Consider the following 60948-nt stretch of genomic DNA (forward strand, 5'->3'; position numbering starts at 1 on the left):
ACAAGGTGGCGACCACCGAGAGTGGAAGGAGCGGAGCTCTACGGAGCCGGCAGAGAGACGCTCAACGGCTTCCTCCACTCTTATAGGGAAAACCTAAGATTATTTTCAGCAAGGTTGAGCAGATCTGCAGAGGATTAGAGATCGGGAAGTCTTGGATAATTTAAGGGGAAACTCCAGCAAAAACTTCTCATCCTAACTATTTATCCTTATGGGGATGACTGCCCTCCATAATCGGTCCCTAATAGGGTATCGGCAGCACTATGTACAGTAAAGACATGGGAGACTCCTTCAAGGACTACCAGCCATAGCTTGGTGACATCTCCTCTTTATTACTTGGCCACAGAGCTTGCTTTCACTTATAATGGCAATTGCATTCCACACGATGCTGACGAAAGTATAGGGATGCACATAGAAGGTGATGAAATTGGATTTTATTCCCATTTTTCAATCGGGTGTTGGTCGCCTTTGCCCTCCATGACTGTAGTAACCGTCTTAAGGCCCATTTAGACAGGATGAGTGTCGGGCAAACGATTGTATCTTGACGCCACCAGCAAGTGTTGGTGGAGTCAAGATTGACAGGGAGTAACGCCCCCTTTACGTGATAGGCTAGAGAGGTAGCTGAGCTGCAGGTCCTGGCAGCCCACTAACGTTAGCGTACAGCACCATGGATTTCTATAGGAGAGCGGGCCCCGCTGCAGGTGCAAGGGGCTTTACCGGTGGCAGCGGCACCCCTCTCTGTGCAAAAGCGCAGAGGAGGGGCGGAAGCAGTGTGGCCACACCGGGAGAGCAGCAACGCCACAGCCACAGGCCCCGGAGGAGAGCACAGAGCCTGACAGCGCCGCCCCGTACTCTCTCCCAAGTGGTGTAGGGACACGGCAGCGGCAGTGCTGAAACAGCACTGGCAGAGCAGCGGCTCAGGCATAGAGACAATGGACCCCATATGTGATGGAGTAGAGCAACAGGGAGAAGAGCTGCCGGGTCGGGGAGTACTTGCTCACAGCAGCCAGGGGACCAAGGGCAAGGCAAGCGTCCGATTAGGAGGGGAAATCATGAGCTTCCTAGCAGCTTCCAGGATCTCCCGCTATTCAGCCTATCGGGAGCTAGGAGTGTGAGAGGGGCATTCCTCCTGTCAAACCAATAGCTTCCGGTGGCGTCAAGGTACAATAATACCCGCACATGCTAGCTCCTGTGCTGCTACACGGGAGCTACCGTAGTATCGCTGGTTCGCAGCTGGGAGGCTGGAGGAGATTTCTCTCCTCTCGCTCCCCCACCCCTCTCCATGGACATAACACAGCGGCTGTTCAGTACTGAACGGCTGCTATTTATACTGAGTGATCAGCTCATCATCCGTTGTTTATGCTGCATATGGCGCTGGACAATGAGCTGATCGCTCAGTGTAAATAGCAGCCGTTCAGTACTGAACAGCCTCTGTGTTATGTCAATCACAGGGGCGGGGGAGAGCGAGGAGAGAAATCTTCTGCAGCCTTCCCGCTGTGAGCCAGCGATACTACCTCCTGTGCAGCAGCATGGGAGCGAGTACGTGCGGGCGATGAGTGTCGGGAATCATTTGCCTGACATTCGTCCCATCTAAATGGGCCTGTAGGGCTCATGCCCACGGCCGGAGCGGGATCCACCCATGGATTTACGTCGCGGGAGTACCACGATGGTAAACAAAACGCACCCGCTGTTGATCGAGGAAAAATGTGCATTTTTCCGCGGTCCCATTAATACTATATTAATAGAGACCTCCCGCTGAGTAAATGTGTGGAAAATAGAACATGTTGTGATTTATTTCCTGCTGCGGAAATTCGCTGTAAAATTTTGCGTGTCGGCATTGGCTGGCAGAAAAGCTATTAGGTTCAATGGAACCTAATAGCTACGGAGTTCCCCCGTGGATTTATGCCATGGGAACCGTAGGCATTCGCCCTTAGGCACACTTTCCACCAAACTTCCATAGATGTATGGAGGGATTTGCCTCCATTGCTCCAAGAGAGCTTCAGATAGTGATATGGGGATGATGGGTGTGTTGGGTGCACGGATACAGTGTTCTTGCTCGTCCCTAAAATGCTCGACGGGATTAAGATCCGGACTTTGGGCGGCCAATGAAGTTTGCAGACATTCTGCTCCTCAAACCAAACCTCCATACTGCGTAGTGTATAACATGGTGCTCGGTCATGTTGGTAAAGACCCGGAGCGGTACCCAAGTATTGCCACAGGGTAGGTGATGCCACATTGTCTGGGATGTCTCGGTACCCATTGGTGTTGAGGATGGTCTTCACTATAACCAACGGTCCTAGTCCTTCCCAGCCGAAACCCCCCCCCCCCCCACATAACAGGACCTCCTCTAAACTGCAGTGTTGGGGTGATGCAGTCACGTAGAAACTGCTTTCCAGACAACTGCCACACCCAAGTGCTGCCATCCGATCGGAAGATGCTGTACTGTGAATTGGCTATCCACAACACTGGCTTCCACTCACTTACAGTCCGACGCTCCGAGCCCCATTGCAGGCGCCGCTGTGCATTCACTGCTGTGATGTTGGAATTGTGTGCAAATACGGAGAAAAAACACACAACAATAGAGCATGCTGCATGTTTAGAGCACGGCCGTGAAAAATATGGTCATGACAATACATAGATTCCATTAGTTCTGTATTACGGTCCAAAAAACACAGACCATATATGGAGTAAAAATACACTCATCTGAAAGCCGCCATGGAAAGGCAAGGGTTCCTTAATAGGGACTGTAGTTTTTTTGGGGGGAGGAGGGATTCTTTGTGCCAAAATAGCTTTGGATCCACTGATCTATACCATATTCCTATATACTGTATATATTAATATAAAAAGATCTTTGTCTCCACCTAGTGGCCAGATTGAATATCACACCAGCTAAATGCAGTATGTCGCCAACTTAAAAAAAAATAAATCCTACAACAGTTTTGGGCTAGAGCCACATTTAGGGGTATGGTTTTAAAAAGTTCAGAACCAATAATCACACCGGGGTCATGGTCCTGTGGAGGCTGAAAAGTTCCTCTGGCATATAAGATACCAGTATTATAAATGGCACTTGGTAGGTCAGGGGAGCACTGTTACAGACTCTGCATAGGGTTTAAGTTACTTCTCAGGTCACATGGCTGAATTTCCAACAGTGTCTCAGAATTTTTTATTTTTTTGCCCATAGGGAGTATTTAAGTCATAATGCAATCATGATCGTTCCAGCCGCCCGCTTCCATTCACAGTAAACAGGAGTCACACAAGCATCAAGCGGCTTCTGATCACACGGCTCGAGTCACTTGATTTTTAGTTTTGGTAAAAACTAAAGTGACTCCGACAAACGACTGATTTCTCGCTCAGTGCCCTGTCGGTGGCCACGTGAGCATGGAGCAATTATTGTCCGAATTCGCTGTTTCCAAAGAGAATTAGGGTGATAAGCACCCTGTGCCAAGTACCCTTCACTCCATTTTTGGATAAACCCAATGCAGCGGTGATCTCCCAACGACTCTTGTCCGGTTCTCCTGCAGCCGTATTTTCTACCCATTTATTTGCTGGCTGCACATGTGCCGGCCAGCACTGGCCCCCTATTATACACCCGACATGTGCCGGCCAGCACTGGCCCCCTATTATACGCCCGACATGTGCCAGCCAGCACTGGCCCCCTATTATACGCCAGACATGTGCCGGCCAGCACTGGCCCCCTATTATACACCCGACATGTGCCGGCCAGCACTGGCCCCCTATTATACACCCGACATGTGCCGGCCAGCACTGGCCCCCTATTATACGCCCGACATGTGCCGGCCAGCACTGGCCCCCTATTATACACCCGACATGTGCCAGCCAGCACTGGCCCCCTATTATACACCCGACATGTGCCGGCCAGCACTGGCCCCCTATTATACGCCAGGCATGTGCCGGCCAGCACTGGCCCCCTATTATACACCAGATATGTGCTGGCCAGCACTGGCCCCCTATTATACACCCGACATGTGCCAGCCAGCACTGGCCCCCTATTATACGCCCGACATGTGCCGGCCAGCACTGGCCCCCTATTATACACCAAATTAGGTAAGTAAACCCCGGACAATTCTTGCCTGTATCTCCCGTCTCTGAGTAACCGTGTCGTAAGAGACAATAGAAGGACAAATAGCTGAGACAGCGAGGGGCCTGCGGCCGGGCAGCGCTCACTGTGGAAACCACATTTACTTGTGTGCAGAGCTAAAGTGGAAATATATGAAGAGCAGCAGATGTGTCATTCGGCATAGACGCCGCATATAAGAAGCATTCATCTAGTGGAATGCATGGCGTCAAGTGAACCTGGCGCCAGAACTAAGAGGGACTAGTGTCAATAGAAATGTTATAAGCTGATTGTCCCAATCCAGGGCATATCTGTGTGGGTGCAGGGGTAGCAGGGACACCCGTACCCCGCTGCCCGAGGGGCACATTATAGGATACCAGTATTATAAATGGCACACAGTAGGTTGGGACCAACGAGCTTCAAGTTCTACTTCTGGTCCTGATTGCTCGTCTTCTGTTGAGCTGATCGCTCTATTCGGCCTATCTCCTTCCAGGAAAGCTGGGTCCCAGCCAGTATGAATGCCATGAATAAGGTCCATCTGCCTAATGATGTTCTCCCAGTTCTCATCAAAAGGCAGGGTCGCCATTCAGGACTCCAGGAAAGCTTGATGACAACTTCAGTAAGGATGAGTTCACATAACGCAAAATTTCAGCTGTGGATTTCACGCCGATATTCCGTAGCAATGTACGGTACAATGTAAGTGAATGAGGCTTTATCATCCAAAAACCATCTGCTGCATATGCTGCTAAGGCCCCTTCACACGAGCGAATGCGCATTTGTGCACGCCTCAGTGCAACTTTTTCTTTCGCGGTGAACGGGGCTTTTTATGCATGTATTGGCGTGTTTTACTGCACTTTTTGCACCTGCAAGGCATGTTCATTTGCACGCAGCAACCAGACGCAACGATTAAAATGGCTAATTAGTCTAAGGTCCAGATGTGTTCTTTTTCCAGCAGAATTACGCAATGTATCATGCCACTCCTTGCGTTTTGCACGCATTTACACACCACCCCATTGACTTCTGTGGGGACCTTTGGTGCGCAAATATGTGCATATGAATGAAGCTATTGAAATCAATGGGTTCTATTCACTGCATATTGCACGCAGTATTGCCCATGTTAAGCCAGCTTGATGGTATTATCTCACATTGCGGAAGCCGGTTTCGGCCAACATAGAGCCTTGTTGTGACCAAAGACCATGCGGACATGCAGGTCTACGGAGTTTTCAAATTGACTGTTTGAACGGACTGGCTATGTAGTTTTGCAGGTAAAGTTAGAGCAGCATACACCACAGCCAATGTGACCGAAGAGCTGCAGTATAAAGCATGGGGAAGGGCCAGCAGCCTGAGACTGTGAGGAGCAAGACAGGGTTGGATCTCAGACTCTCAGGCCGACTTCACACGGATGTGTTTGCATGAGCAGAACTTGCGCACGCAATTCGGAGATCAGAACCCATTGATATCAATGAGCTCATTGTCAGTTCTGTATTTTTCTGTGCAAAATAAATATAGATGTTCTATCTTTTACGTATTTGCGCATCAAAGGTCTCCGTAGAAGTCAATGGGGATGTGCAAATACGCCTGCAATACGCAAGGAGAAGTTTGAAATATTGCGCAATTTTGCTGGAAAAATAACAGATCTGCAACTTATTAGATTAACTAGCCATTTCAATCGGTGCGTGTTTGTGTCCGGTGCGCCAAAAAACAGCCTGCGGGTGAAAAAAAGTGCAGTAGAAGGCACAATTGATGTCACTATTTTTTACCCATTGTCTCCGGGCAACATGCGTGAAAACTCAGTGAGGGTGGATTCAGACGAGCGTGTTTGAATGCGCACAAAACCACACGTCTATTAGAACCATTGGTTCCCTATGCTGTGTTCACATGTACGTGTTTTACAGGCGTGAAAACGCACATACCTGTAAAAGATAGGACATGCGTGCACCATAGACCTGTGGTACGTGTCAATATTCCCCGCGGGGAGACCCCTTGTCACTGTATATTGCCTTCAGAGAGGTGGTAACAGATTCCCTTTAAAGGGGTAGTCTGGGGAGAAAAAGTTAACTTTGAAATGTACTCAGCATTATATAAAAATATAAAAAGTCATACCCCCCCTAACCCAGATCCCCCTACAGCTTCAATTCTGATGGCATTTGGTCCCTCAATGAACTTTTCTTCCAGCTACAGCAATGACTCCCCGCTACAGGGACATGTGACTGCTGTAACCAATTGCTGACTGCAGGTAACTCAGGAACAACAGGTAATTGGCTGCATTGGTCACATGATCATGTGATGGGACATCATTGGTGGAGCAGAAAGAAGATTGCAGCAGGGGACTGGGCAGTGTTGAAGCCGGAGTTTCGGGGGGTGGGGGTGAGGGATCAGGTGACTCTTTACATGTTCTTATTCAACACAGATTTCAATGGCCTTTTTTTTTCTCCCCAGATTTCCCCTTTGAACACAATGAAAGGCCTGATACAATCTAGGAATAGTCAATATGTATCTCAACTCTCACATAACTGATACATCATATTACAGTGGAAAGCATTTCTTTTTTTATTGCAGTTTAGAATCAGTGAATTTCTGAGGATCTGGAAAAAGCGTCAGTTTTTATGATAAGCGGTGATAAGCGGCTGTCTTCCATTGAAATGCGCGTGACTGTATGGAGATGGTATGTCTATGGAGATTGCACTGAAAGACAGGAAATCAAATACTGGAGAGAATCATAAAAAATCATGCAAAACAATCAATCCAAACTTTACAAAAGGGGAGTTCACTTTAAATAGCTGAGCTCCTTATTGGGCGTTTCCCAATGTAACCGTGCCATATTTCGGACTACGCAATCCACTGAGATGCTGCACAGGTGACATCCGAGAAGGGACTCTCCATTGTCAGTCTGGTGATGGGCTGACAATTTTACGGGACAGCCCTGGGTCTAAGGGCGCATTCAGACGATCGTATATCGGCTGGGTTTTCACACCCAGCCGATATACGTTGTCCCTCTCTGCAGGGGGAGGAAGCTGGAAGAGGCGGGAGCAGTGTACTGCGATCCCGCCTCCTCTCCACCGCCCCTCGCCACTATTTGCAATGGGAGGGACGGGACGGGGCAGAGCTACATCTGGGGACTCAGCCCCGCCCCCTCCCATTGCAAATAGTGACAAGGGGCGGAGAGGGGGTGGAAAGGAGGCGGGAGCTCAGTGCACTGCTCCCGGCTCTTCCAGCTTCCTCCCCCTGCAGACAGGGATGACGTATATCGGCTGGGCGTGAAAATCCAGCCGATATACGATCGTGTGAATGCACCCTAAAGGTGGAGGTGGCCATACACAAGATAATAGTTGTCCAAAATAGCAAATTTTGGTTATTTTCCGGGCACCATCACAAAAAAAAGTGGAGCAAACAATTATTCACGATGACAGACCATCAAACATCTGATCCATCCTGTTGGAAAAATTGTCCAACTGGTCAAAATTTCAAGTGTATGGTATGATCTGCTGAAACCTCAGTGATCATTTGCTGTAATGGTCAAATCAGTCTATGATAACATTAAAGTAGTAATTCCTCTGCCCTGCTCCCCCAACACTCCTGTTCCTCCGCTGGTCTTCATTTCCGAGTGCTTGTCTAGACACAGGGTTATGTGACCACTAGAGCAGAGCAAGTAATTGGCTCCACCCGGAAGTGAAGACCAACGGGGATCGGCCACCAGAGGAACAGGAGTAGCAAGGGCCAGTGAGTATTACCTACTTCATATGACTACACCACTTTGGACCTTTTGCCTCCATGGACAATCCTCATTATTGTTGTTGGTGGGATCATTCGTACGAATAATCCCCATGGACTATCATGGTCTTAAATGTATGACCAACTTAAGGCTTCATGCACATGACCACATTAGGCCGGGTTCACATCTGCACTGGAACCTGCATGCAGCGGTTCCATTATAAAACAGAACCTTCAACCAGGGGATTCTGGGGCAAGTTTTTATTTTTGATAGGTCAGGCCCTTTTATGCTAAGCCAATAATAGTGCCCTTCCCACAGTAACAGTGCCCCTAAGTATCCCTCTCACAATAATAGTGGCCCTGCTTGCCCCCACTTAAAGGGAATGCAGGAGCATTATAACTATTAATAATGCCCCTTTTATAATAATGCCGCTTCAGTAATAAGGCCCCCTGTTATACCGAAAAAAATATATACTCGCCTCTCTCCCCCTACTATTCTGGTCCGTGTTGCTCCAGTTCCCCATTCACTTACTGGTAGTGTCTCGTGCCTACTACACCCGGCATTGGTGTTGGTAGGTGATTGCTAGTTGTTACGTGGTTGTGCTACCCAGTAGTTAGTGGGAGACCAGGGCGTTCAGGGGAGTGAAACGGCTAAGTAGAGGCTGTTTCTTTCTCATTTTACCCCATTCCCCGCTGCCCCTGTGGGACATGTCTTCTGCCTCGCAGATTGCCAGAACAACTTCCAAAATCTGGGACTGTTCCGCCAAACCCAGGACTGTAGGGAGTCATGGGTGTAGCCTAACAGAAATGGGGAGAGGCTCCAACTTGTAGCAAAATTTAGGTGCAAACTTTTGCCACAAGGTAAGTAACCAATGGGTGGTGTAAAGACAGACAAACCTGTCCACGCCTCTAGCAAGATGCACCAAATTTATCATCGTGAGGTTGGATGCATAGACAGGATTAGTACAACTGCTGGACACACATCCCATCTTATCTACAAATGAACACCCCATCAACTCTTACCAAAATAATAGTTCGCCATGTAGCCGGACAGGTTAAACCAGTCATCAGTGCGGAAACTTAACAGGAGAGCGTTCCCCGTGGAGATGATGGTTGAGTTGGGACCACTCCAGCAGTATGTGCCCAGCATTGGCGAATCTGTTCTGCCCCCATCGTGGATACTAAGGTAGTCATACAGGCAAGTGCTGGAATACTCCATCTCGAAAGTTGTAAAGTTCAGGACAATCTGTTGATGTCAGCATTATTATATATTATTATATTATATATTACATGACTATGGCATTACGGGTGGCATTTTAAATCTTTTTTTTAATCCCCATTCAGGACTTCAATTTACAAGCATTTGATTGTTTATACAGTGTAGTGCAATACTATAGTATTGCAGTATACTGTATTTTGACAGGTATTCTATTAAGACTTGCCACAAGTATATGTTAATAAGCAAACTATCATGGCAGATCTTCAAAAGGCCCCAGGCTGCCATGATACCTGAGCAGCATCCTGTAATCTCATCACATGGGACATCTGAATTGGGACATTAAAATGCTGCTGTCAGAATTGACCGTAACATTCAAATGGTTAACAGATGCAATTGGTGTTATTCCTGATCACGGATGTTGCAGGTGAGTGTCGGCTGTCAAAGACAGCCAACACCCACTATTTATAAAGCTGGCTTGGCTCCCAACAATGGCACCCAAGAAAGGGATTAAAGGGGTTTTGCAGCCTTACAAAATTCATGAACTATACTAAGGATAGTCCATTAATATGAAATTCATGGGAGTCCAACTTCTGGCTCCCCTGTAGTTCAGCTAATTGAAGGAGGTCCCCATGCTCCAGCAACTCTGCTTCTCAGTCATTGCTTACTTAGCACAGTGCCGTAATTTTAGCAGAGGCTGCGCCTTGTATTACATTTCAGAGCAGGTCAGTCCCATTCAAGTGAATGGGACTGAGCTTTAATACAGGACAGAGCTACTTCCAAATGTATACAGCTGTGCCTGGTGAACAATGGGAAGTGCTTGGCCATCTTGAGTCATCCAATCAACGATGTTGCAGAGAGTCAGACCCTTCAGTGATCTGATTCTAATGGCCAGAACTAAGGATCGGCCATCAATTTTATACTCTTGCAGAACCCCTTTAAGTTTTATTATGGACAGAAACTGTTGTAAGGGACTGGTGGGACAGAATATGTAAGGAATTAAGTGATTATAATATATCTTACCTGATAGCCTTCAGGAGCCCATATGGTGGTGATGCAATCTGACAGGTTGGGATAAGGACTTGGGTAGCCGGGAGATGTGATAGTGCCGTTATCGGTGGTGTATGTACCACCGCAGTCCACTAGGAGAAAGGGAATAGCTAAATATGAAAAGGAGGACTTCATAATATCCCTTTAAAGAAATATAACAGGAAACATAAAGAGGGTATAATCTGAATATCCATAGAATAGGTGATAAAAGTCTAATTGGGGGGGGGGGGGTCTCACTGCTTCCTGAAAATAGGGGTTCTGTGTACCCCCTCCTCATCACCGTGGGCTTGCCACACCCTTCACAGTGAGGAGTAGATTGAATGGAGCAGCAGTTGTGCATGTGCGGTGCGCTCCAATAATTTTAATAGGACTAGGGATGGGCCACATATAGCAGTTATATAGCACATCTGGGGCCCGACTTCAGCTGCTGAGGGAGCTGAAAACGGCCAACAGAGCAGGAGCGCTCCAAAGGGGAAAGTGCAGGTACTCTTTAATTCCTTCGACACACTAGCATATTTGGGGCCGTGTGCTGTCCGTGTTAATCCATAGATAGTAACAAGCCCCATGACTGACTATACGGCTATGCTCACGGACCGATGGTGAAAAAACTAATCACATGTCCCATTCCTGTCCATAACACGGATGAGAACTAGGGCATGCTAATGTGTGCCAATGTGCAACCTGTGCAGAAATCATACAGCACATGGAGGCCTAAGGGCTCACACCCACTGGCGTTTTTCTCCACTGCGCTGCGAGAGTAAAGGAAAAGTCTTGCAGCGCAGTGCGAGAAAAAAACCGGCATCACACTGGGATATCGCCAGTCTATTCAATGGGGCCAGCGGCAGTAGCACTAGCCCCATTGAAAAGAAATTGAGAATGCCGTGGACTTCTGCCACAGCTGTGACAGGAGTTTCCTTCATCCCCGTGGGGACTGCGGAAGTCCGCGGCATGCTATCGCATTGCTTTCAATGGGATCGGCACTGCTGCCGATGCCATTGAAAGCAGTGCTTTCTGGCAAGCCCCGCAGTATGATTATCGGGGAAGGGCTTGAAATATAAGCCCTTCCCCGATAATCATCAATAAGTGGTAAAAAAAATTACTCACCTCTCTGTTGCTCAGACGCGTCCTCCGGCTGGCTCCCCAGCACTGCTGTCTAGCACTTTCAGCAGGAGGGGATTTAAAAATCCCCGCCTCCTGAAAGGGCTGTGCTGATTGGCTGAGGGCTCAGCCAATAGCAGCTACTGCTTAGCTATTGGCTGAACTCTTAGCCAATGACAGATAGCCCTTAGCTATTCATTCATGAATAGCTAAGATAGTGGTATTCATGAATGAATAGCTAAGGACTATCTGTCATTGGCTGAGCGTTCAGCCAATAGCTAAGCACTATCTGCTATTGGCTGAGCCCTCAGCCAATCAGCACAGCCATTTCAGGAGGCGGGAATTTTTAAATCCCCGCCTGCTGAAAGTGCTGGACCGCAGTGCCGGGGAGCCAGCCGGAGGATGCGTCTGAGTGGCGGAGAGGTGGGTAATTTTTTTTTTTTTTTACCACTTATTGATGATTACCGGGGAAGGGCTTATATTTCAAGACCTTCCCCGATAATCATACTGCGGGGCTTTCCTGAAAGCAATGGGATAGCATGCTGTGGACTTCTGCCACAGCTGTGACAGCTGTGGCAGAGGATTCTTTCATTCCCGTGGGGATGAAGGAAACTCCTGCCACAGCTGTCACAGCTGTGACAGCTGTGGCAGAAGTCCATGCTATTCTCCCTATGTTTTGAATGGGGCTAGCACTGCTGCCGCTGGCCCCATTAAAAACACTGGCGACATGCCTGTTTTATGTAGGCGTCTTTCTTGCGCTGCGAGGCGAGAGTTTTCACGTGCTCTCGCACGCAAGAAAGAAAATATCGCCAGTGGGTGTCCACCCTAATACAGATATTAAAATCATCATTTGTCAGCAGCACTGCTCGATATAGGAACACGTATGTAATGCCGACTACAGTATGTCACATGCATATACAATAACTGCTCCATGTCAATGGGAATAAAGAGTGCCATTCCTACCATGCAGATTTGCATATATACTCCTTGTCAAAAACTATCCCTTCCCTAGAAGTCAGGATGGAATTAAACTTTCTCTGTGTGATTGTAATGTTGATAGAGGCTCTAGTACCCTGTTGTACCGCCACTAGCTTGGCTACAAGATGTGATATGGGCGTGCATAGAGGCTCTAGTACCCTGTTGTACCGCCTCTAGCTTGGATACAAGATGTGATAAAGGTTCTGTTTGGTATTCTGCGGCATATCTCTCCACATTTGCTATAATTGAGCCTCTAGATCATGCAAACTCGTAGGCTTTTGAATTTGGCATCCCAGATGATCCCATACATGTTCTATTGACGATAAATCTGGCAACCGGGCAGCCATGGAAGTGCGACAATGTTGTGGAGACATTCTTGTGACCCCCTTGTGTGTGTGGCTGGAAAATGCCTCTTGGAAGCAAGGAACAGGGACAAGGTTTAATAGGGGAGCTATCCAGAGGACTGATAGCTCAATCAGAAGCAGCGCCGGCTGTAGCACGGGAACTCCCAGGTTTGAGTCCTGACAGATTCTCTCTACTGGTGGTCTGTCGGGGGTCCTCAGCCCGGTTACCTTGTGTGCCCTCACACATCCACTGGTCCCAACACCTCCTAACAGTCTGGTCAGAATGGTCCGGTGGGGGACAATTCATCGATACGACCATCCAGCTTCTCACATGCCTCTTAGACTCTGGTAACGGGGTGAAATCTCTTCTCTGCATCGTAGAGGCGTCTAGTGGTCAACAAGCTCTACACAAGCGGAAAAGAGGTCACTACACACAAGGAGCCTCCGAGAGCCTCTTATAGGCCAAGGGAGGAACCAGTTTTAGTGCCTCTGGTTTACTGCCGTACATTTAAACGGTCTTGTCACCTGAGTACTGAATATGGGTTTTGGTCCAAACCCAATTGTTTGTGGCGAGCACAGTCCTTGAATACTAGCCTCCTCACCCTAGTGGTTATATTATTGTATTTGCTGCAGAACACCCTTGGTATATAGGAAAGACCATTCATCTAATCACCAGAACTCCCATCATTTGTATATCTGCCTGAGATGTAACTGCATGCCGAGTTTTGCAGCAAAGCGACAAGTTCTTCTAGGGGCTGTGTAATTATAGAAGTTGCTACTTCAATGGGAGTGTGCTCTATGGATGGGACGCCCCTCCAGGCCAAATTAGACATGCAAAGGTGACAAATAAAAAGCATAATAGAAAGTTGGCACCTGCCCAACTTTTAATCTTCGAGTACCTTTGTTATCGTTATACAGGGTCGGCCATAGAAAATTTGGTGCACCTACTGTAATAAACCTATTATTAGGCTGCTACAAGGACTACAGAGACCTGTATAGGACTGAGCTGGGACTCTTGTAACGATCTGCAGTTGTTGACCTCCCAGATCCGGCACAGGCTGAGGAAAAACTTGGTATATGTTGAGTAATAAAGATGTTCTGCCCCTAAACTGTAGACCAGTCTTACTGGAGCATGCTGACGTCCGGCAGGGCCACAGAACTGTATAATATATACTTTATGCTACACTTTTCTGCTTCAAATACCTAAACCATAGGAAGCCTTTAAGTCAATGGCTGCAGGAGGAACTTCATAAACAAACTCTACGAGCATGGAGCTCCCAGACCCCACCAGTAGAGGGAGCTCATGAGAGCCACACATCCTGTCGATTAGCACAGGGGATGTCTTGCTCTGTCCGTCATATACAGTAACGTGATACTCGGTACACTCAGCAGAGGTGGAAACATTAAATTTGTCGAACTGCAAGACAGCCTGTAAGACACAGAACAGACATTCAGATCCTTCTGTACTGTAAATAGCACAAATTAGGAAAGCATTGATTGCTCAATATTGGTCGGTCAAGATGAGCTGTTCTAGTTGGTGATCCATGTTAATACAACCCCTAATCGTCACTCCGGCTAGAGGAGGTCTTTAGTCTTCATTTTTAGATAGCGGGGGCAATTTATTAAGACGGGTTTTTCAAATACCAGTCTTAATATTATTTCTGCTGGCACACAATGGTTGGCACTTATAGTGAGGAGACTTATAAGGCCATGCATGCGCCTCTGGGAAATATAATAGGTGGTGCTGCAAAGGTATTGTTCCATCTTTCTTATTTGCATATATTTCCCAGAGGCGCATGCATAGCCTTGTAAGAATCCTCACTCACCTTCTAGGTGCTCTCCTTAAGGAGTGATGATACCCTTCCTGACCTTCTTCAAATATTATGCGCATTGTTTGCTGGGGGAAATCATTAAGAATGGCGCTTGAAATTACAATAAACTTCCCCTATTATGGCTAATACATGATGAGGAGCCTCTTCATATATTTTAGGCGCGTCTCAGTTCCTCTCTAAAGTATTCCAGTTCCTCTCTGGTGTATATTTATGGTATAATTTACGCCAGGTTCTGAGATAAATTACACTTAAAGTAGTTTTCCGGACTGCTGGTCTGTCCTCAGGATAGGTCATAAATAATTACCAGGGACATGCCACTTGGGATCCCTGGTGATGCACCAATCACCCGGCCCACTGTCAGTGCAGCGGGTCGGACGTGCATCATCGGGAACGGTGGGGGAAGTGGCCAGATGGCTTCAGTCCCATTGAAATCAATGGGAGTTGAAGCCATTAGTACACTCCCACAGCGTCCGCAGTGTTGGAGGCGGAAGCACCAGAAGTGTAAAAGCTGGCTTCAGCTGTCAATGGTTTCAATGGGAGTGAAGCTAACCAGCCATCCTACATCCTCCCCCACCTCTATGATGCACATCCGGCCCGCTACACTGACAGTGGGCATGGCTGATCAGTGAATTACCAGGAATCCCGAGCGGCGGCTCCCTGGCTATTTAACTATTGAGGATAGGTCATCAATAGTTTTTGAATTAAAAACCCCTTTTAAATGTAATGGTCCAGGGCAGCCATGCCTTCTCCCAATAAGCCACGCCCCCTTTTTGGCACAGACAGCCAAAAGTCACAACCCTTTTTAACGTAAGCAAGCCTTGCGCAGAATTTTGCGACTTTTATACTAGCGTAAAATGTTTTATGAATGTCCCACGTATCTTTGGTCATAAAATACAAGCATAGTGCCATTCTATATGCAGCTCCCACATATCACTATATATTGCCCAAATGATATGCTGCTAAATAATGCTCCCTTTAAGTGACCACAGAATACCGCCATATACAGTGTTTCCCATATAATACTGCAGGTCACATTACTATACCACCATATGCTGCTAAATAGTTTTGTGAGGTTTTAGTTTGCTACTGGGATTCCTGTTCTAGGTGTGCCCCGAGGAAACTGGGGCACTGGGCAATTGCCAAGTTCGGCATACCCTAAAGTTGGCCCTATACTCTAGTTGTGTTATACTAGAGCATTTATATACCATCACTATTTAGATTGAAGACCCAACAGTTTCTATTGCTTCACGATGACTAGTTATCGGTTTACCATACATACCTTATTTCTGTTGACCCTTACAAGCCAAACGCAGCTTGTAGTATCCTTGTAAGAAGATGTAAAGGTCCCAAAGTCCAAAGATCCATTGATCCCGGTTAACAAAAAACTGCAAATATCTGAAAAATGATGAACATTGGAAAGTTGGCCATCTAAGTCCCAGCTCTTCACTGGACCATACCACTTGTGATCCAGGGGGAGGACACCACTGAATTTTGCTAGATGATTAGATACTGATATTGTGTAATATCATGGGCTTATACTGTTAAAGGGACTATACAGAATTAGTGCTACATGGCAGCTATATTCTAAAAACAGTGCTACACCTGTCCAGTGGTTGTGTCCGGTTCCACTGAACTGAATAGGGCTGAACAGCAATACTGGACACAAGCTGTGGAATGCAGCTGCAGCTTTCTGTACAGACATTAAATGGAGTGTTCAATACAGAGCATTCTGAACAGCAGTCATGTAACTTCTCCACTAGATTAATTTGTTATACTGGTCATATGATGAGGTCATGTGACTACTGTACAGAATAATCTAGAAAACTCTCTCCAATAAATGGACTAACCATGTATAGATTGACTCTCTGCCATATGTATGGCTTGGGGTATGCAGGAGGAGCGGCAGAGTGGGTATATGAGTTCTAAATATTTAAAGGCTATGGACACCATGTTGGGGGGGGGGATTTTTGGTTCTCTTAAATGCATGTATTTTGGGGTGCCAATTATTTTTATAATGGGGTTTGTTTAAAGATTTTGCACCATGTCTTCTGCAGCTTCTACATATCACTGTATATAGAAACTGCAGTCTAAAGGCTCCTTCACACGAGCAAAAGCATATTTGCAAATACATAAGCATAGCGTTTTTGTGGAACAATCAATGCTTTTTTTGCAGACGCATCAGCGTATTCTACTGCACATTTTGCGCCCACAAGGCATGTTCATTTGCCTATGGTAACAAAGATTGAAATGGCTAATTAGTCTGAAGAGTCCCCGATGTGTTCCTTTCCCAGCAGAATTATGCAGCGTATCGCACATCTCCTAGCGTGCTCGCATTTGTGCACCCCCCCCCCCCCCATGGGAACCTTTGGTGTGCAGATGCGCAGGAAAATAGAGCATGCTGCTCACACAGGCGTATGTGGCCCGCATATTCACGCACGTAATACACATACATGTAAGATGCATGTTTGCTGCGCATCTTAAATTCCCATCCCCCATATTGGTACGTAATATGCACCAAAATTGGACTTGCTGCTTTTTTTTTCAGGTGCATGAAAATAATGCAGATGAAAGATGGCCAATAGAAATAATTTGGCTTTTAGCACGCGGGACACATACGCCTGTGCGAGTGTACCCCAAGTCTCGGGCTTCCTACACCCGTCTGGTATCGCGCCCTCCAGCACACTTTTTACACGGGGAGTTACGACACGTTTTCCTGTCAAAATGCCTCCCATCCCTTCATTAAAGTTGCGAGACTCCAGCATGGCTTTTAGCCGTGCCGGAGGATTGGAAAGGGTTTCCCATTGTTTTCGGTGGGAAACCTCGCCACGCACTCATGTGCACATCAAACGCCGGGCAATGTGCTTTTTGGACCCATTGAAAACAATGGGTGATGCGTTCCAAGGGAACGACCAAAGATAGGACAGGTCAATTTTTTTCCCGCACTGTGGTGCATCTTTTTGCGAGCTTTGTGTGTTACGCATTGCAGAAATCTTGCGTGATTTTTTTTATGGCCGTGTGAAACCAACCTTAGTAGGATATGTCAGTGAGGCGGGACTGACAGCTTAATTTTCAACCCTTTTCTCTTCTTATCAGCAAAGGGTGCTTGTGGTCCCAATGATTATAGGCCCATTTAGACAACGATTATTGCTCAAAAGAGGTCGCTCAAACGACTTTTAATCGATAATCGTTGTGTGCCTTTAAGCACAAGGTGATTGCTCAAACGTTGAGTGATCACCTTGCGCTCCGAGTGGGAGATGCAGAAGACAAGCGGGGCTGCTCGTCTTCTGCATCCAGCTGTTCTCTGCTCGGAGCGCCTGGCTGTTATACAGTCGAATGCTCCGAGTGGGGTAAGCAGAACACAGCTGGACCGCTGTGTTCTTCATACCCCGGCTGTTCCCGGAGCGCTCAGCTGGTATACAGATGTGCGCTCCATGCAGAGTATGAAGAACACAGCTGTATCAGCTGTATCCGGCTGTGAACTCCTGATAAGGCTGATCGCTGTGTTCCAGCATGCTGAAAGACAACGATCAGCGACTGCCTAACGAAAACAGCACGACATCAGTGCAGTTACACACAACGATTAGTGCTCAAAAGACTGCTTTTGAGCTATAATTGTTGTGTCTTAATGAGCCTTATCACTCCTGCGCTTTCAGTAAATTGAGGTGGAGCGCGCCAGAGATCTCTTCCGGCAGCCTACCTCCATTCACAGTGAACAGGCAGTGATTCATATATTAATGACTGTCTGTTTACACTGAGCAAGAACTTGCTTATTAGTTGCATAATTTCAGTGAGCGCAAACAAAGCAACTAATGAGAGATTTCTCGCTCAGTACCCTGTCAGATCTCACATTTTTACTCAAGACAACCATTGGTCAAAATCGGTCGCTTGGTAACATTTTGGCCATTAGTCGTCCCATGTAAAAGTACCTAAATATAAATTTTGTTGTGGTCATACATTAGCTGATATGAAGGTGCAGGAGAGGAGAGAGCAGAGGGAAACTAAGGCCAGCCTCACTGACGGATCTCCTACTGAGATAGTGCCTATAGACAGTGATGTGCAGAAGCTGCAGATGACAAATAGTGCAACATTTTTAATGAAACCCTATTGCAAAAATGATTGTAAGCCCAAAATTCAGGTATTTATATGAAAAAATGCCCACAAACGGGTCCATAACTTTTAAACAATATACATTTGTAAGAGCTTGTTTCTGTGTTTGTATGTAGTGGATCACGTACTGCAGTTGTACAACGTCTTCACTTTAGAGACATCTAAGGGGCTCAGTCCGTATCTCTGTCCTATATCTACAGCCTGGTCTGGTTTAGGATTGAGGCTTGGCTGGCCAGACGTGTTAGAGAAGGAAAACCTGTAAGGACATGGAAACAATCCTGAAGCATCAACTGGTAAAGCAAGATGACTGCATCACAAAAACATCTTAGAAAGAAGCCAACATGTTTAGTGGTCATGTTTAAGAATGCAAAAAGTAGCAAATTTGGGTAAACACAAATTGCCGAATAGTGGGAGTCTGACCACTGGGACCCTTACTGATCCTTAGGTAACCACACTGGCGAGTCCCTCAATTCTGACAGCAGTGGCCACATATGCAAACCACCATACCTTTTCACTTCACTGGGGACTGCTGGAGATAGTCGAGGTCCCAATGAAGTGCATTGGAATGCCAGCAACCTCTGGCATTCCAATGCCCTTCAGTGGGACCACCGAAGATTTCCGAGCGATTGAATTCAGCTCTCCTGTGGTCCCATTGAAGTGACTGTCATGGTGGTGCGGATGTGCAAAGACCACTATCTATTTTGGGACATGCTGGAGGAGATTCCTCTGGATTGGTAAAGATCCTAGAGGTCAGACTTCCACCAATCGGCATCCTTGATGGGAATACCCCTCTGCAGATAAGCGAGCAGGAAATGCCAATCAACCACTTTTCCACATCTCGTGTGCCATATGCAAGTTAACTGTAATCTGTTTGATGGGCGATCTTGCAGCTTGTACTAGTCTTGGTTGTCTCTGCACAGCCCTCCTTGCTGAAAGATTGGCGTCTATCATCCAAAAAGTCAGCATAGGGTCTATCTAGTGTTGGCAGTGGTTTATGGGCCATATTTCGGTGACAGACTTCCTTTAAATCTCTTTCCTCTTATCCATGAAAAAGTAGAACCCCTTACCCTGTAGAAAGTATGTAGACCTACAGTGAGTATCTTACCTTCCGTAGTGCATGACTGATGCATAATCATATGGTAGATTCATGTTGTTTGTGTCCACCTTACTAAATTCACTCCAATTATCTGCAATAACATAAGAGGAAAGTTACAGTAAAAAGTTCCAGGAATATAATAGTTACTGAAGATTCAAAACAGATTTGTATCTAGTTACATCACAGCAGTCTAGTTAAATAACAATTGCCTAAGTAGGGTCGCTTTTTTCAGGGCAAGGTCTCTACTAGTTAGGTCAGGAATAGAGATGAGCGAACGTACTCGGATAAGCACTACTCGTCCGAGTAATGTGCTTTATCCGAGTACCGCTGTACTCGTCTTGAAAGATTCGGGGTGCTCCGCTGCTGACAGGTGAGTCGCAGCGGGGAGCGGGGCAGAGCGGGCTGGAGAGAAGGAGAGAAAGATCTCCCCTCCGTTCCTCCCCGCTCTCCCCTGCAGCTCCCCGCTCCGCAGCGCGTCCCGAATCTTTCAGGACGAGCAGAGAGGTACTCGGATAAAGCACATTACTCGGACGAGTAGTGCTTATCCGAGTACGTTCGCTCATCTCTAGTCAGGAACTATTAGGGCCAGTATAGGGATAATTACGTCCGGTGTTGCATCCAATATGAAGTGTTTTTTGGAATTGCCTGCCTTTTTAGCACCAAGTGGTTCACAATCGGGAATATGGGATATGAGGTTTAAAAAACTTTTCCAACAATCCGTGAGTACAGCCCATTTGGGTTTTGCTACTAAACTATAATGGGTGCTTGTTATTATACTACTTATAGACTATAGCTTATTCTGGTTCCCTGCTGCTTTGATATCTGGCTGCTGTCTTCTTACCTACTGACTTTGTCAAAAACTGTTTGTTACCATTGCCTTATCTTTGAGAAGTGGGTTTTAAATCTTATTAATAAATTGTGTTTTATGCGGGTATATTTGATGCAGTGATGTGCAATTTATGAGACCTCTGGGTAGTATCTATCATTGGCAGTGATTTTCTGAGTCGTTCCTTCCCTGTGGCGGAATTTCATGGGAGAAAATGTAGATGGTAAGTAGATTACGCTACATTTGTCTTGGACTGCCATTGGAAACCTGAGGTCCCCCTTGGTACCAGGGCAGCCAAAACGGAAGTGTAAGTTTGCTATACTGGTGACTAGACGCAGGACGAACAGAAATGAGAGAAAATGAATGGAGCCCCTCAGACTGAACCCACCTCGCAGCGGAGCACCCGTCCCGAAAGGGACGACCCCACTTTTTCTACGAGTACAGGTCGGGGGTCTGAGGGGAACAAGAGTACTTACAACTTAGGAACAAACAGGCTGACAATAACTGAAAGACAAGAACAACAGATTACCAGACAGATGCTAGCAGGGAACAAACCCAAACACAGAAGCCAGACACACAGGAGCTCTGAGCAGGCTGACTGCTCAGGGAACACTGAAAAATAACCAGCAACTCCCAGCCAGGAAGAGCTGAATTATATAGGGAAGAGAGAGAAGCTGACTGGTTGACAGAACTGTCAGTCATCAGCCACACCTCACTAACAGCTGCAGGGCTAATTAACCTGTACTAGTAAGCACAGGAGATGATTACCCTAATCAGTCAGTATAGAACCCACAGAAACAAAGGTGTTCAGGCAAAGACTTGACTATGTGCTAGCTGTAACGTGACAGATGCTCCTATGACCGATGAATGGCGTTTACATGGGTACAAAAGTTGGAAGGCTTGTACCTTCATTGATGTATTGCCAATTGACATCAACATGATCTTCACGGTCACTTCGGCTCTGCTCATGGTAAAAACCTAGTGCATGCTCGATCTCATGCTGTACAATTCCTTTCATTATACAACCACCATTCATTAAGGATAACGGCTGATTTCCCCCAACTTTCCCTATTGAGGACCAGCACCTGATGGGAAAAAATGCAACATTAAAAGTCTAGCACAACGATGTAATAACTGTCTTATGTTTTGATCACATCTATGTTGGAGTTGGAGACTTTATCACAGATTCTATTCTATTTGATAGGCACCTCAGTGGGACTTGACAGACCCCATTATAAGGCCATAGGATGATGCATGTAAATGGAAGTCACAACACAGACTTAAACGGAGTCTTAATTAACCACTTAGGAAAGGTCAGTAGGATAATTTAGGTCTCTAGTTATATGCAAGGGATAGTAGTTTGGAAAGAACAGTAGATTGGTTGGACACCACTGATCTACGGTATTTCTGAGTCAAGAGGAGTAGTGCGTGGGAAAAGTGCCAAGTAAATGCCCCCAAACTATTGACTGGGAGCCAAAAACCTGCATGACACCTTTGTGGATAAACATAAGAAGACTGACCCATTTCCACTCTAAGAGCTGTACTAAAAAAAATGAGGATTGATGTTAGGACTGAGGATGAGAGCGGTACTGTTTACTTGATGTTGGGTTAGATCACTCCAGTTTTGGTGCTCCTTTAAAATTGTCACTATTCAACTCTAGTAAATAAAGACCAATATGAAAGTAGTTCTGCTTGTGTCATAGAAGGCAGTATTATACCGGTACTAGTTATATTATTGCACATAGGGAGCAGTATTATAGTAGTTATATTCTTGTACATAGGAGGCAGTATTATAGTAGTTATATTCTTGTACATAGGGGCAGTATTATAGTAGTTATATTCTTGTACATAGGGAGCAGTATTATAGTAGTTATATTCTTGTACATAGGGAGCAGTATAATAGTAGTTATATTCTTGTACGTAGGGGGCAGTATTATAGTAGTTATATTCTTGTACATAAGGAGCAGTATTATAGTAGTTATATTCTTGTACATAGGGAGCAGTATTATAGTAGTTATATTCTTGTACGTAGGGGGCAGCATTATAGTAGTTATATTCTTGTACATAGGGAGTAGTATTATAGTAGTTATATTCTTGTACATAGGGAGCAGTATTATAGTAGTTATATTCCTGTACATAGGGGGTATTATTATAGTAGTTATATTCTTGTACATAGGGAGCAGTATTATAGTAGTTATATTCCTGTACATAGGGGGTATTATTATAGTAGTTATATTCTTGTACATAGAGGGCAGTATTATAGTAGTTATATTCTTGTACATAGGGAGCAGTATTAGAGTAGTTATATTCCTGTACATAGGGGGTATTATTATAGTAGTTATATTCTTGTACATAGAGGGCAGTATTATAGTAGTTATATTCTTGTACATAGGGAGCAGTATTAGAGTAGTTATATTCCTGTACATAGGGGGTAGTATTATAGTAGTTATATTCTTGTACATAGGAGGCAGTATTATAGTAGTTATATTCCTGTACATAGGAGGCAGTATTATAGTAGTTATATTCTTGTACATGGGGCAGTATTATAGTAGTTATATTCTTGTACATAGGGGGTATTATTATAGTAGTTATATTCTTGTACATAGAGGGCAGTATTATAGTAGTTGTAGTTATATTCTTGTACATAGGAGGCAGTATTATAGTAGTTATATTCTTGCACATAGGAAGCAGTATTATAGTAGTTATATTCTTGTACATAGGAGGAAGTATTATAGTAGTTATATTCTTGTACATAGGAGGCAGTATTATAGTAGTTATATTCTTGTACATAGGGGCAGTATTATAGTAATTATATTCTTGTACATAGGGGGCAGTATTATAGTAGTTATATTCTTGTACATAGGAGCAGTATTATAGTAGTTATATTCTTGTACATAGGGGCAGTATTATAGCAGTTATATTCTTGTACATAGGAGGCAGTATTATAGTAGTTATATTCTTGTACATAGGAGGCAGTATTATAGTAGTTATATTCTTGTACATAGGAGGCAGTATTATAGTAGTTATATTCTTGTACATAGGAGCAGTATTATAGTAGTTATATTCTTGTACATAGGGGCAGTATTATAGTAGTTATATTCTTGTACATAGGGGGCAGTATTATAGTAGTTATATTCTTGTACATAGGAGCAGTATTATAGTAGTTATATTCTTGTACATAGGAGCAGTATTATAGTAGTTATATTCTTGTACATAGGGGCAGTATTATAGTAGTTATATTCTTGTACATAGGGGGCAGTATTATAGTAGTTATATTCTTGTACATAGGAGCAGTATTATAGTAGTTATATTCTTGTACATAGGGGCAGTATTATAGCAGTTATATTCTTGTACATAGGAGGCAGTATTATAGCAGTTATATTCTTGTACATAGAGGGCAGTATTATAGTAGTTATATTCTTGTACATAAGGGCAGTATTATAGTAGTTATATTCTTATATATAGGGGGCAGTATTATAGTAGTTATATTCTTGTACATAGGAGGCAGTATTATGGTAGTTATATTCTTGCACATAGGAAGCAGTATTATAGTAGTTATATTCTTGTACATAGGGGCAGTATTATAGTAGTTATATTCTTATATATAGGGGTCAGTATTATAGTAGTTATATTCTTGTACATAGGGGGCAGTATTATAGTAGTTATATTCTTGTACATAGGAGCAGTATTATAGTAGTTATATTCTTGTACATAGGAGCAGTATTATAGTAGTGATATTCTTGTACATAGGAGGCAATATTATAGTAGTTATATTCTTGCACATAGGAAGCAGTATTATAGTAGTTATATTCTTGTACATAGGAGGCAGTATTATAGTAGTTATATTCTTGTACATAGGGGCAGTATTATAGTAGTTATATACTTGTACATAGGGAGCAGTATTATAGTAGTTATATTCTTGTACATAGGGAGCAGTATAATAGTAGTTATATTCTTGTACGTAGGGGGCAGCATTATAGTAGTTATATTCTTGTACATAGGGGGCAGTATTATAGTAGTTATATTCTTGTACATAAGGAGCAGTATTATAGTAGTTATATTCTTGTACATAGGGAGCAGTATTATAGTAGTTATATTCTTGTACGTAGGGGGCAGCATTATAGTAGTTATATTCTTGTACATAGGGGGCAGTATTATAGTAGTTATATTCTTGTACATAAGGAGCAGTATTATAGTAGTTATATTCTTGTACATAGGGAGCAGTATTATAGTAGTTATATTCCTGTACATAGGGGGTATTATTATAGTAGTTATATTCTTGTACATAGAGGGCAGTATTATAGTAGTTATATTCTTGTACATAGGGAGCAGTATTAGAGTAGTTATATTCCTGTACATAGGGGGTAGTATTATAGTAGTTATATTCTTGTACATAGGGACAGTATTATAGTAGTTATATTCTTGTACATAGGGGGTAGTATTATAGTAGTTATATTCTTATATATAGGGGGCAGTATTATAGTAGTTATATTCTTGTACATGGGGCAGTATTATAGTAGTTATATTCTTGTACATAGGAGCAGTATTATAGTAGTTATATTCTTGTACATAGAGGGCAGTATTATAGTAGTTGTAGTTATATTCTTGTACATAGGAGGCAGTATTATAGTAGTTATATTCTTGTACATAGGAAGCAGTATTATAGTAGTTATATTCTTGTACATAGGGGGCAGTATTATAGTAGTTATATTCTTGTACATAGGGGGCAGTATTATAGTAGTTATATTCTTGTATACAGGAGGCAGTATTATAGTAGTTATATTCTTGTACATAGGGGGCAGTATTATAGTAGTTATATTCTTGTACATAGGGGGCAGTATTATAGTAGTTATATTCTTGTACATAGGAGGCAGTATTATAGCAGTTATATTCTTGCACATAGGAAGCAGTATTATAGTAGTTATATTCTTGAGTAAATGTATTTAGCTTAATGTCTACTCACCCTGTCAGAACAACAGTTGAATACAATTGCAAACTCACAACCACCTGACCTGCACATTTTAGCAGGACTTATTTAAGAAAAGTTCCCAAATCAAACTCTGGAGAGCCAAAATCTCTGGCAAAATTATACTTGACATCTGTGCAATTCTCAAGACAGTGACTATAATGATTCAGCTTTTCTGATCAGCAAGTTCTATGTAGCTTGGTACATTATTGGGTAATTATATAAATATCACCTCTCTACTGCCTCTCTATAGCACTGTTGCCTCTTCTGTGGCAGGGGGACTGTGTGTGTGTGTGTGTATATATATATATATATATATATATATATATAAATAATGCATTAGTATAGAATGACATTAGCACTGCTTCCATGGACATCTCAGACAGTAGAATGTCTATAGATTAACCTCTTGTGTTCTACTCCTACCCGCTTCCAGAGTGAATATTAATATAGTCTTTCTCCGTGGTTCTCTCAATAAATTGGATGCAAGTTAATGCTGTGAAGGTCTGAAGGGCCGCAGTAATTAGTTTTTTATTTTCAGTGCCTGGAAGCAAAAAGATATAGAAACCTATGTAAAATGTACTATACAGGACTGCTTGAATATTACTCTTTGATTACCTACATAAGGGTTGTCCTTTTACCTGGACAAGGGTTCCCTTTACTTTTCTATATCTAAGTACGATGCCCTAAATACCCTGCTGGACGCAGACTGGCTCATTGGGGCTTCCAGCAACATAAGTATATACAGATGTTAGCAACAGTTTGTTGCCTATATTTCAGCACTGACCTCAGGGAAATGGCAATAAATAGTGTGTGCCTTAGGTCGCCTGCAGACGGCCGGGTCGGATCCTGCTGCGAGAATTCTCGCAGCAGAATGTGGACCCGTGCACCTGTACAGCCCTGCGGCTTTCCTGCTCCTGGCGTCTCCTCTCTGTGCTGTGTGCCGGCTGCCGGCCAGCCAGCACACAGCTCAGAGCAGTGCCGGGCCGTCACCACTGACGGCCCGACCTCTGCAAGACCAGCACAGGAATAGAACATGTTATCTAATGCAATCCTATGCAGGCGGGCACAGGCGAAAATTCTGTGGGAAATCCTGCCGCAGAATTTCTGCCCGTGTGCAGGGGGCCATAGGAATATTTTTATCACATGTCTCGTCCCTTTATATTGGAAACACCCCAGCCTAAAGCATTTGCTTGGAAAGCAGCATTCCCGCAAGTCAATGTCAGACCTTTTAACAAGCCTTGTAACAATGACTGGGAATATAAGCCAAAACCATAGTCTTCCCCAGAAGGAAAACACAACCATGTACAGACAGACTTTTTCTCAGTTTTGATCTCTCATTAGGGTACAGTAGGTTGCTGGCTTGGCAAGGTGAGAGGCCCATGATCTATGTCAACAAGAACGTGGTTTATGATGTATGTCAGGGAAGGGTATGGTCCCAGTGGAGCATGCATGGTCTCATAAGTCTCCTCACACCTGATGCTCTCTGTAAACTCCCAGAGAACTTGCATGGCCTTATAATTTTTCTTACTAGGTTCAATCCCTGCAGTCCCTAAAACAGTCTGCTTGTGCATGGTTATCTTTTCTTCTGGAGAAGAATCTGGCTTTGATTTGTACTTCCAGTCATTGTTACAAGGCTTGTTAAAAGGTCTGACATTGACTTGCAGGAATACTGCCTTCCAATAGGTGGTATAGTTCAATCTTTCCATTTGCATATTTCCCAGAGGAGCATGTATGGCCTTATAAGCCCCCCTGTCCACGGCAGCGATTTCGCCAGCAAATCACGCCGGCTGAAGCTTTCCATAGCGTTGCTACGGAAAGCGCCGGCCCCGTGTCCACAAGCAGAGAATCATTGCGATTCTCTGCTCGCGACGGGCAATTTGCAGCATGCTGTGAATTGCCCCGACTCTCCGCGGTCAGCCTATCTGTCAGATAGGCTGACCTGCGGAGAACCGTATGCCGACTCCTGCTCCCGGGCAGTTGCTCCCGTGGCTGAGATTCACCGCGGATATCGCAACGCCCGTGGACAGGGGGCCTAAGTCTTCTCACCAGGTTCTCTCCCTAAGTAGAAACCATGCTCTCCCTGACCTAATGTATAGTTTGTTTCTAGAGTCTCCTGGCCATACCAAAAGAGCAGGCAATTATGATTTCACTGCTACACTGTGATGCTACAGGTTGTACGGGGGTGTGTAGCATTTTATTCAAGGCTCTTACTTCCATTGAAGTATCCCCTGCAAATGCTATAAAGTCCATGGAGGATGGGAAGGGGGGGGGGTGCGTGCCTCAACTTGACCACATTTTTCTACAGCTTTACCAAACTCCCACAGCAAGCAAAGGAGGGATCCCTTACCCATAAAACATGCCCTTTTGTGCCAGGTCTTGGGAGGGCAGTGATACACCCCAGCTTTTAGTGTTACCCCTCTTTACCTGGCTACTATTTGAAATTATTGAGTCTGTGAGATTATATATATAACCTCAGAAACTAATATGCCAAGTCACAGTTCTGGCCTTGACTGTTTGTTCTCATTAGAGACACCTGCTACTGATTCCACACTTACTGTAATCCGAGGCTAGACTGTAGGGCACCTTCACCACGCCATCCTTAGACTTAGTCCATAGACAATCAGTGCACTTTGTGGCACTGCGTCTTGTGTCCATCACAATATCTCCATGATACAACTTGACTGTGGAGTCTAAATAAGAGTATGGTGAATATGCATAATAGGGTGGAGCACAATTTTTCCTGTATGTTCTGAGAAGAAAGGATCATTTGTACCTCTGTTGGACCTTAATATTAGCGAGAAGACATCGTCAATCTCCTCCTCCTCTTTGTTTGGTATTGAAGGATCTGATGGATGAAAATTATATTACTTCTTATTCATTTTTAATTATATGTTATATTATGGCCTGTAGGAGACCCCCATTGCGGTGCCCTTCCTCGAAAAAAAAATATTTAAAGGAATTTCTCATGCTTCATTTCATCAAGGCTTTCTTTTGTTAGAAAAGTTTTGGGATGACAATAGAGTAGGTCAATGCTAAAAGTACATCCTAAAAAAGCACTAATCTTTAAGACATGCAAAAGAGATCTCTCATAAGTCATTCAATTGATCCAGAAACTAGAAAAAAATGAAATTATTTGGCAAGAATGGGTCCATAAGGTTTATGACACAGAGACCTATTCTTTCTAAATACCCTCTTTCTATTGACCTCCTAAGATGACGACAAATTAACCTTCACCAGTATAAGGGCTTTCACAGGACAGTTTTTATGCCCAGCTTTTTGTGAGCCAATACTAAGAGTGGAGAGAAAGTATAATGGAAAGATTTGCACGTCTTCCGTATTTTGGACCCACACTGGTTTGGGCTCACAAAAAACTGAAAACAAAAACTGTCGTGTGAAAGTGCACTAAGTTGCATTCACATGAATGAGTTTCTTGCGCGACACACAAAACTGGCATTGAACCAGACCACATTGCTTTCAATGGGTTTATTTACATGTACAAATCTTCTCTTGCAGCATCAAGCTAGAAATATCGCAGCATGTTCCATTTTTCTACAAAGTTGAATGAAGTAAGAAAAAACGAACCCGCGCTCATTTATAAAAGAATCACTGGATGGCACTTCCGAAAATGCAATCTTCTTTATTGTACAACGCGTTTCGTCTACATAGAGACTTTATTGCATTTTCGGAAGTGCCATCCAGTGATTCTTTTATAAAGGAGCGCGGGTTCGTTTTTTCTTACTTCATTCAACTTTCTTGACTCAGTTCCCGGTCTGGGAAACGGAGGATCTGCTCAGCTCTCCTGCTTCTTAGCCCAGCAGGATTCTAGAAATATCTGGGGATTGTTATGTAAGCTATACAGGATACTGTGTGCTAGTAGAGACCCTTTGCAGGGCTCTGCAGCACATCGGGTAAGTTACACCCATATATGTTTTATGCAGTAAATTGGATTTCTGTACTCCTTGGAGCGCTACTCTCACCTTATATTTTGTTCCATTTTTCTACAAGTCTGTAAAAATCTCACCCATTTTTTTTCCATTGGATGAGAAAGAGAAAATCACATCGCACTTATATGTACATAAAAGGGTTATGTGGGGGCGATGCAATTTAAAATCTTTCCTACTAAAAACACATGCGATTTTTTTTTTTAATCCCACATGCGTGATAATCCTATGTTCAGCGATGCGATACAACTTTCTTGAAAATCACAATGCACTGACAGTGAGCATGATGACAAATTTACAAGCATAATATCGGTCCGAGTTTCTGTGCCCCAAACTACCCGGGATACAGGTAGCAAGGTAAAGGTAAAGCCCCCTGGTGCAAGCACCGAGTCATGACTGACGTGCCATGGGGTGGTTTGCCATTGCCTTTCCCAGTCATTTTACCGACCTCGGAAGGCTGAGTCAACCCTGAGCCGGCTACCTGGACTCATGAAGGTGTATTCACACAGTGTGGGAATAATGCTGTTTTTGGCACGATTTTTGCAAAATCATTGCAAAATGCAGTGATTTTGCAAAGATTGGCGGGATATTGTGTATTTTTGCCACAATGTGTGAATAACAGATAGTTGATAAGAGCGGCCTTTTTCAATATATGAACTATTATATCACACAGGATCACTTCTATGGTCTATGGGGTCACATTCTGTACAACCAATTAGCTGCTGTGTAATATAGATCCCAACAACTCACCATCTAACGGCAGCCTGCTTGTCAGCTGCAAAGTAAAAGAAGATGAGAATAGTAAGAGTCTTTATACTAATAATCAAGTTTATAGAACTTACAATTCCCGTTGGGTTGGACTTCATTATTATTTTGGACATTTCTGGAACCCTTTAAACCAGGAAGGCTGGAAACTGCGCCTGATCATGTAATAGCCAAGAGAAGTCAATGGGAATGCGCACTGTGTATGTGCGCCTATATTGAATGGGGCCTATTTGTGTTTGCGAACGATCAAACAATTGCAACTTCAAGTGTTCTGTGGGGACTAAAGAAAAACGTAAAATAAAGGGTTTTTTTTACATTTTTTTATATGATTTAGAAAAAATATTTAAAAATAAGGAAAACCCAACTTTTTCTAGTCACACAAAAAAAAAAAATATTAAAATATCACATTGTTAATTCTGCATGGTGAATGCAGTCAGAATTAAAAAAAAAGGTCATATGTGCGCCAAAATGGTATCAATGAAAACTATGGGTCACCTTGTAAAAAACGAGTCCCCATACAGCTGCACTGATGAAAAAAAAAGCTGTGGCAGCAAAGGATGTGAGAGAGAGCAATTTTTTTTTAAAAAAAAGGAATCTAAAGGCCTAAAGATAACCCTCCAACAGGGGCGTAACTATAGAGGATGCAGGGGATGCGGTTGCACCCGGGCCCAGGAGCCTTAGGGGGCCCATAAGGCCTCTCTTCTCCATATAGGGAGCCCAGTACTATGAATAAAGCATTATAGTTGGGAGCCCTGTTACAGGTTTTGCATTGGGGCCCAGAAGCTTCAAGTTATGTCTCTGTGCAGCATGGTTTAGGTATGGGTACGGGTACAGATACAGATAGAGGGGGGGGGGGGCAGCTCACCTTTTGCATTAAAGCCCCTGAGCCTTTAGTTACGCCCCTGCCCTCCAAGAATGGCGCAATTGCATTATATTATATATAGTGCATGAAATTGTACTTTTAAAAAGTACACCTTGTCTCGTATAACTTTATGTCACTAGAAAAGTAAAAAAAGTTATCATTTTTTTGAAAGTAGGGAGGAAACCTGAAAATGAAAAAAAAAAAAACGCTGCAGCAGGAGGGCGCTAAAGACAGAAATACCCCTTTACTCTCCCAGAGGGTTGCATGACCCCGTACTCACCGGAAGAGGATTGGAAAGTGCTAGAAGCAAGATCCAGATGGGGATACGACTGTGCATCGTTCTGCTTCATCTACCAGCGATCGCTGCAGGATCAGTCTCTCCATACCGGCCGCCTCCTGCCAGCCCTGATATACGGGCACACCTACCAGCTGCCAAGGTTCCTTATTGATAAGCATGCTGGCACTCACTGCACAGTGTTCACTTTTTAACAACTCTTTGGAAGACCTTGGCTTAAACAAATATCCCAGTCATGAAGGTGTTTCCATCATCAGAACGGTTAGCGTTATTATCTACATGGCATAGGAAAGATTTTGGAAAGTTTGATTTGCATATTTGTGCAAGAAATGAGAGTTTTCCCTCTGGACATTGGACATCTTGGCATTGGGCAGATCATCCAGAACAAGAAGATGGTGCAGCGAGGAACCTTCATAATCCCTTCTTATAGGCAATGGGCATCCGAGAAATGAGAGTGAGAACTACAATTTCCAGCAGAGCTCAAGTCTGATTAATAGAAAGAAGACCAAAAATGACCATCTGTTACCTTCTCATCTATTACCTCCATTCATCCTCAGTGATAACAACTTTTAACACCCTCTCTAAGACGTTACCTGAGCCAATTTCACCTTTCAAAACCCGCTTCTAGTTAATCCTAGGTTCCCAACCTGTGATACACTATCCAACCCAAAGTAATTGGCCACCTGAGTAAGTATCAGAAGTAGTATTTATTTCTATATGTTAATACTTAGTGGGGCTCCTTTGGCCCTAATGACATCAGATACTCTCCGTGGGATACTTTCTACTAATGTCTGATACATTTCAGCTGGTATTTCCCTCCATTCATCCAGCAAACGTCTGGCAAGTTCTCTCAAAGAAGATGTGCTCTTCATATCTACTGACCTCAAGTTTCAGTTCATCCCAGACATGTTCAGTAGGTTCAGGATGGACTCTGTGCAGCAGGTCCAATCATGGAACATCCATATCCTCAAACCAATGTAAAAGAGCGTTGGATGTGTGACAAGGCGGGTTGTCTTGTTGGAAGTATGGCCGACCATTCCCAGAGTATCACCACATTGTCAGCAGCACATTATGGTCTAGAGCACAGGTGTCAAACACAAGGCCCGCGGCCTCATTTTCTGTGGCCCGCAGGCTATGCAGTAAGTTCCCTCACTCCTCCGTGCTGCTGTCAGTAGGCAGTCTGCTCTCGGCTTGTTCTGTCTACTGCAGACAGTAATAGAGGAGTGCCGATAGCAGACTGACAACGGCCGCGGAGGAGGGAAGGGGGAGTGCAGAGAACATGATCTCTGCAGCAAGGAGAGCATGGCTGAGGAGGAGCAGCTGCAGGGTGAGAGCCTTGTGTGTGTCTATATATGTGTGTGTGTGTGTGTGTGTATATATGTGTGTGTGTGTGTCTATATATATATAATGTGTGTGTGTATATGTATGTGTGTGTCTCATATATATATATATATATATATATAAATATATATAATGTGTGTGTGTGTGTATATATATATATATGTGTGTGTGTGTATATGTGTGTGTGTGTGTATATATATATATATGTGTGTGTGTGTGTGTCTATATATATGTGTGTGTGTGTGTGTGTGTGTATATACGTGTGTGTGTGTGTGTGTATATACGTGTGTGTGTGTATATATATATATATGTGTGTGTGTGTATATATATATATATATATATGTGTGTGTGTATATATGTGTGTGTGTCTATATATATATATGTGTGTGTGTGTATATGTATGTATGTGTATATATGTGTGTGTGTGTATATATATGTATGTGTGTGTGTGTCATATATATATATATATATATATATATATATATATATATAATGTGTGTGTCTGTATGTATGTATGTGTGTGTGTGTGTGTGTGTGTATATATGTGTGTGTGTGTGTATATATGTGTGTGTGTCTGTATATATGTGTGTGTGTCTGTACGTATATGCGCAGAATGGTGTGTGGGTGTATGCGCAGAATGGTGTGCGTCTGTGCGGGTGTATGCGCAGAATGGTGTGCGTCTGTGCGGGTGTATGCGCAGAATGGTGTGCGTCTGTGCGGGTGTATGCGCAGAATGGTGTGCGTCTGTGCGGGTGTATGCGCAGAATGGTGTGCGTCTGTGCGCGCAGAATGGCGTGCGTCTGTGCGGGTGTATGCGCAGAATGGTGTGCGCCTGTGTGAGCGCAGAATGGCGTGCGTCTGTGTGAGCGCAGAATGGCGTGCGTCTGTGTGTGCGCAGAATGGCGTGCGTCTGTGTGTGCGCAGAATGGCGTGCGTCTGTGTGTGCGCAGAATGGCGTGCGTCTGTGCGCGCAGAATGGCGTGCGTCTGTGCGGGTGTATGCGCAGAATGGCGTGCGCCTGTGTGCGCAGAATGGCGTGCGCCTGTGTGAGCGCAGAATGGCGTGCGTGTGTGTGAGCACAGAATGGCGTGCGTCTGTGTGAGCACAGAATGGCGTGCGTCTGTGTGTGCGCAGAATGGCGTGCGTCTGTGTGCGCAGAATGGCGTGCGTCTGTGTGCGCAGAATGGCGTGCGTCTGTGTGCGCAGAATGGCGTGCATCTGTGTGTGCGCAGAATGGCGTGCGTCTGTGTGTGCGCAGAATGGCGTGCGTCTGTGTGTGCGCAGAATGGCGTGCGTCTGTGTGTGCGCAGAATGGCGTGCGTCTGTGTGTGCGCAGAATGGCGTGCGGGTGTGTGCGCAGAGTGGCGTGCGGGTGTGTGCGCAGAGTGGCGTGCCTCTGTAAGCCCAGAATGGCGTGCCTCTGTAAGCGCAGAATGGCGTGCGTCTGTATGCGCAGAATGGCGTGCGTCACTGGCCACTATGGGGAACCTTATTACCAATCGGGCCACTGTGGGGTTTACTTTTACTTTACTGTCTTACAATTAGAATCGGCCCTTTGAAGGTAGCCATAAGGCTGATGTGGCCCTCGGTGAAAATGAGTTTGACACCCCTGGTCTAGACTGTCAGGGTCATCTCCATGTTCATGGTTCTTATCACTACAACCAACGGACCGAGACCATGCCATGTAACACATCCCCAGACCATAACAGAACCTCCGCCGTACATAACTGTTGACACAACACACTCAGAAGGCATTCCCCAGACATCCTCCACATCGGATCTGAAGATGTAGTAGTATGGGGCAATGCATCTTCTTTGGGAGAACTTGCAAGACGCTTGCAGGATGATTGGAGGGAAATACCAGCTGAAGTGTAAGAGATGTTGGTAGAAAGTATGCCGTGGAGAGAATCCGATGTTATTAGGGCCAAACGAGCCCAACTAAGTATTAACATATGGAAATAAATACTACTTTGGATTCTTGCTCAGGGGTCCAATTACTTTAGGTAGGACAGGGTACTTGTACCCCATGGGGGAAGGCAGTTAGTTTCTAGGGGGTCGGGGGTCAACGCAGTGTATGATCATAGTCTTGGAAATACTTTGATTACATTTATTTGGTACTTGGCTTAGAAACACTGATGTACAAAATGTTTTTCTGATCAGGTCATCTATGACAAGTTAATCCAACAGGGGCAAGATCCGTGTTCAGGGGAACCTCTCAGGGCAGAATTACTTTTTCTACAACTACACTGCTCAAAAAAAATTTGGGAACACTAAGGGCTTTTACCCACTAGCGGGGTTTTTTTTGCCACGATTTTGCTACGTTTTTTTTTTTTCAAATGTTAAAGGGACTTTCTAATGTTAAAATCGCACAAAAATCGCGAGTTTGCGTTTCTGCGATTTTTGTGCAATGCGATTTTAACATTAGAAAGTCCCATTGACATTTCGAAAGAAAAATGCTAGTGGGTAAAAGCCCTAAGGCTGCTCACATATCAGCTTCTTTTTACCGCGATTAGCGTGGCTTACCGAGTGTGGCGCTAATGGTGGCACAACGGTCCTATTGATTTCAATAAGGCCACGCAGAGCTGTTTTTTCTATTTTTCAGTGTTTTTGCGTTTTTTAACGCACCTCCTCACCCATCACAATGATGGGGTGCGTTAAAAAGCGCTGTCAAGCGCTGTACCACACGTATAAAAACACAGCTTGAAATCGCGGTAAAATGCTGCGGTTTCAAGCGGCATTTATCTGAATGCATGTGTGAGAATGGCCTTAAGCGTCACAGTATAATCCCAAGACACTTCAGGGACACTAATCTGTCCAATCAGGAAGCAGAAGCGATCGTGAATCTATTTCACCTCCTTTGGTGCAAATGAAAGTGACAACAGGAGCGCCGGAGGGGAACAGCAAGACACCCAAAAAAAGGACTGGAGACAATTCCTCTCCTTCCCGGCTGACTCTTCTGTAGGTCCACGTTTTGCTGGTGTCCCTATCACTACTGGTACATGAGGCACTACTAGCGCCAAATCCTGTTGCAGCGGTAGTCCTGGTCCTTCTGGATGGCACATTCATACGTGCCGTCATATTGGCATTGGCTATGTCTGCAGCACGGTCTTAAGAACATGGAGGAGATACCATGACGTGGGCGTTACACGAGGAGAGCTTGACCGGGCGTAGAGGGCATCAACCCAACATCAGGACTGGAAGATTGCTGCCAGAGCCCTAGGAAATGACCTCCAGTAGGCTATCAGAAACGGACTCCATGAGGGCCCGACGTCCTGTTGTGGGACCTGTGCAGATTGACTGGCATTTCCCAGAGGACACCAGAATTGGCAGGTCCACCATTTGTACCCCATTCTCTTCACAGATTACAGCAGGTTCACACAAATGTGAAAGAGTCTGGACATGCCGCAGTGAACGTTATGCAATATGTGATTTAAGTGTTTCATTAATTTATATTGAGCTGTGTATACTGCAAGTAATAATTTAAGTGCAAATTAATCACACCGTGTCTGTGCCTTTTCATATTTGTATGTATGTGTATATATATATGTGCGCGCCTTTTTGGATCTATTCCATTAAACCTGATTCAGGACCCTGAGTAGGTTGGAAAGCTCACTATTCATCATGTCTTTTTGTTAGCCACTGAAAGGCATCATATCTACAAGATTACTTGGTTTCTCTTACTGGGAACAATCACATTAAAGTGTTTTTGCGCTGGCCAATTATTGGACCTGAAGCTTCCTACAAATGCTCGTTCATTTAATAATCAAACCATGTAAAAGGACTAACGATCAACCAACGAATGAGCAAACAGGTATTTGACAGCTGATCGTTCAGTTTTAGCAAGACTCCCTGACTGTTCTCTTAGGTTTACTCCATGTACAATGGTTCTCTGGTAAGGAGGTAAACGTCTCAGATTAGGAGACTCATAGGGCCACTGAGCAGGCATGTCTGGAATGGGGTTCTCCAAAGTGTCCTCCAAGACATGGCCATCCCTCTTCAGGACGTAATTATGGAGGACGCAAGCATATTTCACAACCATTACTGCAAAGTCTACGGCCAAAGGGACTGGCTTGAGAAAGATCTGCCATTTCTTGGCCAAGATGCCGAATGTGGATTGTGCCGGTCTTCCTGCTTTGGACTGCCGATCGTTAAATATCTTCACCTTGATGCATAGATCCCCCTTGGGGGTTGTATGGCGGCAGGATGTTTTTCGACAGTGGAAAGATTTTAGTGGCTGCAAAGACATGGAGAAGGGGAACGCTCGCAGACCCCAGCAGGCTTCTATTAGGTGGGATACGCAAGGATCCTGCTGAAAGGCGTCTACGCAAATTGGATCTTCTTAAGAAGTAGGATTCTCCTTCATAGCCGCCCAATTCAATGACAACGAAGTTGTAGCTGCTGTCCACAAGAGCAAAAAGGGCGACGTGTTCCTGCTCGTCTGTAGGAAGGTACAGCTAGTTGGTCTCCGCACTCAGATATGCTTACCCGCCAACGCTCCTACACAATTGGGGAAGTGGGTGGAGCTCAAGAATCCTTCTGAGACTCTGTCCCATATCTCCTGTGTGGGTGACGGCATCTTGCGGCATTGCAGCCTATCCCACAGGATCATACATGTGTCTTTCACTATAGCCCATATGGTTGATACACCCATCAGAAACTCGTGGCGAAGAGAAGAGAAGCTGCTCCCCGTTGCCAGATATCTATGGAAACAATGAGGGGGATGGAGTTATAGGTGACTAAAAGTTCTGCAACTTTATAGCATACTTGAAGGGGGGGGATAAGTGATTGGTGGATGTTGGAAAGCTGCAACATTCACCAATCACGAGAATGGGGGTCCAGCAGTTGCGCGGAGCGCCAGGGGACATGTGTGACTTTCAAATAAGGGGACACAGGACCATGATCGGCGGGGGTCAGACACTTAATCCCTGAATAGGGGATACGTTAAAATCTTGGAACAATCCCTTTAACCCCTTCCCAATGTGAGCTGTATATGTATGGCGCACGTTGGGTATTTGCGTATTGAGTGGGCTCAGGAGTCGAGTCCACTGGATACAAGGTGGCAACAGTTGCAATCAGCATCCACACCGATCATGGCCGTTGACCCTCCTGATGGGAGCTCTCTCCCCCCCCCCCCCCACTCCCCTCTGCAACCCCCCGCTCACCCTTGGCGCCCCCCGAATCTTTTCCCCCGAGTAGTCAGTTATTCGGAAAAAGCAGTGCTCGATTGCGAAATTGCCCTAAACGAGTACGTTCGCTCATCTCTAGCCGCAATCGTACTAACGCCATATAGCATGGATTTAGCGACCGTTACATGAATGCGTTTTTTCCCCTTGCGAGTTCCGTCCATACCGCAATCAGACAGCAATCGCGAGGGAATGTATGACTCCTCAGAGCGGGATTTTCTATCTGGACTGATGTTGCGCGTAACAAAACCGATCATCAAATTCTATGAGTACGTAAAAAATGCAGTGAACGCGCGTTGGCATCCACGTAGACTGCGTTTTTTTGCACACCCTGTTTTCTGTGGGTTCTCAAAAATCTGGCATCATTTTGGTTTTCTTGCTTTTTTTTGCACGCATGAAAAACGGATCACTCACGGATGTAAAAAACGACACATAGGCAGCAACAAACGCACGTAAGGGGTTAACCTCACTGCTGTGTTATGCCTGTTCTACGGACAGCATACGGAAGTGTGTCCCAGCGCAACCGCAGGTCTCCTGACCAGAACTCCGAGCATCATAGAAGCGAAGGAGACCGGCAGTCACTGCCGTACTCTGGACACAAAACGGAGGTCCGCCATTAACATGCACGTACACACATAGTGAAAATGGCGCGGTTTTATAGACCGGAATTGAATACACCCGTATGAATGAGCCCTTAGCGTATGCAGTTTTCAGTCCGTGAATACGCAGGGTTTTCACGGACTGAAACGCTGTGTACTCCCTGCCTATCTGGCTTTGCTTGTTTCTTTTGCGCACGTATTAACAGCGGTTTTTACATGGACAAAAAAAATGCAAGCAGACACACTGATATCGTAAATAAATACGAAAACGTATCAGGAGTATTCGCTGCGTATTTACACTGATTTTAATGGACTAATACGGACCAAAATGGGGCAGGCTGCGTTTTGGTTTTTTTTGTGCACGTAAAAAGGTGAACATCCCGATGCAAATCAATGTGGTTTCAGCACTACGTAAATACACCCGTGTGAATGAACCCTAAGACCGCTTTCACACTGGCCGCTAGGGTACTTTCACACGGGACGGAATAGGCCGCGCAACACACCGCAAGCCACGGCAAATTCCGCGCCAAAATCCGTGGCTCCCTCCTGATTTTGATAAAAGTGGCTTAACCCTTTCCAATCCACTGTCTGACGTCTGAAGACATTATGATTTAAGGCTGTACAGCTCCGATGTTGGAAGACGTCCGTCGGGGTTCTCTTACTGTATATTGCCAGCCTCTCTGCTGTCGGAGCCTATCCTACATGTCACCTCATGTAGTACTGGCTTTAGCCAGCAGATAGCGCTGTTGTATAACGGCAGAAAGAGAGTAAGCCCCCTAGGAAAACCAGGATAGAAATTTGGTTGGAAAGGGTTAAAACCTGCTTGCGATTCTGCATCACAATCTGCAGTTAGACATACAGATTTTCTTGCAGAATTCCGCAGGTGCGGATTTGGCCGCGTCCTGCGGCGTAATTACGTCCCGTGTGAATGCGCCCAAAGGGACATTTCCGTGACGCGTGGACGTATCCAGAGAAAAAGCTCCTGACCGCAGACACCCCTATGCGGACATCTAGGATTTAGCCTCCTCACCAAAGCGTCACGACCAAGCACTCCTCCGGGGTTGATGGCGCGCCTCATGACCGTGCCCCGCCGCCGCAGTTCTAGCATCTCGTCGTAACTGGAGATGGACATTCGCAGGTAGGCATAGAACATGGTTGGGCATTCTCTCAGCTGGCAGAAATGGGCATGGAACTGCTCCCGCGAAGGGCGCTGGGAGTTCAGCGCTGACTTATCCAGTTGCGCCTTGGCTGTGGGTGAGCTTCCTCCTCTAACCTCCACCTCCTCCAAAACAGAGAATAACAAAGCCATAGCAATAACACATCGTAATCAGACATGACGACAGACTATGTATAAAATCGTCCGACTTCAATCACAGGTCTGTGTTGTAGTCGGCTGTAAATCGCGACTCCTACAAGCTTGTTGTAGTGCCTGTAGGGGCCGCTAAGCGCCGCTGTGCTTTTGCAGTGTAAGCGCAGTGATTTCGTACTTCTCGCTGTCTAGGTGTAGTTTCCACAAGGACCGCTAAGCGCCGCTGTGGTTTAGTAGTGATGCAGTGATGTCTATTTCGCTATTCAGGCTCTGAATAGTTCATGCAGGGGCCGCTAAGCGCCGCTGTGGTTTTTCAGTGTAGCTGCATTGAACTCGTCTTTCTCGCTAGTATTGCTCTGATGTGTAATTCCTACAGGGACCGCTAAGCGCCGCTGTGGTTTTTCAGTGTGAGCGCCGCAATCCCGTCTTTCCCGCTTCCGTTCTGTACAGTTGTTCCCTGCGCACACACTGAGCAGATCACCGGAGCTGAGAACGTCGCTGGAGGCCGCCATGCCGACCGTGGAGGAGCTGTACCGGAACTACGGGATCCTGGCTGATGCCAAGGATGACGTGAGCCAGGTGAGATCCAGAGCTGCGGCCTACCTTACCTGCCTGTGTGCCTCTCAGTGATTAGGCCTCTGCCGTGCCCGGTCCTCTCCCTCCCCGCCTCCCAGTGCTGGTTTTCCCTTCAGGGCCGGTATTTTTCTCTTGCCCTGGGATGGCAGCCGGTGACAATTCGCCACACGATGGAAACGAACGGCGCCGGATGGATACCATTGGCTATAATGGCGTCTGTCCGGTTTCCATCCGTGTTTCTCGGATGAAATAGCGCGGTAGGATGCATTATTTTGTCCGAGATTATGTGCCGGACCGGCTCTGGGCGGAGCCTCCGGCGCGATTGATCGCATGGCGGAGGCCACCGCTGACTTACCGCAGAATCCGTGTCACATCGCCGTCGCAATCATTTGGGGGATTCTATAAAATTTGGGGCAGATTTTTGTTTTCACAGGTGGATTTTTTTGTGTGTCACGGGAAAATAAAATGTCGCTTCTGGGTGCGAAATCCACATTGGCGATATAAACGTCAGGAAGAGCCTCGCTGAGCGGATCTACCGCTGGTTTCACGCACGGATTTACACGCAGCGCAGTGAACTGAACCATTGATTTCGCTCACGTGCAAATTTTTCCCGCACACTTCAGTTGCGGAAAACAATGCGCAGCGTGCTTTTGTTTTTCTGCACATTTGCGCACCAACAGTCCCCGTAGAAGTCAATGTGGATGCGCCAATGTGTGCAATACGCTAAGAGATGTTATTTAATAGCGCAGCGTATCGCGCATCTTGAGCTCATTAGACTAATTAGCCATTTTGTATGGCCGGGAGCGCCGGGGGCGGAAACAAAACTCCGCTAAATATCCGCTGATGGGATTGCAAAAAGAAGGGGGCACAGGGAGCGTCTGCCATCTTGGATCCTGAGCTCCGGCGCACCTCCACAACGATCTGTTCAGTGACTCCCAGGCGGCACAGCTCTGCCAGCCTCGCCACCCACCAGGTAGGAAGCCTGAAGATAGAGGTGGAAGGAGAGAAGCCCAATCGCAGCGCAGAGAGCGCCAGACCCATGTGAGGAGGAGCTACATGTGGGGCTCATTCACACGGGCGGATGCAGCGTCAGTCTGTGAGATACGCTGCGGCTTCATGGACCAAAACTCTGCATATTTGCCCCTTTTTGTGCTTTTCTGCTTGCCAATTCACTTGTGTGTTTTTTTTTTTGGTTTTTTTGTGCATGTGAAAAACAAAGAAGGTCTCCGATTTCTCCTGCCTTCGGTCGGATCGGACCCGAGCCCCTGCAGGGACCAGCGCGGCGCTCACCTCTCCCACGGCTCCGACTCTTTGATGCGCGGAGCCAGGGGCCGGGGAGTGACATTTCTAGCCCCGCACAGAAATAGAGCGTGCCGCGATTTGTTTTCTGTGCATGATTTCGCGCGGACAAATCGCGGCCGTCTACCTCGGATTGCGTTTTCTAATGCCATCCTATGGCAGCTTCCACGGGTGGATATTTTTCGGGAAATCACGCCGCGGAATTTCCGCCCGTGTGCAGGGGGCCTATATATATATTCACTGCATATTTATGCGATCCCATTGGATGTTTTGGTGCATAATGCAGATGCTGCGATTTTTTTTATTTATTTTTTCTATATATTTATTTTCCACATACATGTAAAACGCCTGAAGACCCCGATGCAAATCGATGGGAATTAAGCGTTTGTATTAGGCCCTGCTTATTTATTTTTTTAGGAGCTGCAAATCTGTCCGTATGAATGAACACTTAGGCCAGAAGCAGTGTTGTTTCTCCTTAAGGAGAGCACCCAAAAAGTGTGTGGAGACCCCTAGGGGTGGAGTGGGTCGGGGGATGTTATAGTCTCTCCACAAGGAGAGCACCCAGGAGGGCTGAGGGGACACCTAAAAGATGAGTAAGGAGACTTATAAGGCCATGCAAGCTCCTCTGGGAAATTTATGCAAATAAAAAAGATGGCAAAAATACCTCTCCAGCGCCACCTATTGGATGGCAGGATTCCTTCAAATCAACTTTATAACAAGTGTTATCAATGATTGGGAATATGAAGCCGAGTCAGACACTTAAGGTCCATTTAGACACAATGACGGCTTTTGAGCGATAATCGTGTGTAACCGCTCTGACATCGTGCAGTTTTCGTTAAGCCATCGCTCATCGTTGTCTTTCAGCCTGCTGACGATGAGCCTTATCAGGGATTCACAGCGGGATACAGCGGATACTATTGTTTCAGCTGTATCCCGATCCCTGGCGGGGTGTGAAGAACACAGCGGTCCAGCTCTGTGCTCCATACCCCACAAAGTCGCTTGAGCGCCGTCTTTTGAGCGATAATCGTTGTCTAAATGGGCCTTTAGAAACGTGCCGCTGCTTTGGCCCTTGATAAATAGGAGTTTGACGCCCCGGGTTTAGGTGATGGGTTCAGCAGATGGTCCCCTCGGCATTGATCACAACATGAACTAGATGCTCTTTACCATCTTTTCTGGATGGTTTTTGCTTTTAGGGCTTATTAACATTTTTCTAGCACTCTTAGACCTCGTTTACCGTGAAAGATCCAACATGGATGAACTCATTAAGACGAAAAAATTTTCTGTCCGGCTCCTGTCCTTGTATTCCACGGAGTTCGTGCAGCGTATGTCTGAAGCGGCCTTAATCCTTTGCAACAAATGTTGATGCAACAGGACAAAAACCTGATACAGTTTGTGTACAAACCGTCTTTTGCGTAAAAACATTCATGCCTTATAAACGCATCGCCAATTCCCGCTGACGGTAGCGGGGCGCGGAAGCCTCGCCGACTCCCGCTGACGGTAGCGGGGCGCGGAAGCCTCGCCGACTCCCGCTGACGGTAGCGGGGCGCGGAAGCCTCGCCGACTCCCGCTGACGGTAGCGGGGCGCGGAAGCCTCGCCGACTCCCGCTGACGGTAGCGGGGCGCGGAAGCCTCGCCGACTCCCGCTGACGGTAGCGGGGCGCGGAAGCCTCGCCGACTCCCACAAACATTTCAGTGCAGAATTTCCACCGGATCCATGCTGTCGCTCACCCGTGTGAACAAGGCCTGCGGGTCGGTTCGCGCACGTTGGATTTGCAGTATACAAAGCTAACACGTATTTACTACAGGGTCTGTGTCAGGGGGGTTGGGGGGGGGGGGTCTCACGTCTGCGTCAGACCCTCCACAGATGCAGCTGGACAAACAGCTGCTAGATGAGGATCCTAAGCGTCGGACTCCCATCCATCAACTACTGATGACCGATCCAGCGGCTAGGTCATCGGTGAAAGAGGGCAGACAACCCCTTTAACCCTTTCAAATCCAGGAGGGACTAAATGCACCATCCAAAAAAATGGAGACGGGAGAAAAATCCTTGACGAACGGGCTTCGGCCTCGCCGTTTGTCGGTAAAATACTAATTGTGGCTTCCCATTCAGCCGTGTTCACTTTGACTCCTAAGGACTGAGTGTTCTCGCGGTGGAGTCGTTTTTTTGGGTCTTTTTTCTGCTGCACACAGATTGGTCACGGCCACAATTTTCACCAAAAAGTTCACCGGTGAAAAACAGCTGGAAATATTCTGTTTTTGGGCGAACGCTTAGTGGAAGGGGGAATCCCTGTTGTGTCACTGATTGCGGGAGCGGTGTAAGATCCCCATCGTGGTGCGCCGTCCAGCTCCCTGTAACAAGTTATCGCCACTTTCTTCATGACTTGATGTATCCTCAGTGACAACAGTAACGTGTTCTTCATGGTCGCCTCCACCGCTGGACTCTCCATCGTTATCCTCATCACTAACTCTGAATCTGCAGCGTGAGACTTTATAAATACCCGGCCGGCGCGATGACATAAAGCATTACTGACCTGTACAATGTCATCACGCCGGCATGACAGCACAGGGACTTCCAACAGTAAGTGCATGTGGCGGAGAGCCTCCAACAGTGCGGCGCTCCCTGGCATACTGTATATACATGTGTCAGACTTCGTCCGACAGCGGAGCCGTGCGGGAAAATCTGCATGTCGGGCGGGCGAGGTCCGACACGGGGCTGGAAAGGGTTGATGTTTGCAGTAAGTGAGAAGGAGCCTCATGTTTGCGCTGTCTGTATTTGCTTCAGTGATACTTGTTCTGTAACGTCTCTACATTTCCCTCTGGGTTCCTCACACCTTGTTTTGTGCCGCAGCCGTTCATTATCTGAGTCACTTCTGGGCTGCACTAAAATAGCGTTCTGTAGTGTTGACATCCCTGACAGATCTACGGTTATGGTGTGAGATGCGGATCCATTACTACTACAATAAAGAAAACTAACGCCACTTCTTGACGATTTTGTCCAAAGTTATAGAGCTCTGAGGTCCGGATCAGTACAGGATAAGTAATGTATGTACACAGTGACTCCACCAGCAGAATAGTGAGTGCAGCTCTGGAGTATAATACAGGATGTAACTCAGGATCAGTACAGCAGGGTTCCCCAACTCCAGTCCTCAGGGACCGCCAACAGGTCATGTTTTCAGGGTTTCCTCAGTATTGCACAGGTGATGTAATTATTGTCAGTGCCTCAGACATTGCCACAGGTGTTCTTACTATAGGATATCCTGAAAACATGACCTGTTGGTGGTCCCTGAGGACTGGAGTTGGAGACCCCTGCAGTACAGGATAAGTAATGTATGTACACCGTGACTCCACCAGCAGAATAGTGAGTGCAGCTCTGGAGTATAACACAGGATGTAACTCAGGATCAGTACAGGATAAGTAATGTATGTACACAGTGACTCCACCAGCAGAATTGGGAGTGCAGCTCTGGAGTATAATACAGGATGTAACTCAGGATCAGTACAGGATAAGTAATATATGTACACAGTGACTCCACCAGCAGAATAGTGAGTGCAGCTCTGGAGTATAATACAGGATGTAACTCAGGATCAGTACAGGATAAGTAATGTATGTACACAGTGACTCCACCAGCAGAATAGTGAGTGCAGCTCTGGAGTATAATACAGGATGTAACTCAGGATCAGTACAGAATAAGTAATGTATGTACACAGTGACTCCACCAGCAGAATAGTGAGTGCAGCTCTGGAGTATAATACAGGATGTAACTCAGGATCAGTACAGGATAAGTAATGTATGTACACAGTGACTCCACCAGCAGAATAGTAAGTGCAGCTCTGGAGTATAATACAGGATGTAACTCAGGATCAGTACAGGATAAGTAATGTATGTACACAGTGACTCCACCAGCAGAATAGTGAGTGCAGCTCTGGAGTATAACACAGGATGTAACTCAGGATCAGTACAGGATAAGTAATGTATGTACACAGTGACTCCACCAGCAGAATAGTGAGTGCAGCTCTGGAGTATAATACAGGATGTAACTCAGGACCAGTACAGGATAAGTAATGTATGTACACAGTGACTCCACCAGCAGAATAGTGAGTGCAGCTCTGGAGTATAATACAGGATGTAACTCAGGATCAGTACAGGATAAGTAATGTATGTACACAGTGACTCCACCAGCAGAATAGTGAGTGCAGCTCTGGAGTATAATACAGGATGTAACTCAGGATCAGTACAGGATAAGTAATGTATGTACACAGTGACTCCACCAGCAGAATAGTGAGTGCAGCTCTGGAGTATAATACAGGATGTACCTCAGGATCCGTACAGGATAAGTAATATTATAAAGTGACTTTGAGACATTGACGCTAGCTCTGGATGATTACTGTATCTCCGAGTTTACTTAGTTTCTGAAGTTCTCCCCGGATAGTCACACTTGTATCTGATTTGCCGGGAATCCTTTCAGTCTATATGGTTTCTTGCAGCTGACGTGTTACAAGCCGCAGCTGTCTGCATTGCTGCTCCCGGCCTCGGCATCCTCTCTGAGCGCACAGTGATCCGTCATGGTACTGTGTGCAGCTGTCGGGTGACGCTTGTGTTTTCTCCTCCACTTAGTTTGTCGCTTTTTACTCTTCTTTCTATTCAGTAAAGTTTATGGGGAACTTATTTCTTTCCTTTTTTTTTCTCTTACAGCACAAAGCTGCGTATCAAGTCATCCTGGACGGCGTGAAAGGAGAAGCAAAAGAGAAGAGATTGGCGGCTCAGTTTATTCCGAAGTTTTTTAAACATTTTCCGGAACTTTCTGATGCTGCACTGAATGCCCAGCTGGACCTGTGTGAGGATGAGGATGTGTCGGTAAGGAACCCCATCCCTTGGTTTTTGTTCTAAAGTCTTGTACAATTATACTTTACAGCTTTCTAGTCTGCTTGGCATCTCCCTCCACTTTTCAATTCCTTTATATCGGTGTCTGTGAATGAAAACGTTCTTCTTTATACCCAGAAATTGTCACAGACGCGTAAAAATGACAAATCTGCATGTTCACTATCGGAGAGCGCTGAAATAGTGTAATGAGCCGCGCAGCAGTGCCGTTTAGACATGACAAGCGCGGACTTTAAGTCACTGACAGACGGCAGAGATCTTGAGAACGGGGAGGAATTGGTTAAGATAGTCTGGTTTTGAAGCAAATTGTAAAAAATTCCAGATATTAAAGGTGTTCGCGCCGTGTTTATAAACAGCCATTAACTCTTTATTCTGTCCTCCATCACTATTTTCCAAGATGGCCACCGCAGCCCTGCTGTCATGCAGCTTGAAACTACATTTCTCACAATTTCCTGCTCTGCACTTGCGCTCTGTACGCTAAGCTATTGGTCAGCAATCTGGTCCCGAGAGCTGAATACAAGAATAGCTGTCCTTTGTTGTCCTTATGAGCAAGCCCGACTTGTTGGAATCCCTACAGGACGTATCATGGGCAACCCGTGAATAAACACTTCTGCAGTGCCAGGAGAAAGTAATGGGCTTTAGAGCTTAAAGGGGTTGTCCCGCGGCAGCAAGTGGGTCTATACACTTCTGTATGGCCATATTAATGCACTTTGTAATGTACATTGTGCATTAATTATGAGCCATACAGAAGTTATAAGAAGTTTTTCACTTACCTGCTCCGTTGCTAGCGTCCTCGTTTCCATGGAGCCGACTAATTTTCGCCGTCTAATGGCCAAATTAGCCGCGCTTGCACAGTCCGGGTCTTCTTCTTTTCTCAATGGGGCTCCGTGTAGCTCCGCCCCGTCACGTGCCGATTCCAGCCAATCAGGAGGCTGGAATCGGCAATGGACCGCACAGAAGCCCTGCGGTCCACCGAGGGAGGGGATCCCGGCGGCCATCTTCAGCGGGTAAGTAAGAAGTCACCAGAGCGCGGGGATTCAGGTAAGCACTCTCCGGTGTTCTCTTTTTTAACCCCTGCATCGGGGTTGTCTCGCGCCGAACCGGGGGGGGGGGGGGGGGGGGGGGTTGAAGAAAAAAAAAAAACCGTTTCGGCGCGGGACAACCCCTTTAAGAGACAAAATCCAAAGCAGAACCACATTGCAAACTTTAAAAACTTTTCAAGTTTGTGTAACTGGAATACCCCTTTAAGGCTAATGGGGCAAAAACACTTGAATTGTCTGGAGTTGCTGGCTGACGACTGTTTCAGAGCTGCAATTAAGGTAGTAAAAAAAATTTCAAAATCGCACATAGGTTGCAGGCGCATTTGATTTACATGCATGTGTATATTGGAAAAGGCACGTTTGGTCACATTTTGCAATACAACCCCATTGCCAATCGAGGAATACAACATCACATGTGACACTGCAGTTTTCACGTCACTGTGTAGCACTAGCTTTTAATCAAAGAACCTCTTTAAAGCCTCGATCTAGGCTGCTACGTGCCTCAGAGCAGTTTGCGGCCGTGCGGTATAGTGCAATGTTTATGGCTGCATTGGGATACATTGTCTGTGCAGGCCGATGCTTTACCTGGCGAGCAGTAAAACTTGGATCAGGTTCTAGCTGCCACAGTAATACATTGCAGGAGTTATTAACACCATTTTCTTATCTCCTTATGTCTTTATTAGATCCGTCGTCAAGCCATTAAAGAGTTGTCCCAGTTTGCCACTGGAGAGAACCTTCCCCGTGTGGCGGATATTCTTACCCAGCTTCTGCAGTCAGGTGTAGTATATGAGGGAGAACGAAGGGGGAGTTTTTGTTTATGGTGCTTTTTAAGGGCTCATGTCCACGGGCAAAAGAAGAATTAAAATCCGCTGCGGATTTGAACTCTTCTCCTGCCCGCGGATCCGCACCCCATAGGGATGCATTGACCACCCGCAGGGTAGATAAATACCCACGGATGGTCAATAAAAGTGATTTAAAAAAAAATGGAGCATGAAAAAATCTGGACCATGCTCCATTTTCGTGCGGGTCTCCCGCGGGCTTCTATTGAAGCCTATGGAAGCCGTCCGGATCCGCGGGAGACCTAAAATAGGAATTTAAAAGAATTTACTCATCTGGAGCGGGCCGGGAAGGTCTTCTCTTCCTCACGGCCGCATCTTTCTTGCTTCGGCTCGGCGAATGTGCCCGGCGCATGCGCGCGGCACGTCGGCGGCGTGACGAGTTCATCCGCCGGCCGAAAAAGAAGATCCGGCCGTGAGGAAGAGAAGACCTTCCCCGCCCGCTCCGGATGAGTAAATTCTTTTAAATTCCTATTTTCAGCGCTCATGTCCGCGGGGCAGGAGGGACCCGCTGCAGATTCTCCATGGAGAATCCGTAGCGGGCCTGATTTTCCCCGTGGACATGAGGCCTAATTCTTTTCCCAAAGGTCCTTTTACATGCTGCGATTATCATGCAAACCGCTCATTAGAGCAAACTGTTTGCACGATAATTGTTAGATGTAACATGTGCAGTGAAAAAACAATCAGATCTTTCACGTAGACCAAAAATCACCTCGGGTCTTCCACTGCATCACCTGTCAACGACTGCCTATTTACTGTGAATGGAGGTGGGCTGCCAGAAGAGATCTCTGATGCGCTGCGGCTCGATTCCCTCTGCAATGCTTGCCCCTGTATGAAGTAAATTAGTCGCAATGGGGAATGCAGAATACATAGAAAATGAAACACAGGACTACCCTACTGCTGCAGCCTGCAATGCCACAACACCCCCCCCCCCCCGTCTTCTATTGACAAATGCTGCCACGCTCACATAGGACTGCTGCAGCCAATAGAATTACCTGACAGGGTGGCATTACTGATGACGTCCTATAAACCTGTCTGGGACTTCTACATTAGAAGCCCGCGTGACAGATTTACAGGAGATCAGCCAGCCGCCTGGCCATGTAACGTCACCTGTCAGATGCCGTGGTGCCAGTCCACCGAAACTGCGGTCTGGCACCATGGTGAGTATATTTTATGTAATTTTGGGCACAAGAAGCCCAAAACGATGTAAAATAACTCAGAAACCCCTTTCATTTTACTTTTAATTGAGCATCTAGTGAAAGATCTCTCCCTAATGAAAGGGATTGATGCTGGTTGTGAACAATCAAGTCTTATTCCTTTCATGTTAACTTGAATCCTTTATGCTTTTCAGATGACTCTGCCGAGTTCAACTTGGTGAACAATGCTTTGCTGAGTATATTCAAAATGGATGCTAAAGGTAATTGCGATGGAGAGGGGCATGTCTGTGTTACCTAAAGCAGCCCTACGGGTCTGAAGAAGCAAAGATGGCCGAACCAGCTTTTCTCACTACTTGATGATCACTGTGCTTCATTGCATCATTATTCTAAGACACTCTATCGGCTTTTATTAACTGAGTAGTCCTGGTCTGTCAGACCTTCATGTAGTGTCTCAGACTACAAATGCATGTTAATGCACAGCGTGCCTCAGGTAGTCAGAGAAGTTGTTTGCCCACTTTTGTCCAAGTCTTTATAGGGTCGCTTTTAAACCATGTTGTAGAATAGAAGTTTAAAGAGACTCTATCACCTACTTTTAGCTCTACAAGCTAAGTTTATGGGCTGAAAGTAGGTGACGACTGGAGTCCGGGGATGAAAGTATTCTACTTATTGTTTCCCTGCTATGAGCGCTGGTAGTCACCGCTGCAGTGCATTGAGAGGCACTGCTGAGTAGTCCTCATTATAAAATTAGAATGGGCGGACTACTTGGCAGCGCTACTCAAGGCACTGCAGCAGCGGCTACCAGCACTCGCACCAAGGGAACCACGGGGGAGGTAGGTGTAATGCTTACATCCCAGACTCAACGGGTCACCTACTTTCAGGCCATATGCCTGCCTAGTTTGTAGGGCTAAAAGTAGATTCCCGTTTTAAGGATTTCTAAGTAATAGTTGACTTGGAAAGTTATGGATGCTAAAATACTTTGATTAGTCTCTGGATGTGTATTAAAATGTGCACAGTAGTTCCGGATTGTCCAGCATAGTGATGTCCACAGATTTCTGCAGGATCTTATATCCTCTTTTTGTCTCAGACCCGAATATTATCCTTTCTGGTACAGCGTTCTGTTGCATTTTGCTTTTAGCTACTAAGTTTAGAGACTTAATAAATATTGAGAGCCGTTTCTTCCGACCTACTCAGGCACATTGGGAGGCTTGTTCAGCCAGATCCTTCAAGGAGAAGATATTGTTCGTGAGCGAGCCATTAAATTCCTCTCCTCTAAGCTGAAGACCCTTCCTGAAGATGTTATGACCAAGGATGTGGAGGATCTCATATTCACAGAGTCAAAGAAGGTAGTTGTACATTCACTGATAATAAAAGGAGTTGCTACAGGATAGACACCGGTGGTATATTGCTGGGATATACCACCAGTGTACAGTGGGTAACATGGCTCAAATGCATGCCTGTTGAATGTTGGCAGCGTATGCTAGCAGTGTGATATACGTTCACCCTTTGACTTATCGCAGAGCTTTGTATTACAATGAGACTTGACTACAATAATCAAGATTAATTAAATTGTCTCTCAGGTTCTGTATGATGTCACTGGAGAAGAATTCGTCCTGTTCATGAAAATCCTTTCTTCACTGAAGAACTTACAGACAGTTAGTGGCAGACAGCAGCTGGTGGACTTAGTGTCTGAGCAAGCGGGACTTCAACAAACGCTCAACCCGGCAGACCCTGACTCTGTGGATCGCTTGCTGCAGTGTATGCGCCAGGCGGTGCCACTGTTTTCAGTAAGTGTCCAATGGGGCTGCCTTCTTAAAGTGGTTGCCCTGTCTTAGTATCCTATCCGATCTATCATTGGGTGTAGAGAGACGCAACTGGGTGGTACAATTGCTGAGGCAACCATTCAGCGGCCAGCAAGCATCACACACGGATCTGAACTTATGCACAAGACATGTGGTACATTGGGCCACTGCCTTAATAACTCTAGCACTTAGTATGCAGTTGTCTCTCTAGGTCCAATGTTGGATCGGGTGGGAGAAGTATGGCTGAAGCAACCTGTAAACTCACAACCTGACAAATTGATGAAGATTTGTGTAATGAGGACCATATGCAGACTAAACTATTCTGACTTTTTTTTTTAAGAAAAATGTGCACTCAACTAAGTTTGTGACGTATTTCTGTGAGCACGTTCTTCCTATCCTGAGTACCTTGACCAGTCCAGCTGAGGGCATTGATGTCCAGTTGGAAGTAAGTAATGGCTCTTTAAGGGGGTTGAAGTTGCTTGCGTTTAAAATGACAAATATCAGAATACTGTGGGTCAAGTATTTTCATGTAATAAGATGTAATGTGCACCCCTTGTAATTGTGAAATGTTTTCGTTCAGGTATTAAAGCTTTTGGCAGAGATGAGCTCCTTCTGTGGTGACATGGAGAAATTGGAATCAAACTTGAACAAGCTTTTTGATAAATTGCTGGTATGTAGCTGAAAAACATCTTTACATATTAGGTGCTGCTCACACCTGCGTTGGTTGGCTGATCAGTGTGACTAATTTTGGATATTGTTTCAGTCTCGCTATGATCCCATCTGCTAATGTTTACATAGATATTGTCTTGTTGAAAAGAAACTCTAAAAGCCCATTTAAACGGAGTGATGATCGCTCAAAAATAGCTAAAAAGCGATCGTTTGAGCGATAATCGTTGAGTCTAAATGCGCGGCCATCGTGCACTGCTAGCTGAGTGTTAAATTCAGTTCAACCTAAAATTCAGCCTTATCAGCAGTTCTCCATGGATAGTGCTGATAGCATTGTTTCCCTTCGGAGAACAAAGGAACTGAAAGCAGATAAGAGAGAGCCCTCAGGCTATTAACGGCTTTCAGCTAAAGGCTTCATTTGCAAACTAAATTGCTATTAAGTAGCTGAGTAGCTACTTAGTAGTTTATGCAAAATGATCGCTCAAAGCTGTCACTCAAACTGTTTGAGTGATCATTGCTCCGTGTAAATGGGCCTTTTAATGTTTTATTATCTCTATATGCAATTGAGATGTGTATTCATAGAATTGTGTTTTAACTTCTTTGGATGTGTAAATTTTAACCTTAAGGCCCCCAGTCCACGGCAGTTTCTTCGCCGGCACTGCTATTGAAAGCGCCAGCACCTGTCCACGAGCGGAGAATCATTACGATTTTCCGCTTGCGGCGGGCAATTCGCAGCATGCTGCGAATTGCCCCGATTCTCCGCGGTCAGCCTATCCATTAGATAGGGCTGACCGGTGGAGATTCTCCGGCAGCGGAGCTTCACCGCGGGATTCCGCATCGCCCGTGGACAGCCGGCCTTACGCTGATAAGCAAAGATCTTACTTTGTCGAATTAAATAGAAAGTTCAATTACTTCCGGACTCTGGAATGCAAACTTATTTGCCCCAGCGACCCACATTTCCACTGGCTAGAGCGCAAATAGATAGCACTCCAGGGATGTAAATGTTAAAATGGTCAAAAGTGTCGAGAAAATGCTTTTTTTTTATGGTGGGTGACTTAAACCACTCTCCCTTTTAATCGCTTCATCAAACTCCTGGTATGATATAAATTTGAGTGTTTTTCATGCTGAGATTATGAGGGACGGAGCCTTGATGAGTTTGTCGTCCAGATAAGGGATTGTTACGATCCCTGAGAATGAATTAGCGCCCCAACAGCGGACAGGACCTTTGTGAACCCTCAGGGGGCTGTTGCTAGGCTGAATGGCAAGATGATGAATTAGAAATGATACAACTGAACTGCAAACCGAAGAAAACTCTGGTGAGACTGGCGAATCGGGATGTGGAGCTAGACGTCCTTGATGTCTATTTACGATAGCCATTCAGCCTTGGTCCATAGAAGCAATCACCGCTTAGATGGATTCCATACGAAAATGACGGACTTTGACGTAGCGTTACAGGAGTCTTAGATCTACGATTGGATGAACTTATTCGTCCTTTTGGGGAACAACGAACAGGTTGGAGTAAAGAACAGTAAAAGTTTCGTGAGACTGAACGGAGATGATTACACCGTGGTCCAGTAACCCTTCGAATGGCTCAAAGGTACTGGGAGAGTCTGGCCAGATTGGACGGTGGGGAAGAGGCAAAAAACCCTCTGGGGAGAAGAATGAAAATCTCACGCACTCGGGAATCTTGTATGTGAGCGAACCAAATATCCCTGTACAGCAAAAGATGACCCCCCTCTCTGGATGCCAAGGAAGCTTGTATGCAGGGGCGCCAGCAAGGGCACTGTTTGAAGGATGGGCATTTTTTGCAGTCTTGAGGAAGACTGATGCGATTAAGAAGATCGTGGGCTGGGGCGAAGAAAGGAATGAAAATTATTTCTCCTCTTGGCACTGTACTGACGAGTGCACCTGCATTGTGGATGGTGAGAACTTTTTCCACCTGTTGCCTCAATAATTTTGTCAAGGTGGCTGCTTAAGAGGCGAGTTCCAGTAAAGGGAAGGCCGCTTCAAGACTTTTTGGGGTGATGTCTGCAGACCAACACTTTAGCTACATGGTGTGAGGAATTGACACGAGCGCCTATCGGCGTCATGCGGATTCCCTGCACCAATATGAAGACAACGCTGCTTCCTCCTGACGCAACAAGAGCCACCTGGAAGAGGGAGATGCCCAAAGGAGGGCAGGGAGGCTGGAAAGGCAGAGGCACCTGTGCCACCTTACCTTTGGGATGCAGGGAAGCTGCAAGAAAGTTATTGGCAACCCTGGTGTCCCCCCTCAGTAGGGTTTTTTTTGTCACCCTGTGAACCCACAAAGCCCCAGAAACTGCAGGATCCTGAAGAGATACGGCAGGAAGGTCTGCCTCCTATGGATACCAAGCTAGAACTGATTTAGTGGAGTGGCTGCAGGAGGGATATAGCTGGTAGGAGGAGTCAACTTTTACTTGGTGTCCGCCTCCTAGTGGCAGGAGCTATACCCGAGGTCTTTGCTGGTTTCACCCCATTGACACTGCTGAGAATTTTTATTTATATGGCGCCAACATATTTTGTGGGGCCTACAGTTTGGGAAATGGCACAAGTAAAATGGTAGGTAATCCGAATAAATGAACAAACACAGAGAGAAAACAAAGCAGTCTCTGCCTATAAGAGCTTACAATCTAGATGAAAAGGTCTGAGCTACAAGACTGCATCTAGTTCGTATATTAGTCCTCTAAAACTGCTGCCTAAGACCGGACCTTCCCAATTGAATAATACTGGCTGATGTCGGGGATTGTTGCACCCCAGTAAACCTGTGAGATGCTGTTGTAGCCATCGGTGGAGTCTTGGCCACTTCTATGTTCTTCTATGTCGCTGAGCTATAATTTTGTAAAAGCTCCTGAATGCTAGATGGGACTTGTGAAATCTAACCTGTATAATCCTCTGCATTGCTTCATTTATGATAGGAGTACATGCCACTTCCACCCGAAGAAGTAGAAAATGGGGAGAACTCTGCAAACGAGGAGCCGAAACTACAGTTCAGTTATGTTGAATGTTTACTCTTCAGTTTCCATCAGCTTGGAAGGAAAATGCCGGACTTTCTGATAGGCAAAGTCAATGCAGAAAAACTGAAAGACTTCAAAATCAGGTAAGCAGTAAATAACGAGATGTGAGCGTGTAAAGGCTTAAAAGCGGAATGTCGCATGACCGCATCTTAATGTTTGCTTTTTAGACTACAGTACTTCGCCAGAGGACTCCAGGTCTATATTAGGCAGCTCCGCTTGGCTCTACAGGGAAAGACCGGGGATTCACTGAAAACAGAAGAGGTAAATTTGATTTTTTTTTCTTGGGTACACTTGTAAGGGAGCGCTCCCATAGCGTTTTTCACTACACTGTGGGATTCCTGCTAGGGCTTCCTTCACAGGTACTGAAAACGTCCCATCATAACCATTCACTGCCATTAGTGCAAAGGTCACCACTTTAGTGTCTTTTTTGATAAGGATTCTATTTGCTTCTGTTCAAATCAACCCTTTGCAATCCAATTTTGGATTCAGGGTTTCCTAGGGGGCTTTCTATTTCTGCCATTATACAATGGTGCCATCTGCTGGCTAGAGCCAGTACTGCGGTGTGGGGCATGCTGGAGAGGCCCCTGACAACAGAGCGGCCAGTAATATGCAGTAAGAATACCCTGCCGGACGTCTTTTGACATTGGAGCTGTACAGCCTTCAATCAGAATGTCTTCAGACATCAGACAGTGGATTGGAAAGGGTTAAAGTTTAGCATAATGTAGTTGACTACACTATTCTGTACTCAAAATATAACGGGAACAATAGAACCCTTGTCAAACTGACATCACAATGGTGTCCGTTTTACTAATGTGGGAACAGCACCTGACTGACTCAATAGACTTTCTATGGAGCCCGTACACTGCCTTGAGCAGGACGGAAGCGGCCAAATAGGCACAGCACTAGGCTGAGCACATCTGCCAGGTAGTTTTAGTGTTCAGTGGGGTCTTAACAGCCTGACCCCACTGATCAATACTTCTGATATGTCACTATGAATGTGAGAAGTGTGTTTTAAAGGGGTTCTCCGGTTACGGGACAACCCTGCTTTAATAGGGATACCTGCATTAAAATAAACTGAGCTATACTTGCCCCTCTCTGCCCCTGTGACCTAGCACTGCTGTAAATGTTGTGACAGATGAGGTCACAGGAAATCGGGTGACCGCTGCAGCGTCACTGCTTGTTCTCCTACCTTTTTTTAAGACAACCACTTGAACAAGTCTTATCAAGGCACTCTGAGAGGATTCTCTTTTGAGATACCCCTTCTGCTGCACGGATGAACACTAAAGAGCTGAGGTTGCTGTGTAATGGTTCTTTTGAGCATAGGGAATAAGATTATTCCTACAGGGTTATTAACTAACTGTGTAGATCTCCATAGTGGGAACCCGAAAGGCCTTTTTACACACTATTATTATTGCTCAAAATTCGTTCAAATAGCCGAAAGTGAGCGATAATCGTTACGTGTAAATGCGCTCAGTCGTGCACTATTTGCTCACTTGTCATTTGCCGCTAGTTTTTAGTGCCCATAAAAATAATCGTCAAGCTGCTTAACATTCGTTCCATTTGAATGCAAATCTTCAGTTTTTTGAGCTTGCAGACTTATGGGGAGTAAACTATGTACTCATTGTGTTTGCATTGCGTACATAATGAGTACATTGTCTTCTCACAGGAGAGTATACAATGAAATCTGCTGGCCAGATAATCCCTCGCATAAACACGTCCACCTGAGCCAACAACTCATACTGAGTTTACTTTAACTAATGAGGGAATGGAGAGGATTTAAAAGCCATTATCTGTACGTGAAACTTAATGCGAAAATGTCAGTTCAGTCGTGCGGCCGTTTTAGAAGTAATTGTGTGTAATAAGGCCTTAAGTTATTGGATTGTTTTGGGGAGTGGGTGACTCCTTTAAACAAAAAGCAGGACATTAATTTGACACTTCAGCTTTAGTTTGAAAATTGGCCTGTTTTGGGTATTTTTATTAAAAATCCATGATGTCTGATATGTTGTGAATGACTGTCCGTCTCCAAGGGCGTTCACATCAGCGTTGGGGAGTTCAGTTTTCCTTTTCCATTTAAGAACAGATCGTCTTATGAATAGAATGTGGTTTGTTCGATTTTTCGGCCGCCGGCCTGAAATTTACAGACGACTGCGGCTCTAAACTGAACCTCCAACATTAGCCCTAAGTGTTTGTTTTGTTTTTTAAAATAATAGTAGCATTTTTAGGAAAACGCTGCATAATTTGTGGCTTTTTTTTCCATGCCAAAAATGCTGCTCCAAGATGTCTGCTTAAAGCCAATGCTAAAGTATAAAACATGCTACAAGCAATTTGCTTTTGGGGTGTTTTCTGTGTTTTTCTGTTTTTCATACTCTTTTCAATAGTCTTGTCTATAGGACTGAAAAAAGTATGTCAAAATGTTTAATTGCAAAAAGCCGCCCAAACAAGCTCCTAGAAAAATCCATGAAATCGCAACTTTTTTTTTACAAGCCTAAATGCCATTCTGATTGATAATGTCTTCATCATCAGCCTAACAGAACCTCACAGCTGCTCCCGATATTCTGGATTTGAGGCCTAGTTCGCCTTATTGATTAGATTTTACTTTGGATTCATAATACTATTGCTTTTAAAAACTTTTTATCCTTTTTGGGGTGATTTTAAGATTTCCTCCATATCCTCCATTATAACTTATTGCTTCCTTGCAGAACAAAATCAAAGTGGTCGCCTTGAAAATAACCAGCAATATTAATGTGTTGATCAAGGTAAGATTTTGTTATGGGGTTACAATTTATAAGTAGTCCTTTCCCTCTTAGGCACCGTTTACACGAGAGCCTTATGCTAAATGTATCCCTGGAGCTTCATTCTACTAACTGATGCATGTTGGGTAACTCTCCCCAATGTGTACGACTAATGTGTTGTGAAGAGAGATGGATTATAGAGAACTGGATCCTTTCTAGAATCTTATCCCAATTTCTCTTCCCGATTCATTTGTTCAATATTTAATTATCTGAGCTACATCTGACAATGCGTATAACTCTTCCTATGTAGGATCTGTTCCATAACCCTCCATCCTACAAGAGCACCGTGACTCTGTCTTGGAAACCAGTCCAGAAGACGGAAGCTGGGTGAGTATGACTGAGATTACTTTATCTTTATACTGCGCTCCTTCCTGTTGTATCTATAGCTATGACTTGTGCATCTTATCATTGGTGTCATGCTGCATAGATATCAGTAAGAAAAACAAATTATCTTGTAGATATAACTTTTACTAGTGCGGCCCCCCCCCCCCCCCCAAAAAAAAAAAAAGTTACTCATTAAACAAGCTCTTGAGACTACTTGGGACTCGACAGGGCATAGTGTAACAAAAGAATCTGAAGAAACCTGTAAATGTATAAGACGCACAAAAGAGCAGACATTGTGTAATAAATGGGCATTTAAAAACAGGAAGTTTGGAGAGTAAATTCTTGGGGTCCTTTATGATGAGCCCGAGTTTGAACGAGCGCCTGATGTCCTCACTAGCTCGTTTGCTCATGCAGCCTGTCTAGACAGGCAGATACACTGTTTACTCGTTCAAACGAGAAATCATTCGGAATCGTTCAGTCTCTCACATTTGTCATATAAGTAAATGAGAAGGACTAAACGATCACTGTGTAACCCATTAACGACCACCGATATGCCTTTTGACTGTCTGCAGCTGCAGGACATGTATGAAGGGAGATTGCTGGGAGATCATCCTGTGTAAAATCACCCTAACAGATGGTGCCCCCACTATCTCTTGGATTCTTTAGATGTTGCGCGTGCCAGAATCCTTGCGACAGATTTAGCTCTGTGTTAGGGCACCTTTACATGGGATAACTGTCGGTCCCTTCTCAGATCCCAACGACTATCCTGTACTTTCACGCAGGAGCGATAGGCGTTCAGTGAATAGAGGCGGAGCGCATCGGAGATCTCTTCTGGCCGCGCTCCTCCATTCGCTATGAACAGGCAGTCATTCATAGATAAAGACTTGCTTCACACCGAACAAGAGCTCTCTCACTAGTTGCTTTGTTTTCAGTGAGCTTAAATGAAGCAACTAGCAATTACGGAGTGTTTTCTATCGGGTCCAGTGTTTACAAAGGAAAGCTTCTCTGAAAATCGTCCTTTTGAGCGGCTTTTCGGCCGATAAGCACATAAGCCCCCAACAGCTGTACCAGTAACTATCGCCCATGTGCTTTACACAGGCGTGATAGTTGTTTGAGGCTGTATTCACATGGACGACTTTCATGCGCAATTTACATCCAATAGCGATACGGACAGAACTCACATGTTAATAACACATTGATTTCAATGTGTTCATTTGAGCGATTTTCTTCTCGCCGCGATGCTGCATGATTGCAAAATCGCTGTATGTCTTATTTCTGGGTAATTCCTTATAAGGAATTTCCTATTTGGATCTTGAAAAAAAGAAATCGCATCAAACATCCGTGGCTTCTATCTACAGAGTATCTATAAATCTCATTGGTCCCAGTGTCGGTTCACCTCAGCGCTGGTGCAAACCATGGCTTATATTGCATAGTAGACGTGCAGGAATAGCTTTCCGTACGTCTACTCTTGCATGCGCTTTAATTAACATTCTCTGTCGTTTGCAACAGAATCTTTAGATACTGCAGCCATTTACAATATTCTTTTCACTGCAGGCAAAAAAGATCAAGTGAAGACTCTTCATCTAGTTCCCCTCCCAAGAAGCCGATTGTGGGACCAAAGAGGGATTCCAGACAGATCTATAACCCTCCAAGTGGAAAATACAGCGGAAGCTTGGGAAATTTCTCCTATGGTGAGTAGAATTTGTACATACATTAGGCACAATATTATTTGTATTGGTGCTTATTAGGCCAGAATCTGGACGGGGTGCAGCTGTATAATGCAGCCTGATTCCACCCCGCCTCTACATGGATCGTGGTACTTGCAGGGGGACAACAGGAAGCTCATTTCGATATCTTGTCCAAGGCATGCCATCCAATATTGTAAAGCTTGATGCCGCTGGACATAAGATTGTATTGTAGCGCGGATCTTCCTAACCTTATCCTTTGTGAATTCTGCAGAACAAAGAGGCGGATTCCGTGGAGGCCGGGGAAGAGGTTGGGGCGGACGTGGGAATCGCAGTCGAGGCAGAATATATTGATGTGGGCCCACAAGCGGAAGACCTGCAGTAATCGCTGCAGTAAGGCTGGACTGCGGATCACCTGCCAACGGCAACAGACTTTTTAACATGAAAAGTGTTCTTTCTACCTTTGTATGTACCTACCGTTTTTTTGTATTCAGATGTTGTTGCAGCTTCACCCACGAGTCAGACGCTGCACATCTAGGACCCTGAACGGCTTCCATGTAGGACTATGTGACGATATTCTAACACTCTTCAGAAGATACCTTATGGCTGTAAGACTTGCAAGTGAACTCTCAAGTTGGTGTCGACATCCATAGTTCACGACTCTCCGAAGGCACCGAAATCCTATGGTGGAGTGATGGTTTTATTTTCTGAGCGCATGATTAAACATTTTTGGTTCATTGCCAAATTATGCCTTCATCACAAGGTCCGATGCATGTCTGTGAGTGCATAAGATACGGCTCGATGCCTCCCTCCATCTCGTTCTTCTTAGTTTGGTCCAATGGATTTTTTTTTTTTTTTTTATTTATTCTTTTACCGTAAGGCTGCGGCATTACAGCTTTTTTTTTTTGTGCAGTTTTCTTCCTCCCTCCAAAAAAAAGATGTTTTTCTCTGTATACTATACCCTCATGGCTGTGCATACTGTAGCTCAGAAGTAACATGTTTCTTTTCTACTTGTAGTTTTGCCATGATTTCTTTTCATAAATGTAACAGATATGTGCTGTTTTTGTCTTTTAAAAGTAGCAAAAAATACTCATTGGGTTGGACACTGGCAATTCTTTTTTGCACTGGGCAGTGGCTTTAAAGAGGTTGTAAAGTATTGATGGCCTGCTTCATAGGCCATCAATAGTAGACCGGCAGGGGTATTACTAGCTAAGTTCTGACTTGCTTCAGTGAGGACTTTGTTTCTAATACCAAGCCCGGCCATTGC

At 45.2% G+C, this 60948-nt stretch overlaps 2 protein-coding genes across 2 annotated transcripts; one reads left to right on the forward strand and one right to left on the reverse strand.

Annotated features, from left to right (window-relative positions):
* Positions 1-6668: 6668 nt before the first annotated feature.
* LOC136581834 (hatching enzyme 1.2-like) lies at positions 6669-31207 on the reverse strand. Its single transcript, XM_066582465.1, has 13 exons — positions 31148-31207; positions 29991-30015; positions 28073-28144; positions 27855-27989; positions 25723-25840; positions 21237-21415; positions 19514-19595; positions 18537-18664; positions 15581-15696; positions 13673-13898; positions 10023-10141; positions 8807-9029; positions 6669-6757 (listed from the first exon to the last, which is right to left on the reverse strand). The coding sequence occupies exons 1-13, from the start codon at positions 31202-31204 to the stop codon at positions 6744-6746; spliced, it is 1494 nt and encodes a 497-aa protein (XP_066438562.1). The 5' UTR covers positions 31205-31207; the 3' UTR covers positions 6669-6743.
* Positions 31208-40010: 8803 nt separating this feature from the next.
* Positions 40011-60734, forward strand: API5 (apoptosis inhibitor 5). The gene is made up of 14 exons (XM_066583460.1): positions 40011-40173; positions 46162-46323; positions 48071-48164; positions 49575-49640; positions 50572-50723; positions 50958-51164; positions 51520-51624; positions 51760-51849; positions 54782-54963; positions 55048-55141; positions 57580-57636; positions 57923-57999; positions 59551-59687; positions 59956-60734. Exons 1-14 carry the CDS (start codon positions 40105-40107, stop codon positions 60033-60035), a joined length of 1572 nt encoding a protein of 523 aa, XP_066439557.1. The 5' UTR covers positions 40011-40104; the 3' UTR covers positions 60036-60734.
* Positions 60735-60948: the final 214 nt, after the last annotated feature.

The sequence above is a fragment of the Eleutherodactylus coqui genome, chromosome 11 (assembly GCF_035609145.1).
Source record: "Eleutherodactylus coqui strain aEleCoq1 chromosome 11, aEleCoq1.hap1, whole genome shotgun sequence".
Classification (NCBI taxonomy): Eukaryota; Metazoa; Chordata; class Amphibia; order Anura; family Eleutherodactylidae; genus Eleutherodactylus; species Eleutherodactylus coqui.

What these genes read in the sequence shown, in the direction of transcription:
- API5 (XM_066583460.1), top strand. Translation starts at nt 40,105, where the DNA reads ATGCCGACCGTGGAGGAGCTGTACCGGAACTACGGGATCCTGGCTGAT. An exon ending in TACCCAGCTTCTGCAGTCAG is followed by an intron (nt 48,165 to 49,574) that starts GTGTAGTATATG and finishes TATGCTTTTCAG; the next exon opens with ATGACTCTGCCGAGTTCAAC. An exon ending in CTGAAAGACTTCAAAATCAG is followed by an intron (nt 54,964 to 55,047) that starts GTAAGCAGTAAA and finishes TTTGCTTTTTAG; the next exon opens with ACTACAGTACTTCGCCAGAG.
- LOC136581834 (XM_066582465.1), bottom strand. Translation starts at nt 31,204, where the DNA reads ATGCACAGTCGTATCCCCATCTGGATCTTGCTTCTAGCACTTTCCAAT. An exon ending in TTGGCAATACATCAATGAAG is followed by an intron (nt 19,596 to 21,236) that starts GTACAAGCCTTC and finishes ATGTTATTGCAG; the next exon opens with ATAATTGGAGTGAATTTAGT. An exon ending in GGGCTCCTGAAGGCTATCAG is followed by an intron (nt 9,030 to 10,022) that starts GTAAGATATATT and finishes TGACATCAACAG; the next exon opens with ATTGTCCTGAACTTTACAAC.